General features: G+C 38.3%; 4 protein-coding genes across 4 annotated transcripts; all 4 read right to left on the bottom strand.

Annotated features, from left to right (window-relative positions):
* Positions 1-1,613: 1,613 nt before the first annotated feature.
* On the bottom strand, positions 1,614-2,546 carry LOC138080029 (olfactory receptor 2A2-like). The gene has a single exon (XM_068972903.1). It carries the CDS (start codon positions 2,544-2,546, stop codon positions 1,614-1,616), a length of 933 nt encoding a protein of 310 aa, XP_068829004.1.
* A 19,798-nt stretch (positions 2,547-22,344) lies between these two features.
* LOC138080043 (olfactory receptor 2A2-like) lies at positions 22,345-23,277 on the bottom strand. The gene has a single exon (XM_068972920.1). It carries the CDS (start codon positions 23,275-23,277, stop codon positions 22,345-22,347), a length of 933 nt encoding a protein of 310 aa, XP_068829021.1.
* Positions 23,278-44,412: 21,135 nt separating this feature from the next.
* LOC138080059 (olfactory receptor 2A2-like) lies at positions 44,413-45,345 on the bottom strand. The gene has a single exon (XM_068972963.1). The coding sequence runs from the start codon at positions 45,343-45,345 to the stop codon at positions 44,413-44,415; it is 933 nt and encodes a 310-aa protein (XP_068829064.1).
* A 25,559-nt stretch (positions 45,346-70,904) lies between these two features.
* LOC138080076 (olfactory receptor 2A12-like) lies at positions 70,905-71,837 on the bottom strand. Its single transcript, XM_068972991.1, has one exon. The coding sequence runs from the start codon at positions 71,835-71,837 to the stop codon at positions 70,905-70,907; it is 933 nt and encodes a 310-aa protein (XP_068829092.1).
* Positions 71,838-72,089: the final 252 nt, after the last annotated feature.

Genomic DNA, 72,089 nt, shown 5'->3' with positions numbered 1-72,089 from the left:
TTTAAATCTACACTTCAGTGACATTGTCAATAACACTGTGTGGCACCATCATCAATATCCATCTCCAGAACTTTCCCACCTCAAACTGAGACTCTGTACCAATTAAATAACTTCTCATTCTTGTTTCCTAGTCACTTGTAACCACTATTCTACTTCATGTTTCTAGATATCTGAATATCCTACATATATCTCTTTTTCTTTCAGTTTAGATAGGGGTTTGCCAATATTTTGAGTTTCTCAGGATACCATTTCTTAGTTTCATTGACTGCTTTTTTCTATCAGTTGGCTGTTTTCTATTTTGCTTATCTACATTCCAGTATTTATTACTTTCTTATTTCTGCCATATTGGGGTTGATTTTTCTTCTGTTTCTGGTTCAGATGCAAAGTGAGGGTGTTGGTTTTCAATCTTCTCTCTTTATAAATGCATGAGGACATGCTACTGAAAGCTCCCTTCTCAGTACTGCTTTTGCAGCCACACATTTTTGGCATGCTGTGTCTTGTTTTCATCAGTCTCCAACCAGTTCCTAATTTCTCGCTTGAACCCCTGTAATCAATTTTTCAACTCAGTCCCAGAATTTATGTTTGGTTCTTGTAGTTTTTATCTCTTTGTGATATTTTCATTTTGTTCATGTATCATTTTTTTTGTCTATATGTTTTATAGATTATTCAATATGGTTAAAATGATGATCTTGGATTTTCGCTAGGTGACTCATATCTACATTTCCTTAGGGATAGTTTCTTGAGATTTAGCTTGCTCCTTTAATTGGTCCATGATTTCCCTGTTTCACTGTATATCTTGTGAACTTTAGCTGAGATGTGGGCATTTAGAAAAACAGCTACTTCTCCTAGTCAATTGACTGACTTTGAGAAGGGGAAGGTCTTCAGCAATAAGCTCTCCTAGAGATTCTGGGGATCTCCTAGCCTTGACTGTGGATGCAGCTTCTCTGAATTGGTTTATGTATTTTCTCAGTTAAAGAGGTTTGCCCATTTTTTTTTTTTCCTGAAGCCTGTGCAGACTTGCTCTACCTGGTGTTTGTCTGACATGCTACATTCTCTATATAGCTATAAAAAGTCAGAATGCTTGCGATGTTTCTCAGTGGCCCTTACAAGGAATCCAAATTGCCACTCCCATCAGTGCTCTGAAGCAAGTGAGACACCTAACTAACCTTCAGGCCACTCTCTGAAAAGCTACAAAATAGTCGACATTGTCCATTTTTCTTTTTCCTTCTTGAGGAAGAGATGGGAGTTGGGAATTTTTTCCTGATCTGGACACATGGTGGCAGAAACAGGAGGTAGCTATGAGAGGCAAAGTGTCATCAATTTGCGTAAACTCTTCACGTACTGTATCCCTTCTTGGCATTGTGGTTGTCGGGAGTGCTGACACCGCTTATCTGACTTCTGTTATTTTTACAAAGGAAATTTGGCCGATATTTTCCCATCTCCATGGAGGAACAATGGCTTAGGGATTCGTATTCTGACATCATATCAATGTTCCTCTTGAGTAATTGTCATCATGAAATCATGCATCTTCTCGGGAAATTGTGTTGAGTTTTGTGTACCAGCAATCACATCTCACTGGGGGAAAATGCACTGAACCAAAACTGGACCCTCCCTCACACTGTCCTCTTTTTCTGCCATACTCTGCGGAAGGCAGCCTTCACTTGAGCATTCCGTACGCTGTAGACAAGAGGGTTCAGCAATGGGTTGAAAAGACTGTAAAAGAGGAAAAGGATTTTCTTCTGTTCCTCTCGGTGGCTACTGTCAGGGGCCAAGTACACCATCATGGCTATGCCAAAGTAGAATCCAACCACACAGAGGTGGGAGGAGCAGGTAGAGAAGGCTTTCTTGCGGCCCTCCTTTGACTGGATCTTCAGGATTGCCCAGAGGATGTGCACATAGGAGACCAACATCAAGGAAAGGGGCCCAACTAAAACAAACACACCTTCAGCAAAGAGAAACATTTCATTGATCCAGATGTCACCGCAGGTTACTTTGAGAACAGACTGAATCTCACAGAAGAAATGGTTCACCTTCTGGGGCCCACAGAAGGGCAACCTTAGAAACAGGCTTACTTGTACTATGGCCAGGCACAATCCACAAGACCAGCAAGCAATGGCCAGGAACGTGCACACCCTCCAGTTCATGATGACCATGTATTGCAGGGGATGACAGATCGCCACAAACCTGTCATAGGACATCACCACCAAAATCAAACACTCCATAGAAGAAAAAATCAAGTTAAAAATCATCTGCAAAGTACATAAGACAAAGGAGATGTCTTTTTTGTGTTTCACTAGATTTGCCAGCAAATTGGGCAAATTGCTAGAAGCATAGGATATGTCAATGATGGCCAGATGAGACAGGAAGTAGTACATGGGGGTGTGCAGTCTAGGGTCGAGGCAGATGAGACCCAAGATCATGCCATTTGCCAGCAGGTTGAAGGTATATAACAGGGAGAAGATACCAAACAGGACCAATTCCACTTCTTCACTGAGCTGGAATCCTACCAGGATGAATTCTGCAATCCATGATTGATTGCCCTCCATTCCTAAAGACAGTCTGTCAAGGAGTGAAGTGTGATGGGAAGGTCACAGCTGGATAACAATGAAAATAGGAGTTATTTATCAGAAGGGAATGAAGAGGAAGGTGGTAGACTTATCCCTGCATTACTGAATTTTTTCCCTAAGTTTCTTCACTTTTTTGTTTTCTTTTTATTGTGAAGTAGTCTAAAATTTCAGATAAGTATCAGGGACTATAAAGTATACTAGTATATAGTATTTGCCAAACTGCTTTTTCATGTTTGCCTTATCATTTATTTTCTCTGTGTGCACATAGTGCTAATTTTCTGGAGACCACATAAGACTAATGGGAAACCATATTCACCTTTTGGCAATTTACATCCAAACTCTTTGGAATTTTTTCTCTGTAACATGGATACTTGCTAATGTATTCTCAGTATAATTACCAAAAACAGGAGATGTAACATTAAGATAATTCACTACTCTAAATATAGCATTTCCTGCCCTGGTAGTCTAAGGTTCAAATTCAACATCATATATCCTATCATTTCCTCTGATTTTACATTCTTTGCATTTCTTGCCTTGACGGTGATATTTTTGAAGAGTATGAGTTCTTGTTTTGTACAGTGTTTCTCAATGCATTTTTCCATTTATTGTCCATGCTCTAATTCAGATTAAACATTTTTTAACACAAAAAAGTGTCCTTCTTAATGCCCTCCATTAATACACATATAATGATAATTTGTCCCAGTAACATTGATGTTGATGTTGATCATTGGCTAAGGTGGTGCCTCCATGTTATTTCATTATAAAGTTTTTAATCCATAAAATTTTAAATACTTTCTTTCTTCTGGCTTAACAAACTATCCTATACTCATCTTGTACATTTCCCACTTCAGTTTGGAATCGATTATTTCACTCAAAGTATGTCTTCTTGTATTGAAGAATCATTAAAAAAAATCTGCTTATATTGGGTGTTTAATAATAGTTTTTTTTATCATTACTTTTGCCACATTTCTGATATCCCCATGCAATAGGGATAAATACAATTTGGGATACTATATAGATTACTAAGTGGATAATGGATTCTTACCTTGACCTGTTTAATCTTAACACGTTTACTGACTTCTTTTGGAGAACAAAATCTATTACTAAATTAACATTACATCATAAAGAATGATCTCAATCTTATACAGTAGTATTTTTGGTAATGTAGATTTAGTATCTCAAATCATATTATCTTGCTGATCGGTTTTGATTTTCTTTGTTTTCAGGTAATTATAGTCTTCTGGAAATTTTAGACTTATAAATTAATGTTTCTTTTTTGTTGTTGTTGTTGTTGTTGTTTTCCTTTATTTTAATTTACAATTAATGTTTCAATGATCTTTACTTTGTGGGTAAAGAGGCATCTACGTCATATGAGATTCTAACATCAAGTTTTCTAAGTATCTTAGAGAAACATACAAATTCATAAAACATTGAAGAGAAAATACATATGTGAAATATATGTCCAAAGCTGATGATTGTTAGTAATTTCTATAAACAATTTTCCATTTCTCACTGTACCTATATTTTCACATATTTAAAATTATATGAACAATACTGTGTATCTGCTTCTTTCATTTAGAATAACATTATGTACATTTTTCATATCACATTTCTTTGCAATATACTTTAAACATCTGTATACTATTTTGTTGCATATGAACATTTTATTTACTATATCACCTTCTAACTAGGTTGTTTGGATTATAATGCTACAGTGACTAAATTTTATACATATATTTTTTATGTATATTTTCTTTTCTTATACTAATTTCCAGGACATGGAAACTCTTGGTCAAATCTATTCCTTCCTTCATTCCTTCCCTTCCATGCTTCCTTTTATTCTTTCTTTGTCCATACTAGCTATTTATCTATCTTTCTGTTTACCTATCTAGTTTAAAATAGCCTAAATAAAGTTTCTTCTTTCCAATAGAGTCATTAAAATAATTGCAGCTCAGTAAACAAAGGATATGCTATTCTTTACTGGGACATCTCAGTAACTGAGCTAGGGAGCTTTAAAATATTCTTTTAGCCAGTGGATTGGCACTCATTGTATCCTATTTTGTGGTAGGACACATATTTCTATCAGAACAGTAATCTTGAGTCTAATAATTATCCATATTAGATGATAGTACAGGAAATAGTAAGAAATAACTATATTGTAAACTCTTACACTGTTTCAGCAAAGAGTTTACTATAACAGTTATCCGAATTCTGTTTTCCAGCATCAGTCATTACTCTATCAATACATTTATCTTTTAGGTTATAAGGTCCTTTTGCTTTTTTGGCCATGTCAGAGCCTTATTCAGAAGAAATATCTGTATATGAAGCCTGTAGCCAGGTTGTTCTCAAAACAGTAGAGTTGGTCTATTGGCTGAGAAGGACCACCACTCAACCACACTGGGAAGGGATGCCAAGAGAGCTGCTGAGGAATAGAAGACACCTGCCACAGCCCAGCACTCAGAAGCCCTAGGAGCTGGCGTGGGGGTAGTCATTACTGTAATACATTTAGTAATATGATTACGATAATAAATAGTTATTAAATAAATATGTATATATACACACATATATGTAATTTCTATATACGCAGGAATTTGTAAAATATGCCCTATTAGATATTCTGAAAAATTATTTCTCAGTTGATTGTAAATTACAGATATGTACATAAACTGTGATAGCAGGACTATTGTGCAGCATTATTCATTTAAATAGAGATGAAACAGTCAAAATTGTGAGCATGATGGCAAATTAACAGAACATAAATAACAAAAATCCTGGTGGTTCAGACAGTAAAGAATCTGCCTGCGATGCAGGAGACCTGGGTTTGAACCCTGGATTGGGTGATCCGCTGGAGAAAGGAATGGCAACCCACTCCAGTATTCTTGTCTGGAGAATTCCAGGGACAGAGGAGCCTGGTGGGCTACAGTCCATGGGGTCGCCAAGAGTCAGACACAAGTGAGTGACTAGCGCTTTCACATTTTTTCACTTACAATGTAAAAATAGTATTACAGAAACTGAAAAAATCAGCTGTTAGCAGAGAAGCATGAAAAATCACAAAAAAACACAAAATCTCCCCATTTTTGAAGTGGAAATTTAAAAACCAAAGTTTCAAATTTGAAGGATGCCGTTTACAAACTCTGAGATTTAGACTTCAGTTTCTGGCAAGAGGAGAGACTACATGCCCTGCACCATACTCGTCTATTAAAAACAACTAACCCTACTCTTGAGCAGAGCCAGCCTGGATTCAACTCTTCTCACTGAAGGAAATTCTAATATTTCATTTCAAGCAGAAAAGAAGTAATCCCAGAAAGAAAGTCCACACTGGAAAAAGAAATAAAGAGCAAAGAAGGCAGTACGTATGTTTGTAAACTAAGGAGATATTGATGGTAGGAATACTGGTGGTGTTCTCTGGTACCTAGAATAAGACTGAACTAAATACACCACAGTAGCACACATGCGGGGCACAGGCTGATAGAAGGTAAAAGGTTCTAATTTCCATGCGTTTTGACAGAAAAGTATAACTACTGACTTTTATTAGCCTTTCTTTCTGCTCAGTATTAATTACTTAATTGTACTGATAAATTTAGCCTATGAGCAATCCATATTTCCATTCAAAAATGTAAGGATTCTTCTTTAAAAAAATTGTATGGGATTAAAGCCTGTCACATGTCTTTACAAATCAACATGTTAAATCTACATGAGTAAGAAGATCAAGAAAACATTAACTCTGTGGAGGGACACAGGGAAAAGAAAAATGGAACAGAAGAATTAGACGTAGTTCTCTCTAGAAAAGCAACATATAAAATGGAAACACCTGTCAAAATAATCCTCTTGGGAATTCTGGAATCTAATCAAAAGTTATAGCAACCACACACTTGCTTAATATGGAAAACAAACATGAAAATCATCCTGAGAGATCTGTAGCATTTTAACTTGCCCTGATCCCATCCCCTACTCCCTAGCTCAGGAGCAGTTCTAAGCAAGATAGTCTGCGCTTCTGATGCACACTCACTACCGAAAGGAGCAGAATATACTTCATACTCACAGGGTTCTGGATGTTGGATTTGACCTGTCTGGTGACTCCTTGAAGGATGCAGTCAAAGAACTTCATTTATTTTAATTAACTCAAAACTCTCCCACCGCTGAGGTGGCTACGCAGAGGCAATTGCTGAAAACCTTTGAAGGCGAAACTATCAGCTGCTGCCACATGAGGCAAGTAATAAAAGTTGGGGTAAACTATAGACTAACATAACACCCTGAGTGGAAGAATTGGAAATAAGATGATTTGGTAAATAGATGACTTGAATAGCTCCCAGATACTGCTGAGAAACTAGAAGGCCACACACATGACCAGGGTGGGAAAATGCTCAGAGCAATCTGAAAAGGTCCGGATGCCTTGCCTCTGTCTAAACTCCAGATTCTGCACAGGCAGGAAGCTGTCAGAGTTGTAAATGACCTGGATGAGGGGTGAAGGCAAGTCCCAACACACAAAGAGAGCCATTCATAAAAATATGAAAGGAGGTTGAAAATACTGACAGAGTTGCTGGATTATAGGCATATATATAGTTTTCAATATGCTTGCTTGCTCGTTGGATTACCAGAGCCTGAAATGCCCTTATGAGATCTGATTCTCTATCAGGAGATTATGAAATAGAATGAAGAAACACAAAAAGTCATCATCACAAAGCAGAGAGAAGGTAGGATGAAAAATCAAATTAATTTTGAATAATTTTAATAAAACTCTCCAACTCAAAATGTGATTTAAAAAACAATATTCAAATACAAACCAGTTAGTGCTAAGGGTGTACGAGATAAACAATGAAACCTTATGTTCACCCAAGGTGAAACTGTATGTGGTGAGCAATCTTACAAAGAATCTAATGTAAGCATGATGCATGGTTAACTATTCCAAGAGATCAATGAAAGTCTTGCATTTATTAAAATTTAATAAATTATAAGCAGGAAAGGAAATAGGGGTGAAAAAATAGTCACTGCACATGAAAAAAGAATCTATGAGGCATTCAGGAAATAAGCAGTGTCATTCATTCTTTAAAACTCAATAAAGAGGATAAAATACTGGATATTAAAAGGGAGAATAATGCACTGAAAGATTGTATTTAGTACCTGCGGCTGATCCATGTTAATGTTTGGCAGAAACCAACGCAATACTCTAAAGCAATTATCCTACACTTAAAAATAAATAAATTTATATAAAAACAAATCTACCTAGATCTCAACACATATAGACAAGGCGTACCTTCTTCATCTGGATATTTCATTTTATTCATTTATTCCCTTCTAATTGTATTGAATTATAATTGACATGCAACACGTTATAAGTTTAAGGTGTACAGCATAACAATTTTTGACTTACATACCTTGTGATATGATGACCACGATAAGCAGAGGAAACATCCATCACCTCATATAGACAGAAAGGTATTTTTTTCTTGTGAGAGTTTTGGGATTAGCTCTCTTATTCACGTGCACATAGAGTATATAGCTGTGTTAATTATATTCACCATGTACATTACATTCCTAGATGACTTACTTATTCTATAAGTTTGAACCTTTGGATCACCTTCATCCAAGTCCCCCTCAACTATTCCTCACCTTCAGTCCTACAAATCTGATGTCTTTTTCTATGAGTTTGTTTGTTATTTGAAGTAGAATTGCAATGTAACACTACATTAGTGCTGGGTGGACAATAGAGGGATACATTTTTGGAAATTTAACTCACAGGTATGATAAAGATTGAGACGTAAAACATAAACAAGATAAACTTTCCAGAGAGATAATAAGGGATGCAATTTAAAAAAAAGCAATATTTGAAGAGATTTTACCAAAAATGTTCCACATGGAACAAAGACTTAATTTCCAAATGGATAAAAATGCATTCTGAAAGAAAACAGTAAAGGTAAATGCTCCCATAAGGACTTGAAGACCTTCTAATAATTAAAGATAAAATAAATCTTTAGATCAAAAATTCTAGATTAAGATTGGTTAAAAATAAATTCTCAATAGATATCAATTAACAAATGCTTGCCTATCATTTTCCTCTTTATAAAAAATAGTTGCCTAGGGCGGCCATAACAAATTAAAATCTTAGTTTTCTTTCATAAGTTTTGCAATTTTTAATAAAAGCAATAGTTTCATTTGTCTCTTAAAATATTTTGTTGCACTATTGTCCCAAGATCAAAAGGAAATATTTAAAACATTAAAGATAAAAGTGTCTATATAGGATCAACAATTTGACTAACAGTAAATTTCTTATCAGCAAGATCGGAAGACAATAAGGTATTATCTTTAATGTCTCAAGAGGCAGAGAAGCTGTCAATCAAGAATTTTATAACTGTAAGAACTCTCTTGAATGAATGAGAACAAAATGAAATTTTTTCACATGTAAATTATAAATGTTTAGAGCCTATAGCTATTTAGCATACCAATAAAGAAAATTCCCCATTATGGTAGAATTTAATTCAGAATAAAGCAATACATACAAATAATATCAAACAAAGTAATAAAATATACTCATATTTCATAACTAATTGGCTATGAAATAATTATTTTGATATTCAAAAAGGATAAAAGTGAAATTTGAAAATCATAAATGAAGGATAAGAGACTGAAAATAAAGAGTGCTAAATTCTTGAAGAGGCTCAAAATACTGAATGATACTAAATATATTACCATATATCATGCATTTTGATGTTAGCACTTCAAGAAACCATCAATCAAAAAATGATAGAATCCATGATTTTAAAAATTATACTGCAAAAGCATTAAAGCATTATCAATCAAAAAAGAAGGCAGAATGCAAGAGAAAAACAGAAAAAGAGAAAAAGATGGTTGATATTCAGAAAAAGCAAAATAAAAATAACTCTATCTGTTAGTGCATTAAATGTAAATGAATTAAATGTCCATCAAGATAGAGATAGCCATATTAGATTAAAAACAGAAAATCCACATACAAACCTTTATAACAGTCACATTTAAACATAAATGCACAGAGACGCACACACACACTCAAAACCAAAAAAGATGATTGATGGTAAAATGATGAGAAAACATGTTTCATGCCAACAGTGACTGGTAATAGCAATACTGATATCAGACAAAAGGATAGAAGGATATAAATAAGATACTGTGTTGTGCTTAGTCACTCAGTCGTGTCCAACTTTTCACAGCCCCATGGACTGTCGCCCACCAGGCTCCTCTGTCCATGGGGATTCTCTAGGCAAGAATACGGGGGTGAGTTGCCATACCCTCCTCCAGGGGATCTTCCCAGCCCAAGGATCGAACCCAGGTCTCCTGCACTGCAGGAGGATTCTTTACTGTCTGAGCCACCAGGGAGACCCATATAAGATACTACAAAGTTGTAATAAAATGAACAATTTGCCAAAAGAAGAAAATTCACTATAAATTCACTGTAAAATAACTCAGCAAATGTTATATAGAAGACAAGGTTTTTCATCTATTCAAACAAAAACATTATTTTTTCATTATTAACAGTAAAACTTTAAAAATTTTCCTTTAGAGTTAGGATACAATTTTAACATGCTCCCCTAAAACTACTTCTTTTAATGTTGACCTAAGGACTAGCCATCAATAAGGCAACAGGAAGAAAAAGAAGGGCTAGATTTAAAATGGAAAATAAAATATAATTACTGATAAAACTTGTGTATGTTAAAAATGGAATCTCTATGAATAATCTATTATTAGAGGTGTATACACACACAAAAATAATCTGCATTCAAGGATGATGTACAAAGTGGGAGGACTTACATACCTTGTTTACAGAATGAGCATTTTGTAAAGATGGCAAAACTCTTCAAACTGTTCTTTTGGTTCAGTAAAGTCAAAATAAGAATCCAAGAAGATTTTTCATGTAAAGAAACTGAGAATCTCATTATAAATTTGATATGAAATCACAAAAGTTCAAGAAGAGACAAAGAAATCTTGAAGAAGGATGAAGTATCAATAAAATGAACCACTCTATGGAATAACCGACAAGGTTACAGAGACTTTATGCAGTCATTCAATGTTTTATCAGAACAAGAATAAACAAATACAAGAAATAGCATGGTTAACTCAGAAATTCAGAAATGTGTATACACACATGCACACACACACATATATTTGAACAATAATAAAGGCACCAGTGTTTTTAATAAATAATCAGTTGGCTAGCTATGTGGATAGAAACAAACCATGACTTCTACCAACACACTAAAAAAATCAGATGGGTTTTAGATCTAGGCATAAAATATTTAAAAAGCTTTGTAGAACACTAGTAACATAGTGAAAACCTCAGACGGAGAAAAAATTTCTGAAACAGAATTAAAACAGTATTAAAGAATAGATTGATAAAATTAAGAACCTAACTTGTGTTTATCAAGAGCGATCATTAAGAGAGTAAAAATGAAATCCACAGAGTGGAAGGAAATATTTACAACATGTATAACCAATATGGGCTTTCCAGGTTGTGCTAGTGGTAAAGAACCTACCTGCCAAGAGACACAGGTTCAATCCCTGGTGTTAGGAAGATCCCTTGGAGATGGGAATAACAACCGACTCCAATATTCTTGTCTCAAGAATTCCATAGACAGAGATGCCCAGCAGGCTACAGTTCAAGGGTTTGCAAGGAGTCGGACAAGCCTGACCAACTAACACATAACCAATACAGGGCTCATATTCAGAATACTTAAAGATTTTCTGCACATTTTTAATGAAAAGATAGATAACCCATTTTAAACTGAGCAAAACACTTGAACAAACATTTCACATGAAAGAATATCCGAATAACCCCCGAGCACATTAAAAGATTAAGAGGTACTAACCTTCCTAGGTCTCCAAAGAGAAAGAAATTAAAATGAAAAACACACTGATGGACAAAATTCAAAAGTTTGAAACTACAAGGACTTGGCAAGGATATGAAACAGGGATACCTTACTACTGAGAATATAATACAGTGCCCCCGTTTTGGAAAAGGCAAGAAGAACTGACTATATTTGAATATACACATAACAATGGCTCATGGATTCTATCTTCAGATATGCCCCCCATACAAATGTGATACACATATTTAGATTTATATATAAAGTTTACATATGAATATTCTTAAAATAATTATAATAACTTTTTTTCATACCTTCCAAAGGAAACATCTATCACTGCTTATAAGAGAAGATTGAAACAAGGACTTATCTGTTTCACTTTAAAATCAATGTGACTACACAAATATTTATTGTAGAACTCCTATAATTAGTTTTAGAAATAAATGATTTAATTTAATTATTCCTAACAGAATATTTGTATTGGAAAACTACCCAGTGAGAATAATTGGCCTATTTCTATATGCAAAATTTTTCTCTAGAAATAAAAAAAATTGAGTCAAAGGAACAGTCCTTATATCCTTAATAAGGATTTCTGTAAAAGGTGCTCTGATTTTAAAATCTATAACCATCAATTAACACTGTTTAGTCTGTCCTTGTAATATAAATGAAATGGTATAAAGGAGGAAACTGAACTTGGAGTGCAATATATTCTGACAACAAAGCATTTTGTTGCTAAACAGTCTTCTAGAAATATCTTTAATATTTGTAAACATAAAATTCACCATGTCAATTTTCTCTCCATGTTCAAAATTACCAATGTTGGTGAATATTTTTTCCATTATGCATTAAGTAAATATAAATATTGGTCCAATTAAGAGAAAGATTGTTTGGGATCCTCCAGAGGCCAACCCCTGAGACAGTTATTCAACTATAAGTAGTTCTTAGGAAGTAATTCCAGAAAACACAGAAGATTAGCAAATGGGGAAAACTGAGAAAAGGTGGTCACTGAAGGCTGGATGACCAAGTAGATCAAAATTGTTGTAACTGAAGTTAGATCCCAATGGGAAAATCTTGGAGCCAGGGTAGAATATGTTTCTCAGTGTTAACCTACCTTTAGTTGGAAGGGAGCTGGGGTGTTTATACACCTACTAGTATCTGTTATCAGATAAGTGCCTTGAGGTGGGTGGACCAAGGATTGATATCAGGGCTCCTTTTCCCTGTTTAAGAAGGTAGTAAAGTGTCTCTGGTTTTCAGGAACCTGTCCAGGCAAACAAATAGAGGTGCTGGCATTGGGAAATCAGGCCAGTGTGCACTGAAGTCAGAGGGCATGGTGTTATGGACAGGGCACCCACAGCATCAGCTATAAAGTCCCTGTTTATCACCTCTGAAATCCAAAATTTGATGAACATACTTAGGCAGATGAACAGGTGTGATTTTCTGGTTCTAAATGAAGCAGGCAATTGTCAAGCTTTTTGAAAAAATATTTTCTAATGATTTTTAAATGCTAGAGTAACACAGATATTTATCCATAGCTAAGTAAAAAGAAAGTTTAATTTTTTAATTTCAAAAGTTGACTTTACTTACACCTAATCTACTGGCATAATTTATCTATCTTGCACCTGAAGGAATTTGATGAAACTTCTCTATTTGGATAAAACATAATCGGGTATATTATTGAATATTAGCTCTGTTGTTCACCATAAATAAAAAGAGAAAAATATTCAAGTGCATCGCTATGTATTGAGAATTATGTGGTAAATCTATGTAAATGAATTATTTTCTGGCACATTTACCACATGAAAAGTGCTCAGCATATTTTTAACAGGAAGGCACATTTAGGATGGGATGTAGGCTATATAATCTGTACATAGTTGTTTCAGGGACACTCGCCAAGGAATACAGTCATCCTTCAAAGCCTGAAACTACAGAAAAGTCTTATTTTTAATCATTGCTGTTGGAGTAAAACAAATAGATAATCAGACACTGATTTAAAAAATGAACCTTAAGTTAAAAATCAAATGGGCACCCGTGGCTGATTCATGTTGATGGGTGGCAAAATCCACCACAATATCATAGTGCAATCATCCTTCAATTAACATAAATTAATTAATTAAAAGGACACAAATGGGCAAATACAGCATATTTCAGGCATTGATTTACTAACTTCTTAGGGTGACAGGTCTCTGTGTTGTGTACCAGGCAGTATTAACCAGAGATTTCTCTACTGAATGCCTGTGGATGAGGCTCTCAAGCAGGCTGTCAGCCAGCTGGTAAAGTGACGTCAAGACCCACAACCATTTTCAGTGCGTGTCTCTAACACCCAAGTTTTAGGTCCTAATGTTACAGCTAACCTTAGCATAAACATCACATATTAGGAATGTCAGCAAAATCATTAAGAGCTTACATGGTGGCTGATGGTTTACCTGTTAGTTCTGGTCTGTTCTCCTGTCCTGAGTTGTCCGCTGAGGGACTTAGTAACTGAGTTTGTGAAGAATCTGCTCCTAAACAAATTCATGTATTTGCAGACAAATCTAATCTCCATTAGCCAGTGTAATTTTACAAGTAGTCACACCCTGGTAACACTGCCTGATTTCTTGGCTTCCAGACTTGTGCTTGCGAATGTCTGTCTTTTTTCATCATCTCTCCAAGAAGCCCAGTTATCTGCTATTACCTTCTAAGTCCAGCTTTCAAGAGATTCAGTATATCTAAAATTCATTCTACAGTCCAGGCATGTTGTTATTGTAAGTTAAAAGAAAGTATTTGTCGCATTCTACATCATATAGTAATATGCCATTGAGGAGAGTCAGTTAATACATTTAAATTTCTATACAATTATATATATGCTTAGAAGTTTTATTTAGTAAGAAAATAATAAAAAGAACATTAATAAACATATTGCAAGATGATTATCAGAGGGCTATATCATTATCTTCATTAGTCTTAGAACATCTCCCACCTTCCCTGGTGTCTACAGAGAAAGATCACTGCTTTCTCTGACCTGCTGCAGAAGCTTTGCTCCAATACCTCACACCTCAGTGGACTCTGACCACTTACAAACTCAAGTCAGGGATACCTAGAGTGCTCTTCCAGTAACTTTCTGTTAGCATACCATCAGTTCTCCACTTTTACACAGCACAAGATTAGTATGAATATGAAGACTCTGTTAGCCTCAGTAATATTAAATTGAATCCTAAGATTCGAATGCTGAAATATTGATGAAAATAACCAAATTACTGCTGCTTAGAGAAAGTCTGTGGGAGTCCTGTGTTTTAGGTAACATTATAAACACTGACAGGATTCTCTTGACTTTATTTTTGCATTCAGTAAAATTTAAAAATGATATATTTTCATTTTTTCATTATTTTAAAAAATTGACTTAAATGCAAAGAGAATGAAAGCAAAAACATTCACTGAAAATCTGCCAGGTACAAACACATTTCAAACTAAGACATTGGTTTTATAGTAGGGATATTTTGCCATATTTTCAACGACTAGAACTTTCCCCCACATTTGATAAGTGACAATGGTAGTCATGTTAACCACTCCAGGAGATGCTGCAGGATTTTCCTCAGATGAGGACAACCATCCCTGGAGAGAAATTTTGGAAAAAGAATCAGAGTAAGCTAAATGGGCTCCACCTGCTTTCCTGCTGCAAAGGAAACAATGATGAGATCTTTATCAAGTAGCTATAGGATTCCATCCTGCCACTTACTAACATCTCCCTCATGGGCAGAAGAAAGGGATACTAGCTTTCCTCACTTCCCTGGCAGGAGGATGTTTCCAAGGCGTAGTGTAAGAAGCTGGTCAGCAGAGGAAGAAATGAAAAGTAGTAAATGGCACACCCCCAGCTTCAGGAGGCAAGGGTCAGAGGTCTCTTACATCCCTTTCAGCTTGATACCACGACTCAGGGACATTGAGTTTCACCAGCCTCTTCCCATACGTGTGACCAGGGAAGGGGTCTGGTTAAGAAGAAAAAGAAGCCTATGTTTAGACAGCGTGGGTATCAGATGTGACTCTGAGACCTCAGCACCAGTTCAAGAAAGGGGTCTTCACAAAGGTGGCTTTTCCTTCTTCATAAACCTGATGATTTCTGCCAGCCTTCTGCCCTGCTCCTCTGTCAGTCATTAACCAGTATAAAAGTAATGATTTCTATTAACATAAAGAGGAGTTGTGATACTCCTGGTGTTTTTCCCAAGCTGGGCTGGAAAACTCACAGAGATGGGGAGTGGCTGGAGTTAAGTCACCTGCTCCCGGAAGCAAGTACAGTAAATGATGAGTCCCGGATCCCTTTTCTGCCCTGACAGAGAGGGCAGGACTCAGGGGTGCCCAGGATCTTCTATATACATGAGGGCTTTATGGTCTGATTAAATGAAAGCGACTCATTCCCTAGAGACATACCTGTGGCGTCCAGGGAACAAATTACAAACCATATTCTCACCATTCTGTGTCTTTCCTCCTCCTCCTCTCTTGGGTCTCTTGCATTATTATCTGTGAGTGTGTGTGTGTGTGCACATGCGTGTGTGTGCACATGTGTGAACCTGCTTTTGCAGAGAAGTAAGAACTGAGGAAGAATGGCAAAGATGTCTGTACTCAAGAGACTCTTGAAATAAAACTCTAAGTGATAAATTTCATTTCATTAATTATGTCCCACAGTAGAATTCCCAAGTATATACGTGTATTATGTCTTTGATATTGAAATTGACCCTGTCTCCATATCCTACTTTTGGAAAGATGGATTCATGATGCAATAAATGTGATCTCCCATGGAGATTATTAACGTAGCCCCCAGAAAGACTGGAGTGAATTATCCCCATCTGCTGAAAAGTGTTAATATGTAATAATTATCAAAGTTTTCCATTGAAAATATTACTCACTGCTTGGAAAATGATGTAAACTGAATCATATTGCCTGAATGCTTTCCTGCTTACACTATTCCTTCAGTTCATTTCAGTTCAGTCGCTCAGTCGTGTCCAACTCTTTGTCCCATTTTGAAAACATTTTCCCCTAAATATACATCTTACACTTAGAAAGGCCATTGTCCCCTCTCTGTTGTAAGTGCAGTGTTCTAAGCATTGAGTTTAGATGATATATGGCTTTGCCTGCATCCACAGATCCACAGAAAAAACAAAAACAAAATGATGACTCCGATCCCTTAAATTCATGAGAGTTCACATTGTTTGGCCTTTGATGTTCCCAGAAATCCTACTGTATTTCCTAGTCCCTTCTCTCAGGTGTTTTTTTTTTCTTTTTTCTCTTTCATTAAATCTCCCATAAATCTTTCAATGCTTAGTCTTAGCCACTGAATGAGAGTAACTGAGAAAATGGATGCAATCAAAAGAGAGTTTATACAATCCTAACACACGCACTGAGTAAGTTAATGAATTTGTGTATTTATCTCATCTCCTTTTCCTATGGAGTTATTAGTTTTTTCCAGCAAAGACCAGTCTACCACTTAATACTATAAATGTCATCACTCTTGCCAACTCAAGAACTTCTCTCCAGAAATTTCTGTCTCAAATGTCTTACCCCTATGATTTCTTGAACATACCCAGTCAGCAAGTGAGACTCTTCAGGGAGAACAGGGCAGCCTACAGGGGCAGCAGCTACTGCCTTCTCTGCAGCTCAGTAGCCAGGGGTGGAAAAGACAGCACTGCAGAAACCTTAAGTCACTCCTGCTTCCCTGTCCAATGTCTAATATCCTCCTGCTTGAGGCTGAGAAGCCCCCAGGCCTGCACTCATCAAGCTGGATATTCAAGAGAACCAGTGTTGCAGTTCAGTCTGAATCAAAGGTCTGGTTACCAGGATAGCAGATAGTGTAAGCTGCAGTCTGAGGGCAGCAGCAAAACGCCAGTGTCCTAGCCCCAAAGCGGGAAGTTCGTGGACTATAAGGGCCCACAAACAAGTATATGCCAATGAAATGTATAACTTAGAAGAAACGGACAAATGCTTAGGAATGTACAGTCTCTCAAGACTGAACAGGAAGAAATGAAATAACATGATCAGACCAACTATAATACAAGCACTGATATGGAGCCAGTGATTTAAAAATTCCCAGTAAACAAAAGTCCAGCATAAGTTGCCTTCACAGGTGAGTTACATCCAAAATGGAGAAAAGAATTAACACTTAATCCTCCAAAGTTATTCTGAAAAATTTTAGAGGAAGGAATACTTCCAAACTCATTCTATGAGGCTGCAATCACCCTGATACCCAAACTGGACAAAGACACCATGAGAAAAGGAAAGTACAGCCAATATTATTGATAAACATAGACAGAAAATCCTCAAAAAAACACCAGGAAATGAATCTAACAGTACATTACAAGGATCATACACCATGATCAAGGGGGATTTATCCCAGAGATGCAAAGAGTTTTTCAATATCTGCAAATTAATCAGTGTGATACACCACATTAATGAACTGAATAATAAAAACCATACTATTATCTTAGTAGATGAGGAAAAAGTTTCTGATAAAATTCAATATCCATTTATGATAAAAAAAAAACTCTTCATAAAGTGGGCACAGAGGGAACACACCTCAACATAATACAGGTCATACATGACAAACTCTAACATCATACTCAACAGTGAAAAGCTGAAAGCACTTTTTCTAAGATCAGGAACAAGACAAGGATTCCTCTCCTGCAACTTTTATTCATTGTAACTTTGGAAGTCCTAGACATGGAAGCCAGTGAAGAAAAAGAAATAAAGTGAATTCAAACTGGAAGAGAAGTAAAAATGTCACTGTGTGCAGATGACATTACAGTATACATAGAAAATCCTAAAGATGCTGCCAGAAAACTGCTAGAGCTCATCAATGAATTTGGTAAAGTTGCAGGATACAAAATTAATACACAGAAATCTGTTGCATTTGTATATACTAACAATACAAGGTCAAAAGTAGAAATTCAGAAAATAATTCTATTGACTACTGCATTAAAAAGAATAAAGTACTGAGGAATAAACCTACTTAAGGAGACAAAGACTTGTATGCAGAAAACTCTAAGACACTGTTGAAAGAAATCAAGATGACACAAACAGACGGAGAGAGATATCAGGTTCTTGGATTGGAAGAATTAATATTGTCAAAATGACTATACCACACAAAATAATCCTCAGATTCAACGAAATCCCTGTCAAATTACCTATGGCATTTTCCTCAGAACTGGATCAAGAAATTTTACAATTTGTATGAAAACACAAAAGACTGACTAGCCAAAGCAATCTTGAGAAAGGAAAATGGAGCGGGAGGAATCACCTTCCTGATTCCAAACTAGACTGCAAGGCCACAGTAATCTAGACAGCATGGTCCTGGCACAAGATCAGAAACACAGACCAAGGGAATAAAACAGAGAGCCCAGAGGTAAACCCACACACCGAAGGGCTCCTTATCTTTGACAAAGGAGACAGGAATACACAATGGAGAAAAGACGGTCTCTTTAATAAGTGGTGTTGGGAAAACCGGCAGCTCACACAAAGAATGAAATTAGAACACTCCCTGACACCATACACAAAAATGAACTCAGAATGGATTAAAGACCTAAATGAAAGGCCAGAAGCTATAAAACTCTTAGAGGAAAACATAGGCAGAACATTCTTTGATATAAACTGCAGTAAGACATTCTTTGACCCACTTCCTGGAGTATGGAAATAAAAGCAAAATAAATAAATGCAACATAATTAAACTTAAAAGCTTTTGCATAGCAAAGGAAACTATTAACAAGATGAAAAGATAACCCTCAGAATGGGAGAAATAATAGCAAATGAAGGATTCATCTTCAAAATATACAAGCAGCTCATGCTCAATATCAGAAAAACAAACAACCCAGTCAAAACATGAGCACAAGACCTAAACATTTCTCTAAAGAAGACGTACCAATGGCCATTAAACACATGAAAACACGCACAGCATCACTCATTATTAGAGAAATGCAGATCAAAACTCCAATGATGTATCACCTCATACTGGTCAGAATGGCTATCATCAAAAAATCTACAAGCAAAAAATGCTGGAGAGGATGTGGAGAAAAGGGAATCCTCCTACACTACTGGTTGGAATGTAAATTGATACAGCCACTATGGAGAACAGGATGGAAATTCCTTTAAAAACTAGGAATAAAACTACCATATGACCAAGCAATCCCAGTACTGGGCATATACTCTAAGCAAAAAGACACTGGTACCCCAATGATCATTGCAGCCCTATTTACAAAAGCCAGGACACTGAAGAAATCTAGATGTCCACTGACAGATAAATGGATAAGGAAGATAGACTACTTACATACAATGGAATATTATGCAGCCATATTAAAGAATGAATTTGAGTCAGCTAAACTGAGGTAGTCCCTTAAATCTATTTCTCACTTCTGCTGTATAATCATAAGGCCACCTCATGCGAAGAGTTGACTCATTGGAAAAGACTCTGATGCTGGAAGGGACTGGGGGCAGGAGGAGAAGGGGATGACAGAGGATGAGATGGCATCACTGACACGATGGACGTGAGTCTGAGTGAACTCAGGGAGTTGGTAATGGACAGGGAGGCCAGGCGTGCTGCAATTCATGGGGTCGCAAAGAGTCGGACATGACTGAGCAACTGAACTGAAACTGAGGTGGATAAACCTAGACTCTGTTATACAGAGTGAAGAAAGTCAGAGAGAGAAAAACAAATATTGTATATTACCATATTTATATAGCTATATATAATTTAGAAGAATGGTACTGATGAACCTATTTTCAGGGCAGGAACAGAGAAGCAGACACAGAGAAAAGGGTTGTGGACACAGTGGGGAAAGGAGAGGGTGGGGTGAAATGAGGAAGTAGCGCTGAGACACACACATGACCGTGTTCACATCGATCGTGAGCATAAAGCTGCTCTATAACACTTGGACTCAGCCTGCTCTGCAGCAGCCTGGAGGGACGGAATGGGGCAGCAGAGGGGAACGGAGGTTCAATAAGGAGGGGGCTTATGTATACTTGTGGCTGACTCATGTTGTATGGCAGCATGTTTACAATGTTTATTCAACACTGTAAAGCAATTTTCCTTCAACTCTAAAATTAAAAAAAGAAAAACAGTCTTTAATTTAGAAATAAATTTTAAAAATGAAAAATCAGTTACTGAAAAAAAAAATAATACAGATTGCAAATGAGCACATGAAAAGATGCTCCATATCTCTATCACGAGGGAAGTAAATGAAGACAGCAATGAATTATCACTATACACCTAGTGGAATGGCTAGACTCCAGAGCACTGACAACACCATGGATAATGATGTGGATCAATAAGAACTTTCACAGACTTCTGAAGTGGAATTCATTTTCATTTATGTCAAATGATACAGTCACATTGAAAGGCTATTTCATAGTTTTAAAAAAAAAAAACTAAACCTACTCTTACTATACAATCTACCAAATGCAGTAGTTGCTATGTATGCAAAGGATTTGAAAACATGTGTCTACACAAAAACCTGCACAGAGATGTTTAAAGCAGCTTTGTTCATAATTGCCTAAACTTGGAAGCCATCAAAGTGCGCTTCAGTTGGCAAGTGGATAAACTGTGGTGCGTCCAGATGATGGAAGAGAGTTCGGAAATGAACTATCAAGCAAAGAAAAAAAAAAAGGAAACTTAGAGGCATTCGACTGGGTGAGCAGAGCCACTGTGGAAAACTACTTGACATATACATGCTCTACAATTCCTCCCCAAATATCTGGAAAAGCCAAAACTGTGGAAGCAATTAAGAGATCAGTGGTTTTCAGGGATTAGAACTGAAGGGAGGAAGGAAGAGGTGATTTTTAGGGCACTGAAAATGTTGAGTATGATAACATAATGTGGATACACATAATTAAACACTTGTCCAAAACGCAGAATATACAACATCATGAGTGAATTCGCATGTACACTATAGACTTTGGGTGATGATGATCTGTTAATATAGGTGCATGAATATAACAAACATGCCACTCTAAGGAGGGTTGTTGGTGATGGGGGAGTTATACATGTGGGGAGGTAGGGGGTGTATAGGGCATTTCTGTCCCTTCCACTGAATTTTGCTGTGATCAAAAATTTCTTTAAAAATAAAATTCATTACATAAAAATGGGCAAAAGATGTAAAGAGTTGTTGGTGCTTTATTCATTTGCTATGTCATGTCCAAATCTGCCACTCCATGGACGGAGCATGCCAGATTCCTCTGACTTTCACTACATCCAGGAATTTGTTCAAATTCATGTCCACTGAGTCGGTAATGCTATCTAACCATCATCACATCCTCTGCTGCCCTAAACAGACAGCTCATCAAAGAAGATATACAGATGGCCAGGAAGCAACTGCAAAGAAACTCAACATCACACATTAACAAGAAATTTTACGTTAAGACAAGAATGAGATACCAGTGCACATCTCCGAGAATTTTGAAAATCCAAAGTATCTCTATATCTTTAAAAAGTTTTGCTCCTTGCAGGTTTTCTCAGGGATCCTAACCAGGACTCCAAACTGCTGCTTCCATCAGTGCTTCAGAGGCAAGACAACTAACAAACTCTCAGATCTGAATGATCTGAATGATCCATTCTTCTTTTTCCCCCTTGAGAGACATCTGGGAGGTGGAGATTTTCTCCTATTCCTGACACATTGCCAAGGAAGGGAAGTAAGTATGGAGGACACAGTACCATAAATTCACCTCAACACTTATTGTATCTCTTCTCGGCAATGTGCTTTTCTGGGATACAGCACTCTTTTATCCAACTTCTGGTATTTTCACAAAGGAAATTAGGTCTATATGTTTTTGCCTCCATGGAGGAATGGAGGCTTAGGGATTCCTATTCTTCCATCATGCTGATCTACTCTGGAGTAATGCTCATCATTAAATCATGTCTCTTTCTGAGGAATTTTGCACCAGCAATCACATCTCTGAAGGGAAAAGAAAGCACTGAACCAAAACTGGGCCCTCCTTCACACGGTCCTCCTTTTCTGCAATACTCTGTGGAAGGCAGCCTTCACTTGAGCATTCCGTACACTGTAGACAAGAGGGTTCAGCAACGGGTTGAAAAGAGCATAAAACAGGAAAAGGATCTTCAGGTGTTCTTCTTGTTGACTGTTGTCGGGAACCATGTAAACGATCATGGCTAAGCCAAAGTAGAACCCAACCACACAGAGGTGGGAGGAGCAGGTGGAGAAGGCTTTCTTGCGGCCCTCCTTTGACTGGATCTTCAGGATGGCCCAGAGAATATGCATATAGGAGACCAACATCAGGGCAAGAGGCCCAACTAAGATAAGAACGCCATCAGCAAAGAGGAACATCTCATTGATCCAGATGTCACCACAGGCCAATTTGAGGACAGAGCGAATGTCACAGAGGAAGTGGTTCACCTTCTGGGGGCCACAGAAGGGTAATCTTAACAAGAGAATTACTTGGACCAGGGCCAGGGCAAATCCACACACCCAGCAAGCAATGGCCAGGATGGAGCACACTCTCCAGTTCATGATGACCGTGTACTGGAGGGGATGGCAGATCGCCACATACCTGTCATAGGACATCGCCAACAAAATGAGGCACTCTATAGATCCAAAAGTCAAATTGAAAAGCATCTGCACAGTGCAAGGGTCAAAGGAGATGTTTTTTGTGTGTTTCACTAGGTTTTCCAGCAAGGTGGGCAAATTGCTGGAAGGAAAGGATATGTCGATGATGGCCAGGTGGGAAAGGAAGAAATACATGGGGGAGTGCAGTCTGGGGTCAAGGCAAATGAGTCCCAAGATCACGCCATTTGCCAGCAGGTTGCAGATATATAACAGGGAGAAGATACCAAAGAGGAGCAATTCCATGTTTTTGCTGAGCTGGAATCCCACCAGGATGAATTCTGTGATCTGTGATTGGTTGCCCTCCATTGCCAGTGACAGTCTGCAAAGGCCTGAAGTATGATAGGAAAGTCAGGATTGGATAGCAATGAAAATAGGAGTTATTTATGTGAAGTGAATTCAGAGGACGCTTGTGTTGTCCCTACCTCCCTGAGTTTTTTTCTTCAAAATTTCTTTGCCTTTTTGTTTCTTACTTTTTATTGTGAAAGTGAAAGTGAAGTTGCTCAGTCATGTCCGACTCTTTGCAACCCCATGGACTGTAGCCCCACAGGCTCCTCAGTCCACGAGATTTTCCAGGCATGAATACTGGAGTGGGTTGCTATTACAGATAAGTAGTATATAGTATATAGGTTTCACTAATTTTTATTCATTTTTGGCTTATCACTTATTTTCTTCAAATGAACAGTGTATTAACTTTCTATAGAACACTTAAGACTAAAGTAAAGCCATATTCACATATTGACAATTTATTCCTAGACTCTTGGAGGGGTCCTTCTTCCTGCAACATTATTATATTACATATATTATATGTTTATATAATATAGGGAGAAGGCAATGGCACCCCACTCCAGAACTCTTGCCTGGAAAATCCCATGGGTGGAGGAGCCTGGTAGGCTGCAGTCCATGGGGTCGCTAAGTCGGATATGACTGAGAGACTTCACTTTCACTTTTCACTCCCATGCATTGGAGAAGGAAATGGCAACCCACTCCAGTGTTCTTGCCTGGAGAGTCCCAGGGACGGGGGAGCCTGGTGGGCTGCCGTCTATGGGGTCGCACAGAGTCGGACACGCCTGAAGTGACTTAGCAGCAGCAGCAGCAGTATATAATATATATAAACAAAGCTAGTGCAGTGATGGAAATATAGCTGAGCTATTAAAAATCCTAACAGATGATCCTGTTAAAGTGCTGCACTCCACATGCCAGCATATTTGGAAAACTCAGCAGTGGCTACAGGCCTAGAAACAGTCAGTTTTCATTCCAATCCCAAAGAAAGACAACACGGAAGAATATTCAAACTATCACACAGTTGCACACATTTCAAATGCTAACAAAGTAGTGCTCAAACTCTTTCCAACTAGGCTTCAAAAGTACATGAGCCCAAATCTTCCAGATCTATAAGCTGGATTTCCAAAAGGCAGAGTAGCCAGAGATCAAATTGACAATATCCACTGGATCATAAAAAAGCAAGAGAATTCCAGAAAAAATCTACTCCTGCTTCACGGACTATGCTAAAGCCTTTGACTGTGTGGATCACAACAAACTGTGGAAAAGTCTTCATGAGATGGGAATACCAGACTATCTTACCTGCCTCCCGAGGAACCTGTTTTCAGGCCAAGAAGCAACAGTTAAAACTGGACATGGAACAACAGATTGGTTCAAAATTGGGAAAGGAGTTTGTCAAGGCTGTATATTGTCACCCAGCTTATTTAACTTATATGCAGAGTACATCTGTGAAATGCCAGGCTGGATGAATCATAACCTGGAATCAAGATTGCCAGGAGAAATATCAATAATCTCAAATATGCAGATGATACTACCCTAATGGCAGAAAGCAAAGAGGAATATAGAACCTTTTGATGAAAGTGAAAGAGGAGAGTGAAAAAACTTGCTTAAAATTCAGCATTCAAAAAACGAAGATCATGGCACCTGTCCCTTCACTTGATGGTGATAGATGGGGAAAAAATGGAACCAGTGGCAGATTTTATTTTCTTGGGCTCCCAAATGACTATGCATAGGCTTCAAAAGTACATGAACCAAAATCCTCCAGATCTTGGTTGGACAGTGCCTGCAGCCATGAAATTAAAAGACAATTCCTCCTTGGAAGGAAAACGATGACAAACCTAGACAGCATGTTAAAAAGCAGAGACATCACTTTGCTGACAAATGTCCGTATTGTCAAAACTATGGTTTTTCCAGTAGTCATGTATGAATGTGAGAGTTGGACCATAAGGAAGGCTGAGCACTGAAAGACTGATGCTTTTGAACCATGGTGTTGGAGAAGACTCTTGAGAGTCCTTGGATAGCAAGATCAAATTAGTCAATCCTAAAGGAAATCAAACCTGAATATTCATTGGAAGGACTGATGCTGAAGCTGAAACTCCAATATTTTGGCCACCTGATGCAAAGAGCTGACTCATTGGAAAAGACCCTGCTGGGAAAGATTGAAGGCGGGAGGAGAAAGGGGTGATAGAGCATGAGATGGTTGGATGGAATCATCACGCAATGAACATGCGTTTGAACAACCAGGAGACAGTGAAGGAGGGGAGACTGCCATGCTGTAGTCCATGGGGTTGCAAACAGTTGGATAGGACTATGCGACTGAACAAGAACAACAACAACATATTTACATGTATCAGTGTGTGTGTGTGTGTGTGTGTGTGTGTGTGTGTGTGTTAAGTCGCTTCAGTCTTGTCTGATTCTTTGTGACCCTGTGAACTGTAGCCCACCAGGCTCCTCTGTCCATAGGATTCTCCAGGCAAGAACACTAGGTCACCATGCCCTCGTCCGGGTGATCTGTCTTCCGAACTCAGGGATGAAACCTACATTTTTTACATCGCCTGCATTGGCAGGTGGGTTCTTTACAACTAGCACCCCACTGGGAAGCCCCATATATATTATGTATAATATATAAAATTACTATTAATATATTATTACAGTAAAATAGAGTCACCATATATACATTCAGAGATACACATACTTATATGTAATTTTGATACATGTATAAACTCATAAAATATGACCCTAACATATATCGTGGAAAAAACTCTTTTTCAGTCAATTGTATATTGCAGATATATGCATGAATTGTGATTAGAGAACTATCATGCAGCATTAAATTCATTTTAGTAGGGGAAGAATGGTCAAAATTGTGGTAAGGATAATGACTAAACAATCTAAACAGTACAGATCTTAACAATGTAAAATGAATATTACAAAGCCGGCAAAAATCATCTGTTATGGGAGGTGAATTACAAGAAATCATAAGAAAACCATTTTCCCCAATTGTGAAATAAAGTAAAGTAAAGTCACTCAGTCGTGTCCGACTCTTTGTGACCCTGTGGACTGCAGCCCACCAGGCTCCTCAGTCCATGGGATTCTCCAGGCAAGAATACTGGAGTGGGTTGCCATTTCCTTCTCCAGAGGATCTTCCCGACCCAGGGATCAAACCCAGGTCTCCCGCATTGGAGGCAGACTCTTTAACCTCTGAGCCACCAAGGAAGCAAAATGGGAAGTTAAAAGTCAAGTGTTCAAATCTGAAGGATATAGTTTACGAACATTGAGATTTAGACTTCAGTTTCTGGTGAGATGAGAGACTACATACCCTACACCACATTCTTCTTTAAAAACAGCTAAGAGGCAGAAACAACTGAAGTGACTTAGCATGCACACAAAACTAGTCTTGAGCTGAGATAGTCTGGATTCAACTATTCTTACTGAAGGAAATTCCAAGATTTCATTTCAAACAGGGAAGAAGTGATCCTAGAAAGAAAATTCACACTGTAAAAATACAGATCAAGGAAAGTAACAACAAAGAATTCTGGAAGTGTCCTCTGGGACCTAGAACAAGACTGAACTAGATACGTAACAGTGTATATATGGCACCCTACTCCAGTACTCTTGCCTGGAAAATCCCATGGATGGAGGAACCTGGTGAGCTGCAGTCCATGGGGTCGCAAAGAGTCGGACATGACTGAGCGACTTCACTTTCACTTTTCACTTTCATGCATTGGAGAAGGAAATGGCAATCCACTCCAGTGTTCTTGCCTGGAGAATCCCAGGGATGGAGGAGCCTGGTGGGCTGCTGTCTCTGAGTCGCACGGAGTCAGACACGACTGAAGTGACTTAGCAGCAGCAGCAACAGTGTATATATTGGGAAGAGGCTAATGGGAATTAAAAGTTCTAATTTCCATGCATTTTGACAGATAATATAGCTACTGACTTTCATTAGCCTTTTACCACACATTAACCACTCAACTGCACTTTAAAATTTGAGCCATGAGCAGTACATATTCCTGTATATAAATGTAAAAATTCTGCTTTAAGAAAAAGTAAGGGATCGACACCTCTCATTAACTGAAAAATTGAATATCTTTACAGACCACTTGCTAAAATGTCTGAGTAAGATCAGGAAATTATTAACTCCCTGGAGGGACTTGGGTTAAAAGATGGAATAGAAAAATCAAAAAAGTACTTCTCTTTAGAAAAGCAACATATAAAATGGAAAACCCTGTCAAAATAAGCTTCTTTGGATTTCTGGAGTCTAATCAAAAGCTATAGCAGCAGCACACGTGCTTAATATGGAAAACAAACCATCGACCTGGAAATCAATGGGAGAGATCTGTAGCATCTTAACTTGCCCTGATTCCATCCCCCCTCCTTACCTCAGGAGCAGTTCTAAAAAAGATAGTCTGCACTTCTGATGTACACTCACTACCAAAAAGAGCAGAATATACTTTACACTCACAGATTTCTGGATGTTGGATTTGACCTGTCTGGTGACTGGACAGGGAGGCCTGGCATACTGCAGTCCATGGGGTTGCAAAGAGTCAGACACAACTGAGTGACTGAACTGAACTGAAGAAGCGGTATTAGAAGAGGTTTACCAAAAATATTCCAAATTGTAAAACGACCTTACTTAATCTCCAAAATGATAAAAATGTATTCCGAAAGAATACAATAAAGGTAAATGTACTTCTGATAATTGAAGATAAAATTAATCTTTATATCAAAAATTTGAGATTAAGATAGATTAAATATAAATTCTTAATAAATACAAACAAACACAAATATTTGACCACTATTTTCCTGTTTAAAAAAAGTAGTTTCCTAGGGCTACCTACAAATTAGTCTTAGTTTTTAAAATAAGTTTTAATATTTAATAAAAGCTATAATTTTATTTGCCTTTAAAAATTTTTCCTTACAGTATTTCAGTATTTAATTGTTCTAAGATCAAAAGGAAATATTTAAAAAACATTAAAGGTAAAAGAAAAGTATCTACACAGGAATAACAATTTCACTGACAGCAGATTTCTTATCAACAGCACAAGATCTGAAGACAGAAGGTATTAAATACACACCAAGAGGCAGAGAAGCTCTCAGTCAAGAACGTGACAACTGCAGAATTCTCTTGAAGGAATGAGAACAAAAGAAGAGATTTATCATATGCAAATTATAAACTTTTAGGGCATATATCCTTTTAGTATTCTAATAAAAATTCTTCCTTAATAAGCACAGAAGTGAATTCAGAGTTAAGCAAACACATATAAACAATATTGAACAAACATTATTATAAAATATGACCTTATATTTAATAACTTACGAGCTATAAAATGATTTTGATGCTTAAAATTATAAAAGTAAAATTTAAAAATAAATAAATGAAAAGATGTATTGGAACATGAAGAATACTACCTTTTTGAAGAGGTTCATAATACTGAAAGATTTTAAGTTCATTACAATAAATTATTAATGTTGATGTTAGCACTTATAGATTACCATCAATAGAAAATGATGTAGAATCTATGATTTTCAAATTGCAGTGCCAACAAATGAAATATTAAAGCATTATCAATCAAAAGGAAGGTAAAAGGCAAGAAAATAGAAAAAGAGAAGCAAAAAAATTGTTGATATTCAGAAACACAAAATATGCTGATATGAAAAAGTCTACGTGTATCCATTAATGTATCAAATGTAAATGAATTATATTCATCCAGCAAAAGACAGAGATGACCATATCAGATTAAAAACAGAAAATCTACTTATGAACTTCTTAGAACACTCACACCTAAACATAAATGCACACAAGCGTACATGAACACCCCAACCCAAAAAAGACTGATAATAAAATAATGAAAAAAAAGGGTTTATGCCTACAGTGACTGTAGTAACAATACTGATATAAGACCTAAGCATAGGCAGGCGTATAAAAGATGCTACAAAGTCATGATAAAATGAACAATCTGCTAAAAGATGAAAATGCATGGTGTGCTTATTCCCTATGAAATAAGTAAGTTTTATATGGCAGGAAACGTGTTTATCCCAGAAAAACATACAAGAACATTAATAATGATAGTAAAACTTTAAAAGCTTTCCCTTTGAGTTAGGAAATGATTTTAACATGCTTTATTAAAACCACTTCTTTTTAATGTTGATTCAGGAACCATCTGACATTAAGACAAAAAGAAAAAATAGAAGGGCTAGGATCTAAAATGGAAAATAAAATATAATTATTGAAAACACACTTGCATATATTAAAAATAAATATTTATAGATGGTCTACTATTACAAACATGTAAATATCAAAGAATTTGGGCTCAAGGATGATGTTCAAATGGGGAGACTTACATACTTTGTTTATGGAATGATCATTTTGTAAAGACTGCAAATCTCTCCAAATTGTTCTATTGGTTCAATAAAATAAAAATCAGAATCCAATGTTAGCTCAGGTATAGAAACTGGGAACCTAACTATAAATTTCATATGAAATTATAAAAGATGAAGAAGAATAAGGCAATTTTAAAGAATGAAGTAAAAGTACTTACTCTGTGGAATACTGAGACCTACAAGGTTATAGTGCCTTTATACAGTCAGTCAATATTGTATTGGAGCAAGGTAAATAAACAGACCCATCAAACAGCAAGGTTTACTCAGAAATTCAGAAATGTATGCACACAAACACGCTTATATGTACATACTTGAACCAAGACAAAGGCACTGGTATTTTTAATAAATAATTCTGGATCAATTGACTATCAAAGTGGATAAAACCTAAAACATGACTTCTACCAGTATACTACAAAAACTCAAGTAGGTTTTAGAATTAATCATAAAAGATGAAAACAAGCTTTGTAGAACATTAATTAATGATTTATAGTGAAAGCCTCAGAAGAAAAGTTTTTGCAATAAAATAAAAAAAAGAAAGGAAAGATTGATAAAATTAAGAACCTAACTCCTGTCTACCTAGAGGCATCATTAAGAGAATAAAAATGAAATCTACAGAGTGGAAGGAAATATTTATAACATGCAATCAATAGTGTTCATATTCAGAATATGTAAGGAATTTCTGTATATTGATACTGAAAAGCTAGATAATCCAATTTAAATTGGGCAAAATATGTGAACATACATCATACATGTACATGAAATCATAGATACTCTCAAGCACGTTGAGTCAGCCAGCTAATACAAGTGACTCCAAAGCCTTCATCCTATATCAGTGCATGCCTGTAACATTCAAGTTTTAGGTACTAATGTTACAATAAATGTTAGCATAAACATCACAGCATTCAAGTTCTCTACACTGGCTGTTGGTTTAACTGCCGGTTCTGGTCTATTTTCCTGTCTTGAGTTGTCTACTTAGGGACTTAGCAACTTAGTTTAATGTAGAATTTTCCTTCTGTACAAATTCATATATTTGCAGATAAATCTAATCTACAGTAGCTTGAGTCACCTTACAAGTAGTAGCTCCCTGATAACACTGCCTGATTCTTTGGCTCCCAGACTTGTGCTCTCAAACAACTGTCTTTCTTTGTCATCTCTATTGAGATCTCCCAGTTATTTGACATTAGTTTCTAAGTCCAGCTCCCAATACTCAATATCTCTAAAATTCATTCTGTATTTCAGATATGTTGTCATTACAGGTTAAAAGAATATACTTGTCACATATTAGAATATATCTTAGAGGAGATTCAGTTAATATATTTAAATTACTATATTATACTATATATACTGAGAAAGTTTTATTTAGTAGGAAAATTATAAGCAGCATTAATAAGCATTATATATAATTTTACATTGCAAGATGACTATCAGAGGGTTGTATCTTTATATATACATTAGTTCTAGAACATCTCCTCAGTTCAGTTCAGTCCAGTCACTCAGTCGTGTCCAACTATTTGTGACTCCGTGGACTGCTGCACACTAGGCTTTCCTGCCCATCACCAGTTCCTGGAGCTTGCTCAAACTCACGTCCATACAGTCGGTGATGCCATCCAACCATTTCAACCTCTATCCTCCCCTTCTCCTCCTGCCTTCAATCTTGCCCAGCAACAGGGTTTTTTCCAATGATCTTACCTCACATTTACAGGAAATAATCACTGCTTTCCTTGACTTGCTGCAGAAGTGAAACCCTTTGGTCCAACACCTCAACTAGCTGAGGGGACTCTGATAGCTTATAAGCTCAGGTCAGGTCTACGGAGAATGCCTTTCCAGTAACTTCATGTTAGCGGACCATCAACTCTTATCTTATACACAACAGAAATCAGACATTATGAACACAAAAACTCTGTTAGCCTCCTGAATATTGACTAGAATGATTCTGTTAAAATGCTGGAATAGGGGTAAGAATAATGAAATTACTGTAGTGTAGAGGAAGTTAGCCAGCAAATTTGGAAAACTCAGCAGTGGCCACAGGACTGGAAAAGGTCAGTTTTCATTCCAATCCCAAAGAAAGGCAATGGAAAAGAATGCTTCAAACTACTGCACGATTGCGCTCATCTCACATACTAGTAAAGTAATGCTCAAAATTCTCCAATCCAGGCTTCAGCAATACGTGAACCATGAACTTCCAGATGTTCAAGCTGGTTTTAGAAAAGGCAGAGGAACCAGAGATCAAATTGCCAGCATCTGCTGTATCATGGAAAAAGCAAGAGAGTTCCAGAAAAACATCTATTTCTGCTTTATTGACTATGCCAAAGCCTTTGACTGTGTGGGTCACAATGAACTGTGGAAAATTCTTCAAGAGATGTGAATACCAGACCACCTGACCTGCCTCTTGAGAAACCTACATGCAGGTCAGGAAGCAACAGTTAGAACTGGACATGGAACAATGGACTATTCAAAATTGGGAAAGGAGTACATCAATGCTGTATATTGTCACCCTGCTTATTTAACTTATATGCAGAGTACATCATGAGAAACGTTGGACTGGAAGAAACACAAGCTGGAATCAAGATTGCTGGGAGAAATATCAATAACCTCAGATAAGCAGATGACACTACCCTTATGGCAGAAAGTGAAGAGGAACTAAAAAGCCTCTTGATGAAAGTGAAAGAGGAGAATGAAAAAGTTGGCTTAAAGCTCAACATCCAGAAAACGAAGATCATGGCATCTGGTCCCATCACTTCATGGGAAATAGATGGGGAAACAGTGGAAACAGTGCAGACTTTCTTTTGGGGGGCTCCAAAATCACCGCTTACTCCTTGGAAGGAAAGTTATGACCAACCTAGATAACGTATTAAAAAGCAGAGACATTGCTTTGCCAACAAAGGTCCGTCTAGTCAAGGCTACGGTTTTTCCAGTAGTTATGTATGGATGTAAGAGTTGGACTGTGAAGAAAACTGAGCACTGAAGAATTGATGCTTTTGAACTGTGGTGTTAGAGAAGACTCTTGAAAGTCCCTTGGACTGCAAGGAGGTCCATCCAGTCCATTCTAAAGGAGATCAGTCCTGGGTGTTCATTGGAAGGACTGATGTTGAAGCTGAAACTCCAATACTTTGGCCACCTTATGCTAAGAGTTGACTCATTGGAATCAACTCTGATGCTAGGAAAGATTGAAGGCAGGAGGAGAAGGGGACGACAGAAGATGAGATGGCTGGATGGCATCACTGACTCGATGGACATAGTTTGAGTAAACTCTGGGAGCTGGTGATGGACAGGGAGGCTGGCGTGCTGTGATTCATGGGGTTGCAAAGAGTCGAACACGACTGAGCAACTGAACTGAACTGAGAGGAAGTTGTTAGAAATACTACACCTTACTGTAACATTACGAAGATAGGATTACCTTGATTTTCCTATGCATTTGGATACTTAACAATGATTTATTTTAATTTCAACCATTACAAAATAGAGAAATATCTTTTGCAGTAGGGACATTTTACCATAATTTTACCAGCTAGAACTTTCTGCCCAAATTGGTAAGTGACAATGGCAGTCACATTTGTGTGAGGATGACAAAGGGTTATCCTCAGAGGAGGACAACCATCCCTGGCCAGTAACACTGGACAACAAATCACGATAAATTAAACTGGTACTTATACCAGCTTCTCTGCTACAAAAGAAATACTAATGGGATCTTTATCAGGTAGCTAGAGAATTTCTCCCTGTTCTTTACTAACATCTCCCCACTGGGCAGCAAAGAAAGGAGCCCCAGTGTTCTCACTTCGTGGCAGGAGGACATTTCCAGGAGCAGATGGTCCTTAGCAGAGGAAGAAATGAAAGACAGTGGAAGACAAGTCACACACCACCTCCGGCTTCATCATTTGTTAGGAGAGGCATCAGCTCTAGATGGCTCTTCTGACCATTTTTGTTTGATACCAAGACTCAGGGACGTTGAGTTTCACCAGCCCTTTCCTATAAGCAGGACCAGGGAGGGACTCTGACCAGGCAGAGTAAGAAACCTACATTTAGACAGCATGAGTATCAGAGGGTATTCTGAGACCCCAGGCACAGTGCAAGTGTTTTCATGAAGGTGGCTTTTCCTTCTTCCTAAACCTGATAATTGTTTCCAGTCTTCTGCCCTGCTCTTCTGTACCTGGTAACCATTGTACAAATAATAATTTATACAAAGGCGTTGTGGTACTATTGATGGAATTAATTAAATTGGGATTGAATGTATAGGAAACTCACAGAGATGGAAACGGTTGGAGCTGAGTTGCCTGCTCCCTGAAGCGAGTACAAGGATGATAAGTCCCAGACACGTTTTCTGTACTGACAGAGGAAACAGAGTTCAGGAGTCTCTAGGTTTGAGTGCTTTAGAGTCTGATTACCTAAAACCAACCCATTCCCCAGACACAGTCCTGTGGAGCTCAGGGAAAAATTACGATGTCGCTTTTTACCTTTCTCCATTTTTTCCTACACAGTAGTACAAACACTCTCCCTTCCCTCTGGGTCTGCTGATTTGCTATCTAAAAGAGTTTGTGTGTGTGTGTGTGTGTGTGTGTGTGTGTGTGTGTGTGTGTGTGTGTGTGGGTGCACCTGGTTATGCAGGAGAAAATCTCAAGAAAAATGGCAAAGATCTCTGTATTCAAGAGAATCTTGCTATAAAATTTTTTAACAGATAAGTCATACTCTATTGATTATGTCCCATAGTATAGTCCCCAAGGATAGGAATGTAGTACGTACTTGATATTGATTCTGCTTCTATATCCTAATTTTAGAAAGATTCATAATGTAATAAATATGACTCCCATGGACCTTATTAAAGTAGGCCCTCAGAGAACTCTATCTCTCTCAGGGAGTGAACAATCCCTGTCTGCTGAGAAGTGTTAATGTGTAATAATTATAGAAAATTTTCATTGCAAATACTAATCATTACTTGAGAAGCTTTGGAGATGGAATCCTATGGCCTCAGTGCTTTCCTGCTTTAATCTACTTTTTGAGTACGTGTCCCATTTTGAAAACACTTTTTCCAGAAATATATGTTCTACATTTAGAGAGGCCACTGTCCCTTTCTGTTGTAAACACGTTGTTGCAAGCACTGAATTTAGATGAGGCGTGGCTTTGCCTGCCCCCACAAATCCAGAGAAAACACAGAACATGATGACTCAGATCCCTTAAATTCATGAGTATTCACATTGATTTGGCCTTTGATATTCCCAGAAAGTATGCTGTATTTCGCTGGTCTTCTCTCAGATGACTTTTTCTCTTATTTTCTTTTTTAAGCTTCTGTAAGTCCTTCCACCCAGTCTCAGCTAGTAAGTGAGAGTAACTGAGAACACAGAAATGATGAGTTTGTACACTACTAACACATTAATTAATTAATCTTTGCATTTATCCCACTTGCCTTCTCTTACTAAAGAGTCACGAGTTTTCTCCCTAGTGAAGGCCAGCCTCCAACTTATGCTATGAATTCAAACCCTCTCTCAAGAACTTCTCTCCAGCAATAAAACCTCTGTTCCTATCTGACTTGCACACAGTGGGTTAGAATGCGAAAGTCTAAATTTTAAAGACACTAATTATCTGTTTACCCCACATCCAAGGTCAGGAGCAGTGGCTGTGCTTTGCTGGACTGGCCTGGAGGAGCTACCCCACGTCCAAGGTCAGAGAAACCCCAGTAAGGTGGTAGGCGCTGGAGTGACAGTGAAGAGACACCCAGCATCCAAGGGCAAAGGAGAAGCCCCAGCAAGATGGTAGGAGGGGTGAATTGATGTTTAGAATCAAACCCCATGCCCGCCAGAGATGCTAAGAGGGCTCAAACCAACCTTCTGTGTGCCAGGGCCCAGGGATTCCACAGAGACTGAGACAGAACTGTGTCTGAGTGTCTCCTGTGGAGGTACGGCTCAGCAGTGGATTGCCACAGGGACAGGGGCTCTGGGTGCAGCAGATTCGGTTATGGCATAAGCCCTCTTGGATGAGGTCGCCATTAAACCCAACATAAAGCTACCAGAACTTAAACAGGACTGGGAAAAAGACGCTTGGAGGGCATAAACAGAACCTTGTGCACCAGGACCCAGAAGGAGGGAGCAGTCACCCCATGGGAGACGGACCCATACTTGCCTGTGAGTGTCCAGGAGTCTCCAGAGGAGACGTGGGTTGGTGGTGGCCTGCTGCAGGGTTGGGGGTGGTGAGTGTAGCAGTACATGCATGGGATCCTTTGGAGGAGGTCACCATTAGCTTCATTACCTCCACCGTAGTTTGGCCCCAGGTAAATAGCAGGGCTGTGGTCTGTGTGATTAGATTGACTAGTTTTCTGTGATTATGCCTCTGATGCCTCTCAGACACACTGAAACCATAATCACAGAAAACTAGTCAATCTAATCACACGGATCACAGCCTTGTCTAACTCAATGAAACTAAGCCATGCTGTGTGGGGACACCCAAGTCAGACGGGTCATGGTGGAGAGGTCTGAAAGAATGTGGTCCACTGGAGAAGGGAATGGCAAACCACTTCAGTATTCTTCCCTTGAGAACCCCATGAACGGTATGAAAAGGCAAAATGATAGGATACTGAAAGAGGAACTCTGCAGTTCAGTAGGTGCCCAATATGATACAGGAGATGAGTGGAGAAATAATTCCAGAAAGAATGAAGGGAGGGAGCCAAAGCAAAAACAATACCCAATTGTGGATGTGACTGGTGATAGAAGCAAGGTCCAATGCTTTAAAGAGCAATATTGCATAGGAACCTGGAATGTTAGGTCCATGAATCAAGGAAAATAGGAAGTGGTCAAAGAGAAGATGGTAAGAGTGAACATCGACATTCTAGGAATCAGCAAACTAAAAAGGACTGGAATGGGTGAATTTAACTCAGATGACCATTATATCTACTACTGTGGGCAGGAATCCCTGAGAAGAAATGGAGTAGCCATCATGGTCAACAAAAGAGTCCAAAATGCAGTACTTGGATGCAATCTCAAAAATGACAGAATGATCTCTGCTCGTTTCCAAGGCAAATCATTCAATATCACAGTAATCCAAGTCTATGCCCCAACCAGTAACGCTGAAGAAGCTGAAGTTGAGCAGTTCTACGAAGACCTACAAGACCTTTTAGAACTAACACCCAAAAAAGATGTCCTTTTCATAATAAGGGACTGGAATGCAAAAGTAGGAAGCCAAGAAATACCTGGAGTAACAGGCAGATTTGGCCTTGAAGAATGAAGGCCTACAGAATGAAGCAGGGCAAACACTAAGAGAGTTTTGCCAAGAAAGTGCACTGGTCATAGCAAACACCCTCTTCCAACAACACAAGAGAAGACTCTACACATTGACATCACCAGATGGTCAACACCAAAATCAGATTGATTATATTCTTTGCAGCCAAAGATGGAGAAGCTCTATACAGTCAGCAAAAACAAGACTGTGAGCTGACTGTAGCTCAGATCATGAACTCCTTATTGCCAAATTTAGACTTAAATTGAAGATAGTAGGGAAAACCACTAGACCATTCAGGTATGACCTAAATCAAACTCCTTACAATTATGCAGTGGAAGTGAGAAATAGATTTAAGGGACTAGATCTGATAGACAGTGCCTGATGAACTATGGGTAGAGGTTTGTGACATTGTTCAGAAGACAGGATCAAGACCATCCCCAAGGGGAAAAAAATGCAGAAAAGCAAAATGGCTGCTTGGGGAGGCCTTAAAAATAGCTGCAAACGGAAAAGAAGTGAAAGGAAAAGGAGAAAAGGAAAGATATAGGCATCTGAATGCAGAGTTCCAAAGAACAGCAAGGAGAGATAAGAAAGCCTTCCTCAGTGATCAATGCAAAGAAAGAGAGGAAAACAACAGAATGCAAAAGACTAGACATGTTTTCAAGAAAATTAGAGACACCAAGGGAACATTTCATGCAAAGATGGACTAGATAAAGGTTAGAAATGGTATGGACCTAACAGAAGCAGAAGATATTAAGAAGAGGTGGCAAGAATACACAGAAGAACTGTACAAAAAAAGAGCTTCACAACCAGATAATCACGATGGTGTGATCACTCACCTAGAGCCAGACATCCTGGGATGTCAAGTCAAGTGGGCCTTAAAAAGCATCACTACGAACAAAGCTAGTGGAGGTGATGGAATTCCAGTAGAGCTATTTCAAATTCTAAAAGATGATGCTGTGAAAGTGCTGCACTCAATATGCCAGCAAATTTGGAAAACTCAGCAGTGGTCACAGGACTGGAAAAGGTCAGTTTTCATTCCAATCCCAAATAAAGGCAATGCCAAAGAATGCTCAAACTACCACACAATTGCACTCATCTCACACACTAGTAAAGTAATGCTCAAAATCCTCCAAGCCAGGCTTCAGCAATACGTGAACTTCCAGATGTTCAAGCTGGTTTTAGAAAAGGCAGAGGAACAAGAGATCAAATTGCCAACATCCACTGGATCATCGAAAAAGCAAGAGAGTTCCAGAAAAACATGTATTTCTGCTATATTAACTATGCCAAAGCCTTTGACTATGTGGATCACAATAAACTGTGGAAAATTCTGAGGAAGTTGGGAATACCAGACCACCTGACCTGCCTCTTGAGAAACTTGTATACAGGTCAGGAAGCAACAGTTAGAACTGGACATGGAACAACAGACTGGTTCCAAATAGGAAAAGGAGGACGTCAAGGCTGATATTGTCACCCTGTTTATTTAACTTATATGCAGAGAACATCATGAGGAACGTGGGGCTGGAAGATGCACAAGCTGGAATGAAGATTGCCGGGAGAAATATCAATAACCTCAGATATGCAGATGACACCACCCTTATGGCAGAAAGTGAAGAGGAAATTAAAAGCCTCTTGATGAAAGTGAAAGAGGAGAGTGAAAAAATTGGCTTAAAGCTCAACATTCAAGAAAACTAAGATCTTGGCATCTGGTCCCATCACTTCATGGCAAATAGATGGGAAACAGTCACAGACTTTATTTTTTTGGGCTCCAAAATCACTGCAGATGGTGATTGCAGCCATGAAATTAAAAGACGCTTACTCCTTGGTAGGAAATTTATGACCAACCTAGACAGCATATTAAAAAGCAAAGAGATTACTTTGCCAACAAGGATCCATCTAGTCAAGGCTATGGTTTTTCCAGTAGTTGTGTATGGATGCGAGAGTTAGATCATAAAGAAAACTGAGCACCGAAGAATTGATGTTTTAAACTGTGGTGTTTGAGAAGACTCTTGAGAGTCCCTTGGACAGCAAGGAGATCCAACAAGTCCATCCTAAAGGAGATCAGTCCTGAGTGTTCATTGGGAGGACTGATGTTGAAGCTGAAACTTCCAGTACTTTGGTGATCTGATGCAAAGAGCTGAGTCATTTGAAAAGACCTGCATGCTGGGAAAGATTGAAGGTGGGAGGAGAAGGGGATGACAGAGGATGAGATGGTTGGATGAACCCAGTGTTATTAAGCTTAGTGACATAAGTCCGACAGAGAAGGACAAAGAGTCATGATTTTGCCTATATGTGGAATCAAAAATGAACAAACATATAACAAAACAGAAATAGAGATACACATACAGGGAACAAACACGAGGTTGCTAGAGGGGGAAAAGGGGAAGAGCAGAAAAGAAATAGGTGAAGGAAATCAGGAAGTGCCGACTTCCAATTGGAAAATAAGTGAGCTGGAGTATGAAATGAACAGTGTGGGATTTATAGTTAATACCTATATAATATTGTTTTATAGTGATAAATTTTAACTGGACTTATCATGGCAATCAATTTGAGATGTATAGGAATATCCATGTTGTATCGCAGGAACTAACACAGTGTTATTGGTCAATTATATAAAACAAACAAACAAACAGACTCAAAGAAAAGGAGATCAGGTTGTGGTTATCAGATACAGTGGGATGAGACTAGAGAAACTGGATGATGGCAGTCAAGAGTTATAAACGTCCACTTATAAGACTAATAAGTACCAGAGATGTGATGTTCAGCAGAATAAATGTTTTCACCATTGTTGGGTATTAAATTTGAAAGTTTTAAAGGGAGTAAATGCTAAGAGTTTCCACCACTAGAAAAAAAATCTCTTTTTATAATTTTGTGTCTATATGAAATATTAAATGTTTACTAAATGCGATAAAATCACATATATGAATGTCAAATCATTATGCTTTATACCTTAAATTTAAACACTGCTATATGTCAATTATATCACAATACAACTGGAAAAAATAAAGTTAAAAAATACAATGGAGCAAAACCACAATTTGAGGAAATTATTTCAGAGTATTTCCCAGCACAATAAAAGTTATTTTTCATGAATAGAAAAAGCTCTGCAAATCACAGGCAGGGTAAGTGGAACTAAAATGTCATTTGGACATATTATAGTCACACTTCTAAAAATCAAAAATAAAATATTCTAAAAAATGAGAGAAAATATTTATACCCAGTATCATTAGTAAGCATTTCTTTTAGATGGAAAAAAGTTTGTTTCATTTAGTGTTTCTTTCCAGGCAATGAACACTTAATTTTGTTTGGTTTTATTTTTTGCCCACTCTGGCTCCTTGAAATTTGGCCCACCTAATAATTCTCATTTGGATTTAATTCCCAGCAAATATATGGCTTCCCGGATGGAGACAGTAGTAAAGAGCCTGCCTGCCAATGCAGGAGACTTAAGAGACCCAGGTTCGATCCCTAGGTCAGGAAGATCCCATGGAGGATGGCACAGCAACCCACTCTAGTATTCTTGTCAAGAGAATCTCATGGACAGAGGAGCCTGGTGGGCTATGGTCCATGGGGTTGCAGAGTCAGACATGGCTGAAGTGACTTAGCATGCACATATGCATAGGAAAATTTAGACTCAGAAATTTCCTTTCAGTAAACATCAATTCACCTTTTCTTTGTTTCCAGATAGAGATTTAACTACTAATATCGTGTAAGTTAATAATAAGTGATATAAGAGTATCCTTCAGTCTACCATGATTCTGCACTTTACAGTAGATGAGTTATTTGTGGCCTTGCTCTTGGAATTACTGTTTTAAACATTCAATGTTAAGCCTTGCTTCAGGGTGAACCACAGAGATACACAGCTATTCACTCCTCTTTCCTCCTAAACACAAAATGACCACCCTAAACTAAAAGTCAAAAGCTCTTCATCATAAAAAATTGATAGGATGCATTTAATTAAAATTGAAAACTGTTCCAATATGTAGAGATATGGAGTGGAAGAAAATATTTATAGCTGATATGACTATAAGGGTTTTATATCCAAAATGGAAAAACAACTCATACAATTCAATATGAATTTTTTTAAAAAGCAATGAAGAAATGGGAAGAAGACCTATATACACATTTCTCTAAAGAACACATACAGATGGCCAATGGACACACAAAAACATGCTCAATATTGCTAATTACTGGAGAAATGCAAATCAAACCACAGTGAGGAACCACCTCACACCAGATGGAAGGGCTATCATTGAAAAGTCTACAAATAACAAATGCTCGAGGGGGTATGGAGAAAAGGGAATGCTGCTACAGTGTTGGTGAGATGTAAGTTCGTACGGCCCTGTGGAAAACAGCACGGAAGTTCCTCAGAAAACTAACAAGAGAAGTGTCATCTGATCCTGCAGTTCCACTCCTGGGAATGTATCTGGACAAAATAATAATTTAAAAAATCCACGCACTCCTATTTTCACAATAGCACCACTCAAAATAGCCAGGACATGGAAACAACCTAAGTCTGTCGACAGATAAGTGGATAAAGAAGACGCGGCACGTACAGACGACGGTATCAGGCAGCTCAGTCGCTCAGTCGTGTCCGACTCTGTGCGCCCCCGTGAACCGCAGCACGCCAGGCCTCCCGGTCCATCACCATCTCCTGGAGTTCACTCAGACTCATGTCCATCGAGTCAGTGATGCCATCCAGCCATCTCATCCTCGGTCGTCCCCGTCTCCTCCTGCTCCCAACCCCTCCCAGCATCAGAGTCTTTTCCAATGAGTCAACTCTTCGCATGAGGTGGCCAAAGTACTGGGGTTTCAGTCCCAGCATCATTCCCTCCAAAAAAATCCCAGGGCTGATCTCCTTCAGAATGGACTGGTTGGATCTCCTTGCAGTCCAAGGGATTCTCAAGAGTCTTTTCCAACACCACAGTTCAACAGTTCAAAAGCATCAATTCGGCGCTCAGCCTTCTTCACAGTCCAACTCTCACATCCATACATGACCGCGGGAAAAACCATAGTCTTGACTAGACGGACCTTTGCTGGCGAAGTAATATGCAGCAATAAACAGAATGAAATAATGCCATTTGCAACAACACGGACGGACTTGGAGATTATCATACTAAGTGAAGTAAGTCAGAAAGAGAAAAACAAATACAATACAGTCTCACTTACATGTGGAATCTAAAATAGGGCGCAAATGAAACAAACTACAAAACAGAAACAGACTCTCAGACATAGAGGAAAGATTTATGGTTGCCAAGGATGGGGGAAGGATGAAGTGGGATTTGGGGGTTAGCAGTTGAAAACTATTATATATAGAATGGATAAACAACAAGGTCTTACTGTATAGCACAGGGAACTATATTCAATATTGCATGAAAAACCATACTGGAAAAGATAGAAAAAAGAATGTACATATGTATACGTATGCGTAACTGAATCACTTTGCTGTACAGCAGAAACACATCATAAATAAATTATACATCAATTAAAAATTGATAATAGAAACAAATAGTGATCAAAAGACAAATTCTTGCTCTGTGAAAGACACTGGTAAGAATATAAAATCTCAAGCTGTAGAATGGAGGAAAATCTTGGTGCATATAGGAACAATAATTTGATTCTGAAATATACAAAGAACTCTTAAAACAGTAAGAAAACAAGCAACTCTATTTAAAAATGAGCCAAAACTCCTAACAGACATCTATTCAAAGACAGACAGACAGATGGTAAATAACAGATGAAAAGACACTCTATATCTCTGTCATCAGGAAAATACAAATTGAAACAATGAAATATCATTATACACTGAGTAGAATGGCTAAAATCCAGAAAATTGATGGCACCAAATGATGACTAGTATGCAAATCAACAGAAACTTTCATATATTGCTGAAGAAAATTCATTTTCATTCAAAAAAATCATATAGTCACTTTGAAATTTTTATATTTTCTCAAAAAACCAAGCATCCTCTTAACAACAGGATCTACCAATTGCACTGCCTGGTATTTATCCAAAGGATTTGAAATTTATGTCAACACAAAAACCTGCACAGAGATGTTTAAAGTAACTTAATTCATAATTGCTTAAATCTGGAAGTAATCAAGATGTTGTTTGGTAAGTAAATAGATAAATAAAATATGGTGCATTCAGACAATGGAAATATATTCTGCATGAAAATGAAATGAACTATCAAGCAAAAATAAAGACAGAGGAAACAGATGCATACAGCTGAGTGAAGGGAACCAGTATGAAAAAAGTTACATATTTTTCCTACCATATGATATTTGGGAAAGCCAAAACTATGGAGGGAATTGGGCTTCTCTGATGTCTCAGACGGTAAAGAATCTGCTTACAATGCAGGAGACCCAGCTTTGATACTTAGGCTGGGAAGATCCCCTAGAGAAGGGAATGGCTACCTACTCAAGCATTCTTGCCTGGAGAATTCCATGCACAGAGGAGCCTGGTGGGCTCCATGGGGTCACAAAGAGTAGAACATGATTGAGTGGCTACCTTTTTTTCTTTTTTTCTGGAGGGAATTAAGAGATGAGTAGTTGCCAGAGATTTGCAAGAAGGGAGGAAGGAAGAGGTAATCGTTTAGGGCAGTGAAAATGCTGTGTATGATAATATAATGGTGGATGTACATACGTATACACCCATGCCAACACACAGAATGTGCAACACCATGAGTGAGTTCAAATGTACATTATGGACTTTGGGTGACAATGATGTGTTAATATGGGTGTGTGAATAACAAATGTGCTACTCTGAAGGGGGATATTGATAACAGGGGAGGTTATCATGTATGGAAGCAAAGTGCTATACAGGGTGTCTGCAACTTCCACTCAATTTTGCAGTGACTCTGAAATTGCTCTAAAAAGTAAAGTTTCTTACATAACAATGGGGAAAAGATGTAAAGAGACATCTCACCAAGGAAGATATGCAGATAGCAAGGAAACAACTGCTAAATAACTCAATATTACATGTCATCAAGGAATTTCATTTGAAAACAAGAATGAGATACCAGTGCAGATTTATGAGAAGTGTGAAAATATCCCTATTCAGCTATAGAAAGCTTGGTGCTTTTCATCTTTCTCAGAGATCCCAATCAGGAGTCCACGCTGGCATTCCCATCGGTGCTCTGAGTCAGGCAAGACAACTAACAAACCCTCAAGCCATTCCCTGAAAACTCAAAAATAGTCTGCGTGATCCATGCTTATCTTTCCCCTTTGAGGGAGTATTGGGAGTTGGAGATATTCTCCTGATATTGACACACTGCCAGGAAAGGGAAGTAGGTATGGAGGGCGAAGCAGCATAAACTGGCCTGAATGCTTACTGCATTTCTTCTTGGCATTGTGCTTTTCTGGGGTGCTGCCACCTATTATCTGACTTGCAGTGTTTTCACAAAGGAAATTGTGTCTATATGTTCTTGTCTCCATGGAGGAATGGAGGCTTAGGGATTTCTATTCTTCCACCATGCTGATGTTAATGCGCTTCATTAAATCATGTCTCTTTCTGAGGAATTTTGCACCAGCAATCACATCTCTGAAGGGAAAAGAAAGCACTGAACCAAAACTGGGCCCTCCTTCATGTTGTCCATTTTTTCTGCACTACTCTGTGGAAGGCAGCCTTCACTTGAGCATTCCGTACACTATAGACAAGAGGGTTCAGCAACGGGTTGAAAAGAACATAAAACAGGAAAAGGATCTTCAGATGTTCTTCTCGTTGACTGTTGTCGGGAACCATGTAAACGATCATGGCTAAGCCAAAGTAGAACCCAACCACACAGAGGTGGGAGGAGCAGGTGGAGAAGGCTTTCTTGCGGCCCTCCTTTGACTGGATCTTCAGGATGGCCCAGAGAATACGCATATAGGAGACCAACATCAGGGCAAGAGGCCCAACTAAGATAAGAACGCCATCAGCAAAGAGGAACATCTCATTGATCCAGATGTCACCACAGGCCAATTTGAGGACAGAGCGAATGTCACAGAGGAAGTGGTTCACCTTCTGGGGGCCACAGAAGGGTAATCTTAACAAGAGAATTACTTGGACCAGGGCCAGGGCAAATCCACACACCCAGCAAGCAATGGCCAGGATGGAGCACACTCTCCAGTTCATGATGACCGTGTACTGGAGGGGATGGCAGATCGCCACATACCTGTCATAGGACATCGCCAACAAAATGAGGCACTCTACAGATCCAAAACTGAATATGAGAAGCATCTGCAAATTGCATGGGACAAAGGAGATGGTTTTCTTGTGTTTTGCTAGATTTGCCAGCAGACTGGGCAAATTGCTGGAAGCATAGAATATGTCAATGAGGGCCAAGTGGGAAAGGAAGAAATACATGGGGGAGTGCAGCCTGGGGTCAAAGCAAATGAGTCCCAAGATCATGCCATTTGCCAGCAAGTTGAACGTATATAACAGGGAGAAGATACCAAAGAGGAGCAACTCCAGGTCTTCACTGAGCTGGAATCCCACCAGGATGAATTCTGCGATCTGTGATTGGTTGGCCTCCATTTCCAGTGACAGTCTGCAAAGGACTGAAGTGTGATGGGAAGGTCAGCGCTGGATAGCAAAGAAGATAGGAATTATTTACGTGAAGTGAATTCAGAGGAAGCTCATGTTGTCCCTACATCACTGAGTGTTTTTCCTCCAATGTTTCCTCGCCTTATTTATTTATTTTTCCTTTTATTTTTTATTTATTTTTTAACATAAATTTATTTATTTTAATTAGAGGCTAATTACTTTACAATATTATATTGGTTTTGCCATACATCAACATGAATCCGCCACAGGTATACAGGTGTTCCCTATCCTGAACCCCCCTCCCTCCTCCCTCCCCGTACCATCCCTCTGGGTTTTAGACAAGTATCAGGAATCATAAACAATACTCATATATACATTTCACCAATTTTTCACGTTTTCTTTATGATATCTTTTGTCTGTATAATATTAATTCTTTGTAGACCACATATGACTAAAATGCTACCATAATCACATATTGACAATTTATTCCCAAACTTTCAAATTTTTTCTCCATAACATGCATAGTCACTAGTCTGTTTTCAGTATGATTACCAAAAATCTGGAGACGTAACTTTAACATGAGTCACTGTTCTAAGTACAGCATTTTCTGCCTCTTAGTCTAAAGTTCAAGTCCAATATCACATATCATACTCATTTCCTGTAACCGTAAGTAGCTAGTCTTTCTTGCCTTGACTCTCATACTTCCGAGCTCTCATTTTGTATGTTTCTGAACTGTTGTTTTCCGTTGATTCTCCATATTTTGTTGAAATGAAAATTTTTTAAAGAAAAAAAATGTCATTTTAATGCTTTCCATTAATACACAGATAATGTTAATTTGTACATTGGTGATTTTCATGTGGATTACTAGGTCAGGATGCTCTCTCCAAGTTATTTCCATTATAAAGTTATTAATCCATAATTTTGAAGTTCCTTCTTCCTTCAGCCTTAACAAATTTTGACATTGTTTTCTTAAGTCTCGTAGAAAAACATGAAATTGGATAAGATGCTAAGAAATAATACCTCAATGAAACACACAGATAAAAGTTACCATTGCTAATAATTTGTATATACTGTTTTCCATTATTAGCTGTACCTAAATTTTACATATGTAATTAAAATTATATGAGCAGTATTCCTTACCTATTTCTTTTATTAAGAACAACATCATGTCTGTTTTCCATGACAAATATTTCTCTGCAACATACACAGTCATACACTATTTTGTTACATCTTATTTTATTTAGTATATTACCTTCTGACTAGGTTGTATGTGAGGTAATGCTACAGCGTCTAAATTTTATACATTTTTTGTGTAAACTTGTCTTCTTATACAAAATTCTAGCACGTGGAAGTTCTCGGTCAAATCTATATCTTCCTTTCTTCCTGCCTTTTCCTTCATCTCTTCCTCCTTCCCTCCCTTCCTTCTGTCCTTCCATGCTTCCTTTCATTCTTCTTTCTACCCAGCTACCTACTTATCATTCTGTCTACCTATTTTAAGATAGTCTAAATAAAATGTCTCCTTTCCAATTGTCATTAAAATAATAGTAGCTCAGGAAAATATAGTATGAATGACAAGGATATGCTATTCTCTATTAGGGCAGTCTAATAACTGAGCTTGGGAGTTTAAAACTATTTCTCCAACCCTAGTCAGTGAAATTGGCACTCATCCTATCCTATCTTATAGTAGGACAATTACTTCTATCAAAACAATAATCCTGAGTCTAATAATTATCTATATTGGATGACAGCATAGGAAAGTTTTGGTAAGAAATAAAACTATATTGTAAAATTCTCACCTATTTCAAAGCAAAAAGTTTACTGTAATTATTACCAGAGTTCTGTTTTCTAGAATCTCAGGTTACTCTGTGAATATATTCATCTGTTACATACTGTAAGATTATTTTGTTCTTTCACCATGTCAGTGCCTTATCCAGAAGAAATGCCTACCTATGAAGACTATAACCAGATTACTCCCAAACAATACAGTTGGGCTAACATGAAGGACCACCATTCAATCACATTAGGAAGTGATGCTGAGAAAGCTGCTGAGGAATAGAAGGCCTTGAAGGATCATCTCAAAGGACTTGCCCTTATTTTGACTAACTCAAAAACTCTCCAGGGCTGATGCAGCTATGCAGAAGGCATTTGTTAGCTGCCTTTAAAGGCGAAAGTATCAGCTGCTGCCACTGAAAAAAAGTGAAAGGGTTAGTGGCTAAGTCATGTTTGACTCTTTTGGGACCCCATGGACTGTAGCCCTTCAGGCTCCTCTGTCCATGGGATTCTCCAGGCAAGAATACAGGAGTGGGTTGCCATTCCCTTCTCCAGGGGGTCTTCCTTATCCAGGGATCCAACTCGAGTCTCCCACATTGCTGGTCATATGAGACAAGGAATAAAAGTTGGAGTGAAGTATAGACTAACTTCAACTGTGAATGGAAAAACTGGAAATAAGATGATTTGGAAATAAAAGTGATTTGCATAGCTCCAAGACATTGCTGGGAAACTAAAAGGCTGCACATTTGACCAGGATGAGGAAAATGCTTACAAGGAATCTAAAAAGGTCCTGATGTCTCATGTCTGTCTAAGCTTCAGGTTGTAGAAGCAGGAAATTGTCTAAGTTGTAAATGACCTGAATGAGGGAAGAAGGCATGTCCCAAACTCAAAAAGAGTCATTTACAAAAATAGGTAAGGAGGCTGAAAATACACACAGAGCTGCTGGAGATATATATATATGTCAATATGCTTGCTTGTTCGTTGGATTACCAGAGCCCAAAATACCCTTATAAGATCTGATTCTTTATCAGAGATCATGGAGTAGGGTGAAGAAAAATAAAAACTCAAAAACACAAAACGGCAAAAGAATGGGTGAAAAAAGCCAAATTAAAATCAAATAATGTTAATAAAACTCTTCTACTCATGCTTAAAAAACAATTTTCAAACACCAATAAGTTTAGTGCTAAAGATACGCAAGTTAAACAACGGAACCCTATATTTACTTAAGATGAAATTGAATGTAAGAACAGACTTACAAATAATCTAATGTAAGCATATCAAATCCAATGAAGAAGATAAAGTACTGAACATTAAAAGAGGGAAAATAATGCAGTGAAAAATTACATTTAATAATCTACCTAGATCTCAACATATATAGACAAGGGATAAATTATTTGAGGGGAATGTTTTGTTATATTTATTCTACCCATTTTTTTCTAGTTGTACTGAGTCATAACTGACATAACACTTCAAAAGTTTAAGGCATACAGTATAATCATTTGACTTGCATACATCATGAAGTGATTACCGCGGTAAGTTTATTGAGTATCCATAATTTCATATAGATGCAGAATAAAAGAAAAAAATTATTTTTCCTTGTGAGCACTTTTGGATTTTCTCTGTTAATTTTCAGAGATAACATACAACAGTATTAATTATATTCATCATGTTGTATAATGAATTACATCCCTAGATCTATAACTGAAAATTTATACTTTTGGATCACCTTCATCTCAGTTCTCCTTTCTCATTGCCACTTCTAGTCCTACAAATCTGACCTCCTTTCCTAGGTTTTAGCTCTTTGTTGGTTTGTTTTAAGTTGAGGTATAGTTGACCTTCAAGACTATGTCAGTTCTAGGTGCTCAACAGATGGAGAAAGCCTTTAAATCTTGGTTTATAGGCAAGAATGATAGACTGAGAAGCTAAATATAAACATGATAAAATTTCCAGAGAAAGGTAAGGATGGTAAAGAGGTAGTATTAGAAGAGACTTCATCAAAAATGTTCCAAATTGAAGGAATTTGGTCTCCAAACGGATAAAAGTGTATTCTGAAATAGTACAATAAAGATAATGCATTCATAAGGACACTGAAGAACTTCTGATAACTGAAGATAAACTGAATATTTAGATCAAAAATTTGATTATGATAAAAAATAGATGTTCAATAAATGTAAATTAACAACCACACATATTTGAATCAAGACAATGGCACTGGTGTTTTCAATAAATAATGCTGGATCAATTGGCTATCCATGTGGATGAAGACTAAAACATGACTTCTATCAGTATACTATAAAAAATTAGGTAGGTTTTAGACTATAATGATTAAAAACAGGTTTTGTAGAACATTAGTTAGTAACTAATTAGTGAAAAATCTAAGAGGGAGCAGAAAATTTTTGAAACAGAATTAAAACAGCATAAAACAAAAGACTGACAAGATTCAGAACTAACTCCTGTTTATCTAGAGGCAACATTAAGGGTAAAAATGAAATCCATAGAAACGAAGGAACTATTTATAAAAGTATAACTAATTGAGGGCTTATATTCAGAATAGTTACAGGATTCCTGCAAATTGTTAATGAAACGATAGATAATCCAATCTAAGTTGGGCAAAATACCTGAACAAACATTTCACATGAAAGAACATTCAAATGACCCACGGGCTCATTAAAAGATTAAGAGGTACTAAACTAAGTCACCAAGAAGATAGAAATTAAAATGAAAAACACAATGATAGTAAAAATCTAAAAGTTTGAAAGTACAGGGACTTGACAAGACTGTGGAGCAAGGATGCGTTACTATTGAGAATGCAAGTTTGTGCACCCATTTGGGAAACTCTGGAAGAACCTACTGTTTTTAACATATGCATACCAATAATTCATGGGTTCTACTTTCAAATATGCCCAAAATAAGTGCCTATATATATATACATACATATATACAATACATGTGTATGCTGCTGCTGCTGCTGCTGCTAAGTCACTTCAGTCGTGTCCGACTCTGTGTGACCCCATAGATGGCAGCCCACCAGGTTCCCCCGTCCCCGGGATTCTCCAGGCAAGACCACCAGAGTGGGTTGCCATTTCCTTCTCCAATATACATGTGTATAAATTTATATAAAGATTGTATATGAATATTTATAACATAAATATAATTTCTTTTTAAACTATCTTCAAAGGGGAAATCCTATCATAGCTTATTAAAGAAGACTGAAACAAGGACTTATCTCTTTACTTGACCATACAGTCCATGTGACCACACAAATATTTATTGCAGGAGCTTGTGTAACTAGTCTTAGAAATATATGATTTAATTTATTCCTAGGAAAATTAACTCTCTTGATGAGAATAATCTGGTCTATTTCTGCATGCAAAATTTTTTCTCTAGAAATAAAAATAAAAGAATCATAGATGAATTCCCAAAACTATGTGATTGACACTGAAATCTATAAAAAGTTCTTTGATTTCAAAATATTTGAATAGCAATTAACATTGTTTGTCCTTGTAATTTGAATGAAATGGTATAAATGAGAAATCTGATAATTTACAACAAAGTATTTTGGGGGTAGAATAACAAGTTTTCTACACATACCTTTAATATCTTTAAATGAACAATCATGTCAAGATTCTGTCCACATAAAAAACTGTCTGTGAATATATTTTCCCATCATGAATTAAATGAATATAAATATTGGTGCTAGTTAAAGATATATCTTGGTTTGGGTTACCCCAGAAGCCAACCCTGGGACAATCACTCAATTACAAGTATGTTTTAGGAAGTTGTTGCTAATGATACAACTAGAGGAGTGGAAAAGAGGGACAACCAAGAAAAGATAGCCACTTAAGTTTGGATGATCAAGTAGGATGAAATCGTAGATCTTAATGAAAGTTAGTCCTTGATGGAAAAAACCTGGAGCCAGAAAAGAATATATATTTCATTGGTAACCTACCTGGAGAGGAAGGGACCTGGAGGGTCTATATACCGACTAGTGTCCATTACTGGGTGAGAGCTCTGAGGTGGGTGGACCAAGTATTAGGGCTTCTTTTCCCTATGTGATGGGCTACTAAAGTGCTTCTGGTTTCTGGGGAAGCTACAGGCAGAGAAATGCAAGTGGAGCCATTTGGAAGTCAATTCAGTGTGCACTGAAGTGGGAGGGCCATGATATATGGGCCACCTGCAGCATCAGCTATGAAATTCCTGTCTGTACATCATCTCTCAAATCCAAAATTTGATTGGATGTGATCAGGCAGAAGGATAGGTGTGGTTTTCTGGTTTTAAATGAACAGGATAATTGTCAATTTTAAAAATATTTGCTAATGATTTTTTAAAACTAAAGTAGAAATAGATATTCATAGTTAAGTGAAAAGAACATTTACTTTAATTTCGAAAGTTGGTTTTACTTATATTCAACATACAGGTCTTCTTTATATCACCTATCTTGTACCTGAAAGAATTTTATAAAACTCTATTTCAATAAAATACAATCTAAAGGGTATTATCTAATATTAGCTCTGTTACTTACCACTAACAATATGAGAAATATGTTTAAGTGCATTAGTATGTGTTGAGAATAATGAGGGAAATTTATGTAAATGAAGTTTCTGGTCTGTTTACTACATGAAAGTTGTTCAGCAGATTTTCAACAATAGGAAGGCATATTTAGGATAGGATGGAGAATACATATTGTGCATAAAGTCCACTTTTATGGCACTCACCAAAGAAGATAGTCTAATTTTTAATCACTATCATTGGGGTAAAACAAATAGATAACCAGGCACTGATTTCAAATATGAACCCTAAATTTAAGAAAGAGCAAATACAGCATAACACAGATACTGATTTTCTACCTTCTCAGAGTGACACATCTCTGTGTTATATGCCAGAGAGAACAAACCACAGGATTTACTATTTGAAAGTTTATGAGCAGGATGAGTCAGCCAGCATGTAAAATTATTCAAAAGCCCTCATCCAATTTCAGAGCATCTCTCTAAACTCAAATTTTAGTTACTAATGTTACAATTAATGTTAACATATATATCAAAGGTTATTAACATCAGCACAAACATTCAAAGCCTACAGGGTGGCTGCTGGTTTAATTGCTGGCTCTGGTCTGCCCTTCTGTTCTGAGTTGTCTGTTTAGGGATTTAGTAACTAAGTTACTAATGGAAAGAAATAGAGAAAAGCAATAGAATGGGAAAAACTAGAGATGTCTTCAAGAAAATTAGAGATACCAAGGGAACATTTCATGCAAAGATGGGCTCAATAAACGACAGAAATGGTATGGACCTAGCAGAAGGAGAAGATATTAAGAAGAGGTGGCAAGAATACACAGAAGAACTGTACAAAAAAGATCTTCACGATCAAGATAATTATGGTGGTGTGATCACTCACCTAGAGCCAGACATCCTGGAATGTGAAGTCAAGTGGGCCTTAGGAAGCATCACTATGAACAAAGCTAGTGGAGGTGATGGAATTCCAGTTGAGCTATTTCAAATCCAAAAAGATGTTGCTGTGAAAGTGCTACACTCAATATGTCAGCAAATTTAGAAAACTCAGCAGTGGCCACAGGACTGGAAAAGGTCAGTTTTCATTCCAATCCCAAAGAAAGGCAATGGCAAAGAATGTTCAAACTACTGCACCATTGCACTCATCTCACATGCTAGTAATGCTCAAAATTCTCCAAGCCAGGCTTCAATAGTACATGAACTGTGAAATTCCAGATATTCAAGCTGGTTTTAGAAAAGGCAGAGGAACCAGAGATCAAATTGCCAATGTCTGCTGGATCGTCAAAAAAGCAAGAGAGTTCCAGAAAAATATCTACTTTTGCTTTATTGATGACACCAAAGCCTTTGACTGTGTGGATCACAACAAACTGTGGAAAATGCTTAAAGAGATGGGAACACAAGAACCACCTGGTCTGCCTCCTGAGAAAATTGTATGCAGGTCAAGAAGCAACAGTTAGAACTGGACAAGAAACAGACTGGTTCCAAATTGGGAAAAGGGTATGCCAAGGCTGTATATTGTCACCCTGCTTATGTAACTTATATGCAGAGTACATCCTGCGAAATGCCGGGCTGGATGAAGCACAAGCTGGAATCAAGATTGCTGGGAGAAATATCAGTAACCTCAGATATGCCAATGACACCATCCTTATGGGAGAAAGTGAAGAAGAACTAAAAAGCCTCTTGATGAAAGTGAAAGAGGAGAGTGGAAAAGTTGGCTTAAAACTCAACATTCAAAAAATTAAGATCATAGCATCCAGTCCCATCACTTCATGGCTAATAGATGGGGAAACAATGGAAACAGTGAGAGACTTTATTTTGGGGGGCTCCAAAGTCACTGCAGATGGTGACAGCAGCCATGAAATTAAAGGACGCTTTCTCCTTGGAAGAAAAGCTATGACCAACCTAGACAGCATGTTAAAAAGCAGCGACATTACTTTACCAACAAAGGTCTGTCTAGTCAAAGCTTTGGTTTTTCCAGTAGTCATGTATGGATATGAGAATTGGACTGTAAAGAAAGCTGAGTGCCAAAGAATCAATGCTTTTGAACTGAGGTATTGGAGAAGACTCTTAAGAGTCCCTTGGACTGCAAGGAGATCCAACCAGTCCATCCTAAAGGAGATCAGTCCTTAATATTCATTGGAAGGACTAATGCTGAAGCTGAAACTCTGATCCTTTGGCCACCTGATGAGAACGGACTCATTGGAAAAGACCCTGATGTTGGGGAAGATTGAAGGCAGAAGGGGACGACAGAGGATGAAATGGTTGGATTGCATCACCAACACGATGGACATGAGTTTGAGTAGGCTCTGGGAGTTGGTGATGGACAGGGATGCCTGGCATACTGCAGTCCATGAGGTCACAATGAGTCAGACATGACTGCGTGACTGAACTGAACTAAGTTTAATGTAGAATTGGCCTTCTATACAGTTCACAAGTTGACATATAAATCAAATCTCCAGAAGTTTTTTCCTGTCACCAATAATACCCGACAACCCTGCCTGACTCTTTAACTTCCAGACTTGTGCTCTCAAGTGCCTGTCTTTCTTCATCATATCTGCACAGAGCTCCCCGTTATCTCACATTATCTTTAGATATACCTCTCCAAAGAGTCTATCTTTCTAACTTTTATTCTATAATCCAGGCATACGAAATGCCAGGCTAGATGAATCACAAGCTGGAATCAAGATTTCCAGGAGAAATATCAACAACCTCAGATATGCAGATGTGTGTTTGCTAAGCTGTGTCAGTCACATCCAATTCTGTGACCCTATGGACTGTAGCCTGCCAGACTCCTCTGTCCTCGGGATTTTCAGACAAGAATACTGGAGTGGGTTGCCACTTCCTCTCCAGGGGGGTCTTCCCAATCCAGGGATCAAAACTTCACCTCTTAGGTCTCCTGCACTGGCAGGCAGATTCTTCACCACTAGTGCCACCATACCACCCTAATGGCAGAGAGTGAAGAGGAACGAAAGAGCGTCTTGATAAAGGTGAAAAAAGAAAGTAAAAACGCTGGCTTAAAAATCAATATTCAAAAAGCAAGATCACAGCATCCTGTCCCATCACTTTATGGCAAATAGATGGGGAAAAAATGGAAACAGTGGCAGATTTCATTTCTCAGGATCTAAAATCACTGTGGATGGCGACTGCAGCCATAAAATTAAAAGATGCTTTTCCTTGAAGGAAAAGCTATGACCAACCCAGACAGCATATTAAAAAGGAAACACATCCCTTTGCTAACAAAGGTCTGTCTGGTCAAAGCTGTGGTTTTTCCAGCAATCATGTACAAATGTGAGAGCTGGACTATAAAGAAGGCTGAGCACTGAAGAACTGATGCTTTCAAACTGTGGTGCAGGAGAAGACTCTTGAGAGTTCCTTGGACAGCAAGGAGATCCAACCAGTCCATCCTGAAGGAAATCAGTCCTGAATATTCATTGGAAGGACTGATGCTAAAGCTGAAACTCCAGTACTTTGGCCACCTGATGTGAAGAGCCAACTCATTGGAAAAGACCCTAATATTGGGAAAGATTGAGGACAGGAGGAGAAGGGGGCAACAGAGGATGAGATGGTTGGATGGAATCACTGGGTCAATGGACACGAGTTTGAGAAAATTCTGGAAGATAGTGAAGGACAGAAAAGCCTGGTGTGATGCAGTCCATAGGTTTGCAAAGCATCAGACACGACTGAGCAACTGAATGACAATAACAACATGCCATACAGAAGGGCCTCCCTGGTGGCTAGATGGGAAAGAATCCACCTGGAATGTAGGATATCTGGGTTCAATCCCTGAGTCAGGAAGATCCCCTTGAGAAGAGAATAGCTACCCACTCCAGTATTCTTGCCTGGAGTATCCCATGGACTGAGGAGCCTGGCAGAGTATGGTCCCTGGTGTCACAAAGAGCTGGATGTGGCTGGGTGATAAGCACTCACCCACACATGCCGTAAAGGAAACTCAGTAAATATATTTTAAAATTCTAATTTTAACATATATATAGAAATGTTTACTTAGTAAGAAAATAATAAGGAACATTAATAAATATACTACATGATGAAAATTATGGAGCTGTATCTTTATATTCATTATTCTTAAAACTTTCCCCATCCTACCTGGTGTCTACAGAGACCAATCACGGCTTTCCTTTACATGTTGCATGTATGGCTGAGCTCCTTTGCTGTCCACCTGAAACTATCACTACAATGTTAACCAGCTATCCTCCAATACAAAATAAAATTTCTTAAAAAAGAAGTGAAACCCTTTGCTCCCATACCTCATACTGACTCAGCAAACTCTGACAGCTTATAAGCTTAGGTCAGGGTCAGTGAGAATCCCTTTCCAGTAACTTCCTGTTAGCAGACCATCCATTCGCCACTTTCAAACAGCAGAAGACAGATGACTATGAAGATGAAAGCTCTGTTAGCCTCATGAATTGTAACTTGAATTCTAAGATTAAAATGCAGAAATATGTGTGAAAATAACCAAATCGCTGCAGTGTGGAGGAAGGTAGTAGGAATCCTATGCCTCACTGTAACATTACAACACAGACAAGATTCTCTTTTCTTTTTGCATTTGGTAAAATTTAAGAATGATATATTTTCATTTATTGTACTGTTTTTAAAGATTGACTTAAATAAATGTAAAGAGAATAAAAGAAAAAGTATTCACTGAAAAATTGCCATTTACAAACACATGTCAAATAAAGAAGTTGCTTTTGTAGCAGGGACATTTTACATTTTCACCAGCTAGAACTTTTCCCCCAAATTTGATCAGTGACAATGGTAGTCATGTTATCCCACTCCAGGAGATGGCAAAGGTTTATCTCCAGATGAGGACAATAATCCCTGGAGAGTAAACCTGGCCAGCAAACCAGGACACACTAAATTGGTACATGTACTGGCTTCCTTGCTATAAAATAAATAATAAAGAGATCTTTACCGAGTAGCTAGAGGATTTCTCCCAGTCACTTATTAACAACTCCCTACTGGGCAGCAAAGAAAACGATGTTAGTGTTCCTCACTTCCCAGGCAGGAAGACATCTCCAGGGTGCAGGAGAAGAGGATGGTCCTCAGCTGGGGAAAAACAAAAGACAGTGAAGGACAAACTGGACAACACCTCTGGCTCCATCAGTTGCAGGGGGAGGCATCAGCTTTAGATGCTCTTTCAGTTTGATACCACAACTCAGGGACATTGAGTTTCACCAGCCTTTTCCCATAAATGGGATTGGGGTGGGAGGGTTCTGACTAGGAACAAGAAATCTATGTTTAGACAGAATGAGTATCAGATGTTACTCAGAGAAAGGGTCTTCACAAAGGTGGCTTTTTCTTCTTGCTAAACCTGATGATTTCTGCCAGCCTTCTGTCTTGCTCTTTTGTAAAAAAAAAAAAAATTAACTGGTATATGAAACGAATCACCAGTCCAGGTTCAATGCATGATACTGGATGCTTGGGGCTGGTGCACTGGGACGACCCAGAGGGATGGTACGGGGAAGGAGGAGGGAGGGGGGTTCAGGATGGGGAACACATGTATACCTGTGGCGGATTCATGTTGATGTGTGGCAAAACCAATACAATACTGTAAAGTAATTAAACCTCCAATTAAAATAAATAAACTTATATTAAAATAAATAAATAATAATAGTTGGTTCAAAGAGGGGGTTTGGTATACTTCTGGTATTTTTCTCAAATGGGCTTGAATGTAGAGGAAAACTCACAGAGATGAGGAATGGCTGGAGCTGAGTCACTTGCACCCTGAAACCAGTGCACTGGATAATGAGTCCCAGACGCCTTTTCTGTCCTGATGGAAGGACAGGATTCAGGAGACTCTAGATGTGAGGATTTTAGAGTCTGATCACATAAAACCAGTCTATTCCCCAGAGACATTCCTGTGGGGCCCAGGGAACAAATTATTAAGTGTCTCTTCACCATTCTCCATCTTTCCTACAAAGTAGTGCAAAACTTTTCCCTCCCCTCTTTGCCTCCAGCTTTGGGCTGGTGTGTGTGTGTGTGTGTGTGTGTGTGTGTGTGTGTGTGTGTGTGTGTGTGTGCGTGCACACACAGTGTATGTACCTGCTTATGCCAAGAAAAAAGAACTCAGAAAGACTGGCAAAGATGTCTTTACTTAAGTGGGTCTAGTATAAAACTTTCACATGTAAGTCATAATTTATTAAGTCCTAGAGCACAATCACCAAGGATATGAAAGTATCATGTACTTGATCTTAAATTGCTTCTGTCTCCATGTCCTACTTTTGAAAATTTTCATGACTTAATAAATGCAATCCCCATGGAGCTTGTTAGTGCAGCCCCTCAAAGAGCTGTACTTTTCTAATGGAATGAATGATCTCTGTCTGCTGAAAAGTGCTAATGGGCACTAATAACCAAATTTTTCATTGCAGATGTTAATCATTACTTGGAAGCTCATGTAGACTGAATCCTATTGCCTAAATGCTTTCCTGATTTAAGTTATTTCTTCAGTATTTGTCTCATTTCAAAAAAAATTTTTTCCCTTAAAGGTATATCCTATATTTAGAGAGATCATTGTGATCTCTGTATTGTAAGCACTGAATTTAGACAATGGAGGCTTTGCCTGAACCCACAGATCCATAGGAAAACACACAAACTTGATGTCTCAGGTAGCTTACAATCACGACTATACAGGTCACTTTAGCCCTTGTTGTCATTTAGTCATGTCTGGCTCTTTGTGACCCCACGGACTGCAGCACACCAGGCTTCCCTGTCTTTCATCACCTCCCAGAATTTGCTCAGGCTCATTATTGAGTCAATGATGCCATCCAGCCATCTCATCCTCTGTTATCCCCTTCTCCTCATACCCTCAATCCTTCCTAGTATCAGGGTCTGAATTTCCAGTAAGTCGGCTCTTCATATTAGCTGGCAAAATATTTTGAGGCTCCCAGAAATCATACTATATTTCCCTAGCCTTCTCTCAAGTGATTTTTTTTTTCTTATTTTCTCCTTCTTTAAACCTTCCATAAATCCTTCCACATATTGTCTCAGCTATTGAGAACATAGAAGCAATCAGATGGGAATTTGTACAGTACTAACACACCGACTGAGTCACTGAATTTGTCCATTTATCTCAATTTCTCTGCTCTTACTATGAAGTTAAAGAGTTTCCCCACTAGCCATTGCCAGTCTGCAATTCATGCCCTGAATCCCACCTCTCTTGCCTACTCAAGAGTTTCTCTCCGGCAATTTCTGTCCCTAAAGTTTCTCCTCCTATCTTGTCTACTCAGCCAGAACACTGGATTTATTTCAAATATACCAGTTATGTATTTTCTAGATCCAATGATCGTTCTCAGTTGTCATCTGACTCATCCCGCCAGGTTTTTGACACTGTTGATTACTCTCTCTCCTTGAAAGTTTTCTTCACCCTCCTAACGTGATACTACGCTCCTCAGTGGTCTTTGTATTTTTCTTATTGCTCCTTCTCAGTCTCCTTGCTCATTCCTCATTTCCTCCCTCATATCTAACAACACTGGTGTTCTTCAGAGTTTATTCTTTGTATCTATTCACTTTGTATAGGACCTTGTGAACCCCAGGGATTTCAACACATTTCTTAGGCCGATAGCACATAAATTAATAGTGAAAGCCAATCCTCTTCCCAAAATGCAGTGTCCAGAATAAATGCTTTCTGCACATCACAATGAATCAGCAGGACCTTTGACTTCCTGTCTTGTAGAGTAACCCCAATGCCCTAAAGCCACTACAAGCTTTTCTCTCACGCATCATTCTCTCTTGTGTCAAGAGGGTGCCTGGGATATAACAGATAACATTATAAAGTATGTATACATATATATTTAATGTACTTTTATGTACTTAAACTTATCTTTATGTTTTTCTTATCCTAACTGTATTTGGTGATTTTTGTCTATGTAGATATATTTTTTATTGCTAATTACACCTAAAATGATCATTCTAGTCTCAGACGGTGAGAATAAAATTTAGTCATGATTACAACATTTTTATTAGTGTTTGAGTACAGGATTTGTGGTCTGCTTAGAATCAAATCTTAATGTTTTTTGATCCTTCCACCTTGACTACTCCTTCCAAAGGCTGTAAGGATGCTGGTTCTCACTGTGGCTACAGGGCTGTTTGTTTTCCAGGATACCACGGAGCTGGAATGATGGTGATGGCAACAGGGTAACTTAAAACCCTGCAGACCTCACTGTTCTTAACAGCATCAGCAGGTTTTCCTGGATGAACACTGAGATTTTTGCAAGCTTTCAACTCCGGGTTTTGAAAAGATGATTTTGAAAAACTTTGTCAGTGTCCAACGGGCTTTTCTGGAGTAGAGAAATTTTAGAAGTCTTTATTCATTTATTCCTACTGACCAGTACTTTTTTTTAATGAAAAGTATATTTTCTGTCTATGCAGAGATAACATAACTGGTCTTCAAAATACATGAATTTAGATTAATTTCAAGAATCTTTCATAGATTTTCATATGACAAACTCCTGCCTGTCTAGGAGCCTGAGAAGGAGGTTATGTGGTCCTCATGACTTCTTCCATTTCAGGCCAAATTGCATAGCACTATTCCTTGGTTTGTCAGTGTTTATAACAAACAGAGGAAGATTTAGCACATAGGATATGCCTTTTTGCTTTTCTGAATCAATCTCTCATCCTTATCTTGGTTTGTGGATTGAAGAATCCATATACACACACATTTTGTCCATAAAATGTATTTATTTCCCTGTGATTTTAATTAATTTTTAAGGTAAAATTTGATTATGTGCTCCTTTGAGATGATCTCAGAGAAATGCAGGCATGGGCAACCTAATAAGGAATTTAGATATTATTATTGTGACTTACAGCTAAATTAGAATTTTTTGTGTGTCCTATTCAAATGATGATCTAATTTTCTAGAAGACCTCATTTTTAAGACTTATAATTAAGAAAAAGAAATCTGTTTTCAAACTTCAAAAAATTATATTTCGTGGTGGAGACTCTTCCAATATATTCGTGAACAATTTATTTGATAACTGACTTCCACATGACATTGCTTGGCACTTGGTTAACTGACATTTATTTATTTCTCATAACTCTAAACTAAAGTGCCAATTTTCTTGGGGATACATATCAAACTACCACAGACTCCATGGCTTCAACAAACAAAATATGCTTTCTTTCTCCCCTAGTAGCTAGACATCCAGGATCAAGGATCTAATGCATTGGTTCCTTCTGAAGTCTCTCTTGGGCTTGCAGATGGCAGTCTTTTCATTGTGACTCTCCCTGGTTTTCCTTCTGTATATGTCTGCGTCCTGATCACCTCTGCTATGAGGAGCTCAGTCAGATCATATGTGCCTAACCCAATGACCTTATTTTAACTTCAGTTCAGTTCAGTCACACAGTCATGTCCAACTCTTTGTGACCCCAAGAATCGCAGCACGCCAGGCCTCCCTGTCCATCACCAACTCCCGGAGTCCACCCAAACTCATGTGCGTCCAGTCGGTGATGCCATCCAGACATCTCATCCTCTGTCATCCCCTTCTCCTCCTGCCCCCAATCCTTCCCAGCATCAGGGTCTTTTCCAATGAGTCAACTCTTTGCATGAGGTGGCCAAAGTATTGGAGTTTCAGCCTCAGCATCAGTCCTTCCAATGAACACCCAAGACTGGTCTCCTTTAGGAGGGACTGGTTGGATCTCCTTGCAGTCCAAGAGACTCTCAAGAGTCTTCTCCAACAGCACAGTTCTAAAACATCAATTCTTCGGCCCTCAGCTTTCTTCACAGTCCAACTCTCACATCCATACATGACCATTGGAAAAATCTTAGCCTTGACTAGATGGACCTTTGTTGGCAAAATAATATCTCTGCTTTTCAATATGCTATCTAGGTTGGTCATAACTTTCCTTCCAAGGAGTAAGCGTATTTTAATTTTATGGCTGCAATCACCATCTGAAGTGATTTTGGAGCCCCCAAAAATAGAGTCTGACACTGTTTCCACTGTTTCCCCATCTATTTCCCATGAAGTGATGGGATGAGATGCCATGATCTTAGTTTTCTAAATGTTGAGCCAACTTTTTCACTCTTCTCTTTCACTTTCATCAAGAGGCTTTTTAGTTCCTCTTCACTTTCTGCCATAAGGATGGTGTCATCTACATATCTGAGGTTATTGGTATTTCTCCTGGCAATCTTGATTCCAGCTTGTGCTTCTTCCAGCCCAGCATTTCTTATGATGTAGTCTGCATATAAGTTACTGACCTTTTAAATGTGAAATCTTAAATACAGCCACATTCTGAGGTACTGATGGTTAGAGCTTCAAATTTTCAGGAGACAGGATTTTCCAACAACTCTTAATGATTTGTGGAGAAAGGTCAAGTTATTAACGGAATCAGAAGAGTTTGAAAGGTCAAGTTGTTAATGGAATCAGAAGAGTTTAGGCTTTGAATGGGTGTACTTTACAAGTAGATAGATAGGACAAGGATGTAAAACTTGTTTAAATGGAAGTACAAGTAAACCTCACATTCACATAGACTTTCTTCCAACAGGTATTTTCCAAACAGTGCTCATGAAAATGAACTGAAATTTCCAATAGAGATTGGCTGCTGCTGCTGCTGCTAAGTCGCTTCAGTTGTGTCCAACTCTGTGGGACCCCATAGATGGCTCCCCCATCCCTGGGATTCTCCAGGCAAGAACACTGGAGTGGGTTGCCATTTCCTTCTCCAATGCATGAAAGTGAAATTGAAAGTGAAGTCAGACAGTTGTGTCCAACTCTTAGCGACTCCATGGACTGCAGCCTACCAGGCTCCTCTGTCCATGGGATTTTCCAGGCAAGACTACTGGAGTGGGTTGCCATTGCCTTCTCCATAGAGATTGGAGTTATTGGCAAATAAAAAAGAGAGGATTTAGGGGATGAGATTATAGAAAGAAAGTATACGTAGAAGAGGATTTCCCAAAAATATATGTAAGGTGTTTTCTTGGGCATTGCCCAAGTCCTAATTTACAAAAATGTAACTGAAATACACATGCTTTAATAAATCTAAAACCAAGCCCTAAAAGAACAATATGATCTTCAACAAGTTTAACTGCCTTTAGAGGGGAAAAGCAAAGTCTCAATAACCTTAATATATGATAAAATACCTATAGTCTTTGTAATTTATTATTTCAAATATAAAAAAAGCAGTAAAAATTTATCAGTAATCAAGAGATAAAAGAGCCAATAGAAGAGGTCTCAGACATACCACAGACACTGAAGCTACAAGGCTTCAAAATAACTGTCATTTATATCAAAGAGAATAGGAACAAAGTTACACTAGATTTAAAAGTTAATATTTAAGTGCAGAATCAGAATCCTCAAAAGTAATCAGATATAATATGTGAGCAAATAATAATAGGTGAAATTGAAACACTGTGCAGATTTAATAGCAGACTAGGCACTGTCAAGAGCAAGATCAATGACTCCAAATGGGGATCAACAAAAAACATTCAAGTCAAAGTATTAAAAGGAAAATAATTGAAGAAGTAGAGTCTGAAAGACCCATGGGTACACAGCTTTAAAAAGTTAGCTATACTCAAGAGAAAAGTCAAATAAAAAGGGAAAAAGGTAGTCAAGAAGGTGGAGGAGGAAGACTCAGAGTTCATCTCTTCCCATAGGCACCAAAATTTTTAAGTGTTTACAGAGGGACTATTGATGAGAAAGATCAGAAGAAGGGCAGGAATGATCTTGTAAAACTAAAACAAAAAGAAGGAACCGCAACGAGACAGGCAGGAGGATCTGAGCCACAGTGGAATCAAGACTTATACTCCTGGGCGGGAGACCCACGGGATGACAATTACAAGTGCAGACTTTCTCCCTAAGAAGCAAGGAGTCTGAGCCCCACATCAAGCTGGACAGCTACACACAAAAGAATCACACCGGACTACTCTCTCACACCATGTACAAAACTAATTTAAAATGTCTCAAGTAATTAAATGCAAGACCTGAATATATAAAACTCCTAGAAGAGAATATAGGCAGAACCATCTCTGACATAAATCATAGCAATTTTTTTTTTTTGGATCTGTCTCCTAATACAAAGGAAATAAGAGCAAAACTAAATGAATGAGATTTAAACTTAAAAGCTTCTGCACAGAAAAGGGATAATGGATAAAATGGAAAAAAAAATATAAAAAGGGAGAAAATTTTTGCAGACATCATGACTGACATGGGTTAATAACCAAAATATGAACAGCTCACATAAGTAAATATGAATAAAACAAACAATCCAATCAAGAAAAGGACAGTGGGAATTCCCCAGGGCTTAGGACACTGCTTCCACTGCAGGTGGCCTGGGTTTAATTCCTGGTTGGGGAACTAAGGCCCTGCAAGCTGCAGCCGAAAAGAAAACAGAAATGGGCAGAAGACCTCAAAGGCATTTTTCCAAAGAAGATGTACAGATGGCTAACAAGTATATGAAAACATGCTCAACATCACTAAGAACAAGAAGGCATTCTATATATATAGTTGATATATATAATATATATATATATATATTAGTTTTAGTTGCTAAGTTAAGTATTCACTAAGTCTTTCTGGGCCTTCTAGGCAAAATAATGAGGATGTGGTGAAAACAATAACAAAACAAATAACAATAACACAACTCTCTTGTGGCCCCATGGACTGTAGCCCACCAGGCTTCTCTGTCCATGGGATTTCCCCGGCAAGAATACTGGAGTGGGCTGCCATTTCCTTTTACAGGGGATCTTTCCAATGCAGGAATCAAACCTACATCTCTTACACTGGCAAACAGATTTTTTACCACTGAGCCACCTGGGAAGCCTATATATATACACATACACACATATACACATACATATATGGTGATGGTGAAAGTCTCTCAGTCATGTCAGACTCTTGGCAACCCCATGGACTATACAGTCCATGGAATTCTTCAGGCCAGAATACTGGAGTAGGTAGCCTTTCCCTTCTCTGGGGACTCTTCCCAACCCAGGAATCGAACTCAGGTCTCCCACATTGCAGATGGATTCTTTACCAGCTGAACTACAAGTGAAGCCCAAGAATACTGGAGTGGATAGCCTATCCCTTCTCCAGCAGATCTTGCCAACCCAGAAATCAACTGGGGATTGCCGGTGGATTTTTTACCAACTGAGCTATCAGGGAAGCCCTATATATGTATACACACACACACACACACACACACACACACACACACACACACATATATATATACAGTGGAATATGACACAAAGAATGAAATGCTGTCATTTATAGCATCATGGATGGACCTAGAGAATATGATGCTTAGTTAAATAAATTAGACAAAGACAATACTTTACATTATCACTTATATGTGAAATCTAAAACTAATACAAAAAATATATATATACAAAAGAAGCACCAATACATAAAAACTACTGATTATTAATGAGAAGAAGGGAGAGGGGAGGGGCAAAGCATGAGCAAAAGATTACGAGATATAAACTGCTTTATATAAAATATATAAGCAACAAGGATATATTGTATAGCATGGGTAATTAGAGCCATTATCTTGTAATAACTGTTAATGGGATATAATCTGAATACTAAATCATTAAGCTGAACACCTGAAACCAATACTGTAATCAACTATACTTTAGTTATGACCAACCTAGATAGCATATTAAAAAGCAGAGATATTACTTTGCCAACAAAGGTCCATCTAGTCAAGGCTAAGATTTTTCCAATGGTCATGTATGGATGTGAGAGTTGGACTGTGAAGAAAGCTGAGCACCGAAGAATTGATGCTTTTGAACTGTGGTGTTGGAGAAGACTCTTGAGAGTCCTTTGGACTGCAAGGAGATCCAACCAGTCCATCCTAAAGAAGACCAGTCCTGGTTGTTCATTGGAAGGACTGATGCTGAGGCTGAAACTCCAATACTTTGGCCACCTCATGTGAAGGGTTGACTCATTGGAAAAGACCCTGATGCTGGGGAGGGATTGGGGGCAAGAGGAGAAGGAGACGACAGAGGATGAGATGTCTGGATGGCATTACTGACTTAATGCACATGAGTTTGGGTGAACTCCGGGAGTTGGTGATGGACAGGGAGGCCTGGCATGCTGCAATTCATGGGGTCACAAAGAGTCGGACACGACTGAGTGACTGAACTGAACTGATACTTCAGTTAAAAAAAAAAAGAAAACTTCTAGAATGAAACACACCCAGTATTTTCTTTGACACTGATCCTAGTGTTCTTTTTTGTGTATATCCCCTCAGACAATGGAAGCAAAAACAAACTAAACAAATGGGAACACAGCAAACTATGGAAAAGAATGGGGAGACGTCTCAAAACATTGAAAAAAGAACTATTAGATGGTCCAGCAATTCATACCCTGGGTATTTATCCAAAGAAAACAAAAAGCACTAATAAAAAACACATGCACCTTAATGTTTACAGCAGCATTATTTGCAATAGCCAAGATATGGAAGCGTCTAAGTGCCTATCAATAGATGAATAAATAGAGACACTGTGGTATATGTGATTGACTATTACTCAGCTATAAGGAAGGAAGAAAACTTGCCATATTTGATAACATGGATGGAACTAGAGCCATTATGCTAAATGAAATAAGTCAGACAGAGAAGGATGAATATTGTATGTTTTTATTTATATGTAGAATTTAAAAACCAAAACAAAGGAACAAATATTCTAAAACAGAAACAGCGATATAGATAAAGAGAACAACCAGGTGAGTGCCAGAGAGTAGGGAAGGGAAAGTAATAGGTGAAGAAGGGAATTAAGGCAAAATAAATGAGTCATGGCATGAAATGTACAGTGTGGAGAATCCAGTCGACAACAAGTATCAACTCTGTATAGTGATAAATTACAAGTAGACTTATCCTGGTGAACATTTTGAAATGTATAGAAATAGCAAATCACTACGCTCAGCAGCATGAACCAACACAGGGTTACAAGTCAATTAGTGCTCCCCAGGTAGTGCCCTGGGAATTTGTTAGTGGAAGGAACCTGCCTGCCAATGCAGGAGACCTAAGAGATGTGGGTTTGAACTGGGGTTGGGAAGATCCCTTAGAGTAGGAAATAGCAACTCACTCCAGCATTATTGCCTGGAAAATTTCATGGGCAGAGCAGCCTGGCAGCTACAGTCCATGGGGTGGCAAAGGGTCGGACACAACTGAGTACATAGGTCAATTATACTTCAGTAACAACCAACCAACCAAACTCATAGGATGAGAGATCAAGTTATTGGCTACTACATATGGGGGAGGGGACTGGGACAACTGGATGAAGGCAGACAAGAGCCACAAACATCTGGTCATAAGATAAATATATACTAAAGAGGTGATGTACAATACGACAAATATAGTTGACACTGATGTATAGTATATATGAAAGTTGTTTGAAGAGCAAATTCCAACAGTTCCCATCACAAGGAAAAATTTTTTCTGTTTAATTTTTTATATATATGAGATGGATGCTTACTAAACTTGTGATTAAAAATTTATTTTGTATGTAAATCAAACTATCATGCTCTGTATTTTATATAGTCCTGTGTCAACTATGCCTCAATAAAGCTAAAACAAAAATTAAAATTTAAAAATGGCACAAATGCACATTTTGAGGGAACTACTATGAAGTATTTCCCAGCATGATGAAGGTTATGTTTCCATGAATGCAGACAGTCCAGCAAATAAGAGGCAGGATAAGTGAAACTCAAGCATCCCTTGGGCATGTTACAGTCACACTCAGAAGACCAAATAGAAAACATCCTCAAATCTCACAGAAAATAGCTATACCCATTACCATCACTGAGCATTTCTTCCGGAGGGAAAAAATATTTTGTGTGGTTTCTTGCCGTGCACCTACTGGCAATGAACACTTGTTTGGTGTTTTGTTTTCTTTATTTTTGTCTATACTGGATCCTTGGGATTTAGTCCTATCTATTATTTCTCACTTAGATGTATTTCCCAGTAAATATAGGCAAATCTAGGCTCTTAGAAATTTCCTTTAATTGACTGCTTATTCATTTTTCCTTTGTTCCCAGATATGGATTCGAGTACTAATTTCACGTAAGCTAATAAGTGATGTAAAAGCGTAAGTCAGTGTGCCAAGATGCACTGTTCCAGAGTAGGAGACTCATTTGTAAGCCTTGCCCTTATGATTGCTGCTTTCAATAATCACTGTTAAGTCTTGCCTCAGGGTAAACCACAAGAGATTTAGAAGAACTATCCACTCTTCCTCCCTCCTTCCTTCCTCCCTGAACTGAAAATCAAACATCTTCATCGTTAAAGAGAGGTCGATAAATTATGTTTAATTAAATTTAAAAGCTGTTGCTCTGTGAAAGACACTAGTGAAAATTTTAAAAGTGGACCCACAGACCAGAGATCTTTGCTCACACAGGATAAATGACTGGATTCCAATATATATATTTACAAAGAACTCTCAAAACATAACAGTAATAAAGCAACCTAATTTAAAAACAGGTGAAAACCATAATAGGCACCTATGCAAAAAAGATACAGGTTGAAAATAAGCATATGAAAAACATGTATCTGTCATTGGTGAAATGCAAATTTTTTTAAAAAATGAAATATCACTGTGCTCAGTAGAATGGCTAAAGTCCAGAATAGAAATAACACCAAACACTGACTAGGATGTGAATCAACAGGAACTTTCATATACTGCTGAGGAGAATTCATTTTCTTTCATTGCAAAATGGTACAATCACTTTTAAAGGCAGTTTGACAGCTTCTTAAACACACTGCTTGGTATTTACCCAAAGGATGTGAAAAGTTATGTCCACACAAAAACCTGCATGGAGATGTTTAAAACAGTTAAATTCATAATTCCCTAAATGTGGAAGCAATTAAGATGTCTTTCAGTTGGTAAATAGATAAACTGTGGCACATCCAGGCAACAGAATTATACTTTGTGCTAAAATGAATGATCAAGCAAAAGGGAAAAAAAAAAAAAAAGACAGAGGACACTTAAATCCATACAACTGAGTGAAGGGAACCAATGTGAGAAAAAGTTACATACGTTGTATTTCCAACCATATGACATTCTGAAAAGCCAAAACTATGGAAGCAACTAAGAGATGAGTGGTTGGCAGGGATTAACAAGGAGGGAGGAAGAAAGAGGTGATTTTTAGAAGGGTAAAACTACTCTATATGATAACATAATAGTTCAGTGCAGTGCAGTTCAGTTACTCAGTCGTGTCCGACTCTTTGCAACCCCATGAATTGCAGCACGCCAGGCCTCCCTGTCCATCACCAACTCCCAGAGTTCACCCAAACTCATGTCCATTGAAATGGTGATGCCATCCAGACATCTCATCCTCTGTCGTCCCCTTCTCCTCCTGCCCCCAATCCCTCCCAGCATCAGGGTCTTTTCCAGTGAGTCAACTCTTCGCATGAGGTGGCCAAAGTACTGGAGTTTCAGCTTTAGCATCAGTCCTTCCAATGAACACCCAGGACTGATCTTCTTTAGGATGGACTGGTTGGATCTCCTTGCAGTCCAAGGGACTCTCAAGAGTCTTCTCCAACACCACAGTTCAAAACACCAATTCTTCAGTGCTCAGCTTTCTTTACAGTCCAACTTTCACATCCATACATGACCACTGGAAAAACCATAGCCTTGACTAGACGGACCTTAGTCAGCAAAGTAATGTCTCTGCTTTTGAATATGCTATCTAGGTTTGTCATAACTTTCCTTCCAAGGAGTAAGCGTCTTTTAATTTCATGACTGCAGTCACCATCTGCAGTGATTTTGGAGCCCAGAAAAATAAAGTCTGGCACTGTTTCCCCATCTATTTCCCATGAAGTGATAGGACCAAATGCCATGATCTCAGTTTTCTGAATGTTGAGCTTTAAGCCAACTTTTTTCACTCTCCTCTTTGACTTTCATCAAGAGGCTCTTTAGTTCCTCTTCACTTTCTGCCATAAGGGTGGTGTCATCTTCATATCTGAGGTTACTGATATTTCTCCCGGCAATCTTGATTCCAGCTTGTGCTTCTTCCAGCCCAGCGTTTCTCATGATGTACTCTGCATATATGTTATATAAGCATGGTGACAATATACAGCCTTGATGTCCTCCTTTTCCTATTCGGAACCAGTCTGTTGTTTCATGTCCAGTTCTAACTGTTGCTTCCTGACCTGCATACAGGTTTCTCAAGAGGCAGGTCAGGTGGTCTGGTATTACCATCTCTTGAAGAATTTTCCACAGTTTATTGTGATCCACACAGTCAAAGGCTTTGGCATAGTCAATAAAGCAGAAATAGATGTTTTTCTGGAACTCTCTTGTTTTTTTGATGATCCAGTGGATGTTGGCAATTTGATCTCTGGTTCCTCTGCCTTTTCTAAAACCAGCTTGAACATCTGGAAGTTCACAGTTCACATATTTGATACACACAACTATACACTTGTGCAAACACAGAAAGTATACAACACCATGATTGAAATCTTACATAAGTGATGGACTTTGGGTGATAATATTGTGTCAATGCAAGTTGACGAATGATAATAAAGGTACCCTTCTGTGGAGAGAGAGTGATATGGGGGACGTTTTTTGTGTGCAGAGGCAGGGGGTAAATTGGATATAGCTGTATCTTCCACAACTCTTCTGTGACTCTAAAACTGCTCTAAAAAGGAAAGTTTATTACAGTACATAATAATGGGCAAAAGATACAAAGAGATATCTTGCCAGAAAAGATATACAGATGGTAAGGAAGCAGGTGCAAACACATTCAATATCATATGTCATCAGGGACTCTCCCATTACAACAACGAGATAACACTACACATCTACCTTAATTGTGAATATTTAAAAATCTCTGTGTAAGTGTAAAAAGTTGGCACTTGCTATGTTTCTTTGTGGTCCCAACAAGGAGTCCAAATTGCCTTTCCCACGAGTGCTCTAAGTCAGGCATGACAGAAAACAAGCCTACAGGCTTCCTGCCCCACCTGAAAAGCTAGAAAGGATGAGCACGGGCCTATCTTTTTCTCTCTCTCCTGCAGGAGAGCTGGGCGTTGGGAATTTTTTCCAGATCCTATCACTGGAACAGGGAGGAGAAGGAGGTCTGGTGAGTCAAATGCCATACATTCGCCTAAAAGCTTCACTGTATATCTTGTTGGCTTTGTCCTAGTCTGGGGTGCTGCAAACTCTATGTTTTCTAGTGTCCCCATGACAGCAATTAGATCTATGTTGTCATTTCCATGGAGGAAGGGGGCCTTGGGGTTCCTATTCTGGCATCTTGCTGATGTTATTGAGAATTCTCATCCTTAAGTCATGCATTGTGTTGGAAATTTTCTAAACCCTCAATCTGCCCTGCGTCACACTGTCATCCTTTTCTGCAGTACTCTGTGGAAGGCAGCCTTCACTTGAGCATTCCTTAGACTGTAGACGAGGGGGTTCAGTAATGGGTTGAAGAAGGTGTAAAACAGGAAAAGGATTTTCTGTGGCTCCTCTCGATTACCGTCATCAGGGATCATGTACACCATCAGGACTATGCCAAAGTAGAACCCAACCACACAGAGGTGGGAGGAGCAGGTGGAGAAGGCTTTCTTGCGGCCCTCCTTTGACTGGATCTTCAGGATGGCCCAGAGAATTCGCAGGTAGGAGACCAGCACCAGGGAAATGGGAGCAATTAAGATAAACACACCATCTGCAAGGAGGAAAATGTCATTGATCCAGGTTTCTCCACAGGTCACTTTGAGGACAGATCGGATTTCACAGAAGAAGTGGTTTACCTTCTGGGGCCCACAGAAGGGCAGCTGTAGAAACAGACTTACTTGGACTATGGCTAGGAAAAATCCACATATCCAGCAAGCGATGGCCAGGAATGTGCACACCCTCCAGTTCATGATGACCGTGTACTGCAGTGGGTGGCAGATCGCCACAAACCTGTCATAGGACATCACCACCAAAGTCAGGCACTCTACAGAAGCAAAGGCCAAATAGGAAATCATCTGCATGGTGCATGAGAAATAGGAGATAGTTTTCTTGTGTTTCACTAGGTTTTCCAACATATTGGGCAAATGGCTGGAAGCATAGGCTACGTCAGTGATGGCCAGATGAGACAGGAAGTAGTACATGGGGGTGTGCAGTCTGGGGTCAAGCGAGATGAGTCCCAAGACCATGCCATTTGCCAGCAGGTTGAAGGCATATAACAGGGTGAAGATAACAAAGAGGAGCAATTCCATGTCTTCACTGAGCTGAAAGCCCAGTAGGATGAATTCTGCAACCCATGACTGGTTGCCCTCCATTCCCAAAGGCAGTCTCTAAGGGACTGAAGTGTGATGGGAAGGTCAGAGCTGGACAGCAAGGAAAATCAGAGTTACTTACAGGAAGAGAATTTGGAGGATGCCTGTGTGCTTGACATTATATCTCTGAGTTTTTGTTTTTTCTTAATTTCAGTGCTTCTTTTCCTTTTTGTTTTATTATGAAGTAATTCAAATTTTCAGAAAATATCAGAACATATAAACAAACCTAGTATATACATTTTATCATTTTTAATG

The sequence above is a fragment of the Capricornis sumatraensis genome, chromosome 5 (genome assembly GCF_032405125.1).
Source record: "Capricornis sumatraensis isolate serow.1 chromosome 5, serow.2, whole genome shotgun sequence".
Classification (NCBI taxonomy): domain Eukaryota; kingdom Metazoa; phylum Chordata; class Mammalia; order Artiodactyla; family Bovidae; genus Capricornis; species Capricornis sumatraensis.
This window is presented reverse-complemented; position numbering and strand designations above follow the sequence as displayed.

Excerpts from the sequence above, each read along its gene's own strand:
- LOC138080043 (XM_068972920.1), bottom strand. The coding sequence starts at position 23,277 with ATGGAGGGCAACCAATCACAGATCACAGAATTCATCCTGGTGGGATTC.
- LOC138080059 (XM_068972963.1), bottom strand. The coding sequence starts at position 45,345 with ATGGAGGCCAACCAATCACAGATCGCAGAATTCATCCTGGTGGGATTC.
- LOC138080029 (XM_068972903.1), bottom strand. The coding sequence starts at position 2,546 with ATGGAGGGCAATCAATCATGGATTGCAGAATTCATCCTGGTAGGATTC.
- LOC138080076 (XM_068972991.1), bottom strand. The coding sequence starts at position 71,837 with ATGGAGGGCAACCAGTCATGGGTTGCAGAATTCATCCTACTGGGCTTT.